Source organism: Miscanthus floridulus, unplaced genomic scaffold (genome assembly GCF_019320115.1).
Source record: "Miscanthus floridulus cultivar M001 unplaced genomic scaffold, ASM1932011v1 fs_471_2_3, whole genome shotgun sequence".
Classification (NCBI taxonomy): Eukaryota; Viridiplantae; Streptophyta; class Magnoliopsida; order Poales; family Poaceae; genus Miscanthus; species Miscanthus floridulus.
The window spans coordinates 1-60,000 of record NW_027096797.1 but is presented as its reverse complement, the minus strand read 5'-3'; the positions used below and the strand labels follow the sequence as shown (position 1 = coordinate 60,000).

Sequence of the window (60,000 nt, the reverse complement as noted above, 5' to 3'; positions counted from 1 at the left end):
ATTACTTGTAGTCATTGGCTTAGCATAAATTGATTAGTGTTGACATTCTATTGTCATTGACTAATATTTGTCTAAATAACGATACTCATCCTGAATGATAACCGATTTTTCTTCCATAATTTCATGAGCTTTAACTGATTTATTCTTATGAGTATGCTAGAATGGGCTATTTAGTCGATCTCCTTCTACATTGGCTCTTAGAGCCGCACATTCGGGACTGTCTAGCATGTTCCGCCTTAAATTTCTGATTAGCTTTCTCTCCTTATCAATTGTAGGGTCAAATTGACTGGCACATCTCGGGAGGAGTACGTAGGATCGACCATCCCTGCGTTGAAGCTAGGCAGATCTATAGCTCCATCGAGCAGACCCTTCCAGCTTGCTCGTGTGCCCTGGCACAGGATGAAATTTTTATGCCGATAGTGTGCCACAAGGAAGGCCACAAGTCCTATGAGTGCATGGTAAAGAATGGGGAGGAGCTAAGAAGAAAGAGAAAAACAAAAAGGAAATAAGCAAGCTCTTGAACACCTACACCAACAAGGTGGACAAAAAGGTCTCCACACCTTATCTCTTGAAGAAGAAGAAAAATGACAAGGTGGTGGCCATCAAGGTAAACAAGCAAGCCAACAATAGGGCCAAATGCATTTGGGTGCCAAAGGAGATCATTTCCAACATGAAGAGCACCAAGAAGGTTTGGATCCTGAAAGGGAAGTGAGAAGTCCGATGGACTTTGGGGAATTTGGAGACTTGGCAAAGTATGGGTGCATTTCATGGGGTGCATCATTATGGACAAGATAATTACCAAGTGGGTTAGTGAATACTATGGACCCAAATTCCCCTTCCCATGTTATGTAACTAGATTTAATTTCTTACAATTTCAATTAGCATCTAGTTCCTTTTCATGCCTAGGTTTGCATTTTCATGTTTAATCTTTTGTCTTGCATACATTAGGTATATCTTATGGTGGGCTTGCTCAGTTTCACTCTTAACCCTTGGAGCAAACTTACATGGTTTAAATTGTTTTACAATTGTTCATCTAATATGTGCCAAAGTCCAAATTATAGATAATTTCTCCTGAATATCACTTTCAAAAATGATTCTCACATTCATGTGATGTCATCTTTCGAGTGGTATTTTTTATTCTAAAATAAATGTGCATGTCTCCTACAAGTATTCCATACTTGTGTGCACAAATTTAGGGGGAGGTTACTCTACAAGTTGGATTCTTTGAGACTAACACCTTTTCAAGCTTATCATGTGTGTAGTAGTCTCATTGCAAGGAAAATGGAGTCCCCGGAGTTAAGCATCATACTTCAAATATCCACCACCTATTGCAAGTGGTATAAATCAAATTGGTTTCCACATGTGGTATTTCTAAACCGATATCATCATGTTGATTTCACTTTGGTATTTATATGCTTTCTCCATGCATTATATAGATTAAACTCCCTTGAACATTAATTTGCCAATTATGCATAAACTATATTCTCCATCATATATATGCATATATTTAGGGGGAGCTTAATCTATGTAATGTGAGAGTCAAATTTTGTAACCTATTCCACTCCACATACAAAGGATCACAAAGTTTGACCCTCCCTTGTGCTGCTAATGTCTTCCTTTTCGATGTTTGATTCCAAAGGGGGAGAATTTGTAGGACCAAAAGCAAGCCCGATCATAATAATTTACAAGTGGTAATGGTCCAAGAAAGGGAGGATAGTTGATTATGGAGTTAGGGGGAGGCTTAAATACATAATGCCACATGGGGACATTTGCAAGGGCAAGATAAGTTTCTAAAGATGTTTACATGTGGTATCTCTTAGCATCATATAACCTTGCCCTTTGCATTGCATCCTAGCAAGTAGATAGTTTTTAAATTCCAAAATTCTTATTATTTGCTTGCTTTGGTCGTGTTGTCATCAATCACCAAAAAGGAGGAGATTGTAAGGAAAATGGACCCTAGGCCCATTTACTTTGGATTTTGGTGTTTGATGACCAACACAACTAAATTGGACTAATGAATTTGCAAGTAATTGTTTTATAGTTTAATAGGATGCAAGACATGACTTGGACGAAGGCGACATGATGATCCCATGATCAACACCATAAGCAAGACCCAAGAAGCACAAGAGAAGACCCAAGATATCAAGCAAAGTCCAAGCATGAAGATAGAAACCAAGCCAGATGCAAGATCACGAAGAAACAAGATCCACAGAGGTGACCGGATGCGGCCCTATGAGGACTAGACGTGTCCAATCAGTTGCTCAGCAACAGCAGGCATCAACAGCAGTGATCGGACGTCGAGCAAGGCAGTGACCGGATGCTGCGGCACTGGATGATGGGACGCACAAAGTGCAGCGTCTGATCATGTCTAGAGAGGTTCTAGAGCGGTGCAAATGTGATCGGATGCGTCTGGTCGATGATGACCGGACTCGGCAGTGCGTCTGATCACTATGCACATGCTCAGCGGTCGGGACAACAGCAACGTTCGGTCAGTAGCAGAAAGCTAGGTTTCATCCCCAATGGCTAGTTTCTCCTTGAGGCTTATAAATAGACCCCCAACTGGCCATTTGAGGAGGGGAGAGCTGAGGAAACATACCAAGGGTGTTGATACACCATTTTAGTGACCTCCACTTACATAGTGCTTAGTGATTCATTAGGTGATTAGCGTAGGTGCTTTGCAAAGTGCTTAGGTTGATTAGGCCACCACTTATGCGCTTGCTCTGGGTTTAAGCCTAGTGTTTGGTGAGGTTTGCACACCTCTTACCACTCGGTGCTTGCACGCACCATTGTTGTACATCGGAGGGGCATCTAGTCTTGCAAGAACACACCAACCGCATTTGTGGTGTGGCCGTCACCGTGTACCAAAGGGAACAAGGCCCACGGTGGTTCGGTCGGAAGCTTGATAGTGAAGACGGCGGGGAGCGGTCCGGGAGAGGCTTGTCAGAAGGCACACCAGAGACCCACTTACATGTGGGGAAGGCCCAGGGCTATCCATAGAGTTACCCAACCGGGAGCTTGGCCCTTGCGAGAGATTCCTTGCGAGGGTCTCCAACGAGGACTAAGGGGAAGCTTGCGCACTTCTCGATACCTCGGTAAAAATATCAGAGTCATCGATGGGAGTTTGCATATCTCTACCTTACTATTTAGCTTCCGCATTTACATTGCAATCTTGGTTTGTGCTTTACTTTCCTAGCTTAGTGATAGGCTAGTTGATAGGTTTGAAACCTAGGTTGCATAACTCCTTTTTGTGGTAGAGATAGCAACACACTAGCAAAACCGTAGTTGCACATTTAGATAGTTTATCTTTTATATAGGTTTTTGCTAAGGATAGAAAAAGAGGCCATAGTTTAGAGTAGATTTTTAAGCTGCCTAATTCACCCCCCTCTTAGGCGTCATGATAACTTACAGCAGCTACAGAAGAAGGCCCTGTGTTCTGTTCTTGCTGACAACCTTCGTCGCGCCACGCCCCTACCTCTTCTTCGACTCAGCCACCGCAGTCACATTCTTTGTAGTGACCTTCTTGGCCTTGTCCTTGAGGGACTTCAACACCTTCGCAGGAACCTTGTGTTCCTTGTGAACTATCCCCAGCTCTTCAAAGACATGGTTACGCTAGGGCATTGTGCCCGCAATGGCCCTTCACGCAAGAAATTCCTTATTAGTAATATCACCAACAATCTCCCACGCTTCTTGTTCAACGATAGCAGCAAACTCCTCAGGAGTCTCATCCTCTGCCCTTCCTATCCCAAAATGGGGAAAAGGAACCCCAGCAGCTTCGTTGTAAATGGGGACCTTCACCATTTCAATTATAAATGATGGCCATGACTTACCAAGAGGCCAGAACTTAGAAGCCACCATCTCCTCAACAAGATCACAGCCTCTGGAGTACCGATAGGCCAAGACGAAGGCCTTCTCACAAGCCTCTCGGTGAGGGCTAACCTCACTGCTAGGAGTCACCTTCGTCAAAGGCTTCATTTCAGTCATAACAGAAGCAATGGGATAGCGAGTGACCTTCTTCCCCTCCTCATCTGTAGAAGTCATGCTGAAGGTCTACACATAGAACCAGTAGCACATCTAGTCCTTATCGCACTTATTCTTCTGGTAGTACGAGATCTCCAACCTAGGCTCTTTCCGCTACCTCTTCCCCATGAATGCGCAACTACCATATTGAGCTATAAGCTCATCTTTGCCCACTTTCTTAGGCTGGTGCTGAAGCTCGTAGTATTCGTAGAAAGTGTCTAGATCCGGCTCAGCGCCATAGGACTCACAAGCCCAACAAAACTTGCTCAAAGTAAGAAAGCCATTAGGAGTAAGCTAATGAATTTGTACATTGAACTCCTCCAGTACATCATGAAGAAACCGAACAGCGGGAAGGTGAGAGGGCCATAGGCAAAGTAATCCCTGAAGACTACTATGTAATCCTTACCAGACGAAGGGACTGTCTCACCCTATGGAAGCTTGGCCCTGCCCTAAGAAATGTAGCCCTCCTTCTTGAGCTCAAGAATCATCTTCTTTTTCATGAGCAAAGGCCCAAAATCCTAGGTCTTGTCGGCCATGACCTCTGCTTCTTTAGCTCCAACCAAATCACCAAGCAAAGCCTCAACACTTGCAAGATCCTCCTCAAGATCCTGAGCCTCCATGCCAGCAATCATGCACTCCTCAAAACACGCAGACCACCTACTAGCCCTAACACCGAGAAGTTGAGAGTAGGGACCAAAGAAGGTAGCCCGGTGGGGAGGAGGGCTAACAGAAGAAGCCACTTCTAAAGTAATTGGACGACAAAGGGGAGAGCGAAGGCAAGCTGAAACAAAGTGAAGGCTAAAGACGAAAGAGGGCCTAGAAAGCGAAAGCAATGAAAGCAATGGCTTAGGTGGCATAGGGGGAGACTCCACCCACCATGCCCTTATATAGCCCTCAGGCGGGTGCTTCATCTTTCATGCCCAACATTCATGTCCGTTTAGCAATGCATCGATCCAAGACCCACCACGTCGAATCAAAAAAAGGACATGTCACAGCAAGAATAGTCTAACATAGAGCATCCTAGGAGGAAGAGGGTAGGCCTCCGCTAAAGCCTCCGCAACTCAATATCAATGAAAAATTTGAGGGACATGGTCCACTCGCGTCAGACCACGCCTTCAAGGGGGAACTGTTGTAACATGGATATGTGAGTAGCGGAGGTTACACCCAGCTTTATCCTTGGCTGACTAACAAGGATAAGTCCATGGCGGGGCATGGAATGGAGGCCATCAGATAGGGGCGAAGGCCGTGATGGCCCGGGCGACAAGGCGAAAGGTAGAGGCTTCCCCAAGCGGAGGTCCTAGGAGTCCTAGGGGACCTCTGCCCCTGATGGCAGAGTTCTCACGGCGCCTAGGGCATGTGCTAGAGATGGGCCTTCAACTGAGGCCTAGGAAGCTAAGGCGGTGGAAATGGAGAACACCTGGGTTGCCCTCGATAGCTTGTACCTACGTAGGAATATTCCTCGAATGTACTATAACCGTCACGGGTAGAAATGTAAATGAGAATGGCAAAAACCCTAATTGAGTCCAAGCCCACTTACCTTTCCCCTTACCTTTGCCTAGGAACTCCGCTAGGCCTCCGCCTAAGCGAAGGCTCTATCATGTCTCTCCTATCAGAAACCCAGTTTTCCAACAACGACCCATATATTAACTTTAATTAATTTTTTACTAAAATTGATAGAGGTGGGGTAATGTAGAAACATATATATATGCTCTATTCTTTATCTAAACAAATTTTATGTCGTAGGAGATGTTGATAATTTAGATGTAGATTTGAGGGTGTATTTAATTTTTCTAATAATGAGATGAAATTTGAGTTATGCAATTTATGGATCATAATAAGAGGGCGTTGTTTATTAAATGCAAAGTTAGGTGTACTTTTAGATCATGTTTGTTAACCACATATGTGGGTAATATAAATTAGAGTCATGAGTTAGGTTATGTTGTTTCACACAATATCAGATGTGGGTAATTATTTAGCAAATAGAATAGATCCAATAGCTATTATTATTATCAATGGTGATTAGGTATACCTATTTGATGGTAAGATTTTTCTGATTTTTATGAGAATTTATAGGATCTATCTTTTGTTTTCCTATCAACTCTAGAGAGGATTAACATGTGAGCTCTAGTGGGGACCTCTAGTTAGAATTTCTAGTATTGATCTTTTTTTCTAGTGTGATATGTATTTAGTTGAAATCTAGTCTTAAGATATATAAACTCTTGATACAACCCTTTTTTGTGACTTTTCTCGTTTTAATTTGAAATTCTAGTATTCTTTATCTTTTATTCGATTTTTTTATTAAAAAGAGTCTAGGTCCTAGTAGCATTGTTTTCCACATAAAGTTGAAACTCGACTTGCATCCTGACACTAAACATGTTGAATTTGTTATACCTGATTATATGTGTGTTGTATTATTTTATATATCAGAGTGTATACAACTAAATTAATAATATTGATGACATAATGTTTCAATAAAATGTAAAAACTTATTTAAAATAATAGCTTATAAAATTTATTACTATAGAGTATTAATAAAAAGTGTTATTGCTACGTGGTTTCTTAAGTGAACATTTTTCCATGTTTTATAAGTTGTTAAAATAAATAATTATCATATATACATGGTGGAACATAACATTATAGTTATTTTATTTCACAATTACAGAAGTCTGTAGTTTAGAAATATATATGTATCGTACTTCATGGATATTGACTTATTTCTTTGTAATAATATATATTACTATTTACTGTAGATTTCAAGATTTTTTTTGTTTATTTTTTTATAATGGCTAAGGTACATACAAATATAAAGATAATTCCTTATATTATCTTTCACAACGACATATACGGATAGGTTAAATGCAAACTTAGAATATTACTTTGCATTATCTTTCATAATGATAAAGATGGATAATTTATAAAATCGTCAGGAGGTATTTTAAACTATCTTTCATAATGGTAGATGCAAACTAATAATTTAGATATACAGTTAGAGTATTATTTTAAATTATCTTTCATAATGACAAAGCTGAGTAATTTAGGCGCAATTATGTTGAAATAGGCCATGGTGGGTAATTAGATGCAAATTTAGGAGGTTATTTTGAATTATTTTTCATAATGACAGATGTAGATAATTTATACACAAATATAGGGAGTTATTTTGAATTATCTTTTATAATGGCGGAGGTGGGTAATTTACATGCAAAATTAGGGGGTTACTTTATGTATTTTTCATAATGGCAGTGGTGGGTAATTTTTTAGTAAATTATAATAGATCTAATGGCTATTATCGGTTATGATGATTAGAGTCTATCAAATCAAAGGCTAGATGTTTCTGATTATTGTGAGAATTTCTAGAACTTATCTTTTTTCGTAGCGCGTCTTGGGAGAATTAACGTATTGCCTCCGTTGGAGCCTCTAATTAGTAATGGTAAGATACCATGGTGGTCAAAGTTTAAAAAATAGCAAATTCAAATAATATTAGAAATAACTACCATATGTATTTTCTGCTCATTACATTTTTTATTTCTGATGAGGACTGCCATTGTATTTATATATGATTAGGCTGATATTTGAGGTGATCTTCGTCACCAAAAACTCATATGTGGTTTTTTTCGAAGATGTGTTTTATTTTTTTGTGTATAAAACTCATGTATTTGCGTGACCTTTTCCCAACAAAAACACATGTTATATTTCATTTTCTTATATATAAAACCATTCGTGGCATTTGGGGTTCTATTGGATCAGCGAGTTGTTTGATTAGATGTTGATCCAATATACAGAAAAGGTAGCTTATATTATCGATAAAAAAAATGAAGTCACCATAAAAGAGATAATCCGTCATCAACTCATCATTCCAGGACCGTCAATCCGCTGCATGAGTTGGTCGGTTTTGCATGAACCAAAAAATCTTGCAGTGGCAAATTGTGATGAAAGAACATGCGTAGGGATGAAAACGGATCGGATACGAACGGATATCACTCATATTATATTTGTTTTCATATTTTTGTTCGGATTCGGATTCGGACACGGATAGCGTTCGGATACATATACGAATACGGATTGACTCGGTTACGGATACGAATAATGAGTATCGAATACGGTATGAATCGGATTCGGAGAAGGTCGGATACAAATATCTATTCGGATATTGAGTAAAAGCAGCATATATATAGTTCATTTTTTCATTTGAGAAAGTTTGAACAAAATGTAGTTCAAATTTCACAAGTGTGTGACATGGTTTCAGAAAGTCTATATGAGATTCAAGAATTTGTGACTAGTGTTTGATAAAACTTTCTCAAATGGGAAAATGAGCTATGTAACAATTGTAGATCTTGCTGAGATGATCAAACTTGGTATTCAGAGTTTTTTTCATCTGAGGTCATTTAGTGTCTCATTTGAGCAAGTTTGACCAAGTCAAATTTGGTCAAATGAAAAAACAACACTTTGACTCTAGTATTATGAACTTTAACTGACTTCAAATTGAAATGTTTTGAATACCAAGTTTGTTCAACTCATCAAGATCTACAATTGTTGTTTTGGTCAACTTTCCATTTGAGATAGTTTGGATGGTTCAAATTTGTGATTTTTAAATTTCGACGCCTACAAACTAATTTTCGGAACCCTAGATTGTCTCAAATTGAAAAGTTTTGAATACCAAGTTTGTTCAGATCATCAAGATCTACAATCCTTATATAGGCCATTTTTTTATTTGAGAAAGTTTGAATAAAATGTAGTTCAAATTTCACAAGTGTGTGACATAGTTTTAGAAAGTCTATATGAGATTCAAGAATTTGTGACTAGTGTTTGATAAAACTTTCTCAAATGACAAAATAAGCTATGTAACAATTGTAGATCTTGCTGAGATGATCAAACTTGGTATTCAGAGTTTTTTCATCTAAGGTCATTTAGTGTCTTATTTGAGCAAGTTTGACCAAGTCAAATTTGGTCAAATAAAAAAACAACACTTTGACTCTAGTATTATGAACTCTAAATGACTTCAAATTGAAACGTTTTGAATACCAAGTTTGTTCAACTCATCAAGATCTACAATTGTTGTTTTGGTCAACTTTCCATTTGAGATAGTTTGGACGGTTCAAATTTGTGATTTTTAAATTTCAACGCCTACAAACTAGTTTTCAAAACCCTAGATTGTCTCAAATTGAAAAGTTTTGAATACCAAGTTTGTTAAGCTCATCAAGATCTACAATCCTTATATAGGCCATTTTTCATTTGAGAAAGTTTGAATAAAATGTAGTTCAAATTTTATAAGTGTGTGACATGGTTTCAGAAAGTCTATATGAGATTCAAGAATTTGTGACTAGTGTTTGATAAAACTTTCTCAAATGGGAAAATGAGCTATGTAACAATTGTAGATCTTGCTGAGATGATCAAACTTGGTATTCAGAGTTTTTTCATCTGAGGTCATTTAGTGTCTCATTTGAGCAAGTTTGACAAAGTCAAATTTGGTCAAATAAAAAAACAACACTTTGACTCTAGTATTATGAACTCTAAATGACTTCAAATTAAAAAGTTTTGAATATCAAGTTTGTTAAACTCATCAAGATCTAAAATTGTTGTTTTGGTCAACTTTCCATTTGAGATAGTTTGGATGGTTCAAATTTGTGATGTTTAAATTTTAATGCCTACAAACTAGTTTTCGGAACCCTAGATTGTCTCAAATTGAAAAGTTTTGAATACCAAGTTTGTTCAGCTCATCAAGATATACAATCCTTATATAGGCCATTTTTTTTATTTGAGAAAGTTTGAATAAAATATAGTCTAAATTTCACAAGTGTGTGACATAGTTTTAGAAAGTCTATATGAGATTCAAGAATTTGTGACTAGTGTTTGATAAAACTTTCTCAAATGACAAAATAAGCTATGTAACAATTGTAGATCTTGCTGAGATGATCAAACTTGGTATTCAGAGTTTTTTCATCTAAGGTCATTTAGTGTCTTATTTGAGCAAGTTTGACCAAGTCAAATTTGGTCAAATGAAAAAACAACACTTTGACTCTAGTATTATGAACTCTAAATGACTTCAAATTGGAAAGTTTTGAATACCATGTTTGTTCAACTCATCAAGATCTACAATTGTTGTTTTGGTCAACTTTTCATTTGAGATAGTTTGGATGGTTCCAATTTGTGATTTTTAAATTTTGACGCCTACAAACTAGTTTTTGGAACCCTAGATTGTCTCAAATTGAAAAGTTTTGAATACCAAGTTTGTTTAGCTCATCAAGATCTACAATCCTTATATAGGCCATTTTTTCATTTGAGAAAATTTGAACAAAATATAATTCAAATTTCACAAGTGTGTGACATGGTTTTAGAAAGTCTATATGAGATTCAAGAATTTGTGACTAGTGTTTGATAAAACTTTCTCAAATGACAAAATAAGCTATGTAACAATTGTATATCTTGCTGAGATGATCAAACTTGGTATTCAGAGTTTTTTCATCTGAGGTCATTTAGTGTCTCATTTGAGCAAGTTTGACCAAGTCAAATTTGGTCAAATGAAAAAATAACACTTTGACTCTAGTATTATAAACTCTAAATGACTTCAAATTGAAAAGTTTTGAATACCAAGTTTGTTCAACTCATCAAGATCTACAATCCTTATATAGGCCATTTTTTCATTTGAGAAAGTTTGAAAAATATCCGGATAATATCCGTTTTAATAATCTGGATATATCCGATAATTATCCGGATTATCCGATATCCGCCGGATATCGATGATATTACATCCGTATTTGATATCCGCCTAAGATATCCGTTTTATTATCTGTATCCGAAAAAAATTACGGATATCCGAGTAACTATCCAGATAAGTGTTCATATTTGTTCGGTCGAACGGACGGTCGAATAAATATCCGTACCGTTTTCATCCATAAACATGCGTGTACTCGAAGTCCTTTTCATGGTGACAGACAAGTCAAGAGTGACTGAATTTAACCCTGATTATGTAAGCAACTTGCTTCGAGTTCATTTTGACATTTGCACGCCTCATTTTCACCTTCCTTCACGAGGAAGTTCCCCTCTCCTAGCTTGCAAAATCACCAAATAAGTGACGTGTCAGTTTGTCTTGGTTAGTTAGCACTACCCAACAGGTGATGGCCAACCTTGGGGGTGAAGGTACACAACTTCGAGTCAGCACGACTCCTCCCTTCAGCAGCTGGGAGCTTGTGAACCCCATGCTTCAACACAAAGAAATGTTTCCAGCTCACTTCACACACAGAAAAGCTAGCAAAACACCAACCCAAGAGTAGATTGTTGTCATCAGAAAAGAAAAGAAAAAAGCTCGCGAGATGGTTCTGGGACTGTGCAGATGCTTTGGAGTGGCTCCTGCGGTAGAGGGAAAGAAGCCGCCACCTGCATCAGAAGAACCTCAGAAGCAGCAGGCAGCCAGAGATCAGGAAGCAGCTAGGGGCGAAGCTGAGTGAGCCGAAGATGGCGGTTGATAGGGCCATGGTAGTAAAGGAGAAGACAGCACCAGTAGCGATGCATCAGTTCCCCTTTCATTCTCGGCCTGGACTGCTGTAATTTTGCATGGTTCTTATGTGACCTCAGCTCTTTCGTCTTGGGTCTGGTTTGGGACACGCATGGCTTTCGTTTGAACAAGAAGCTTATAAACTTTTATGGTCTTGCTCTCAGAAGTTAGGAAAGCATGCAGTAGTAGGGAGAGAGACTGATATATATCTCTTCTTCTTAGCAAGCTTGTGAGTGTTTCAGTTCTTGACGCTTCAGTGATCACAACAGTAATAATATCCTGTACTAGAGGAACGTACTCTGAAAATTGCATGGATAAGTTCTACTAGGACAAGACTTTGACCAACAATTACTATTTAATACATGAATTTTTAACACAAACTTGATAGATTCAATATGATTATTATTTCTAGCATATGAATGACATGTTAATGGAGTAGTCGGAGTACTTTTGATCTTTGATTCCGGTGACATAATTTATATCAACCTTAATGAATTTTCCCAAATAAACTTCAAAATTGTTTTACTTTGTACTGAAATCATAAAAGTGCATTGGAATAAGAAGAATCTATTCTACATTTTTCATGTTTCTTATACACTAGCACTGTGCTCCTCCACGGGCCAGAGTGATTTAAGAAACTATATTATTTTCAGAAGTTTGTGTGTGGTATCGGCCTATGACAAACAAAAAGTATTTTTGCCATATTTATTTATTTATTTCCTAACACAATATGCGTATATATAAGTATCTCTATAACTTCTATCAGGTTTTATGAATTTATTAGTAAGCCCTCATAAAACAATTTTTTTATCCATAGTTTTTTTTTTTCCATTTGCATGACACTTCATATATGTCTTCAATAACCTTAGCTTAGGTTATGGTCGATCCCTATTGCAACCCATGCCTTGTAATTTTATGAATATAGATTTTGACATTCACATTTTTGTCTCAGTTGTTACTATACAATTTTTTATCATGTTAATAAGTTGACACTCATGTGCTTTATTCTACCTTTATGTGAACTTTTTCACTAAAAAGAAACCTTAGCTTTATGTCTAGACAACTCTCTTCGTATAAATGGCCACTTAAGCTTGCATCACGCCGCTCAAGATCTGAGGTAAATCTTGAAATGAGATCAAGGAGGGTACAATAGTGCTAATCTGAAGGGAGTATTTATATTTAAGTCTAACGATCACTATCTACATGAAAAGAATTTCAAAAACCTCTAGCGTTCACTAACCTCCTCACGGGTTGATGTATCGAGTTTCCACTATCACTAAATTACATGTGTGGTAATATTTTTTTATAAACGTCCATCAATATATATGGAATGATATTTGAGTAAAAAATGTATAGTTTTTCGCAAATTAGTAATTTATATAAATTATTAGATATTAATATAATTCTACTGGAGTTGTTAGTATTATTGGTATATGAATCCTTAAAGAAGTATTTTTTATAATTGTTGAACACATAATATATATTATCACATGCAGAGATTTATACTTACTTTAAGTTAGTTTTTATATATTAATAATGATATAGTGGATAATTAGAAACATATTGTCGGGTACCATAAAAGGGGTTCCCTAAGCAAGAACCGAAAAAATCGCTTAGACCCTGTAAAAATCGAAGCCAAGAGACAACTGCTGGCTAACCCCCACCTTGTCCGAGGCTCGGCTGGACCGCCCGGCCCACCTCGAACAGTTTTCTGACTCGCCCGAGGCCCCGCGCGTAAGGCCTCGGATGAAGTTACCGATTCTCTGCCTTGCTCGAGGCCCCGCCAGTAAGGCCTCGGACGAGGTACCGGTTCTCCGCCTCGCTCGAGGCCCCGCATGTAAGGCCTCGGATGGGGTGCCGATTCTCCGCCTCGCTCGAGGCCCCGCACGTAAGGCCTCGGATGAGGTGCCGATTCTCCGCCTCGCTCGAGACCCCGCACGAAAGGCCTCGGATGAGGTACCGATTCTCCGCCTCGCTCGAGGCTGGCTTGGCAGCCACCCCGTCACCGCCACCTCGACCGGGACGTCACGCGACCAACCACTCCTGCGACGTCAGCCGAACGACGGCTCGACACAGCGGAGTGACCGACGAGATGGGAGTCGCGTCAACGCCATGCCATCCGGGATAGAATGGGGCAGGGGTTACCGGCTGCTGTGCTCGGCACTGTGCCCACGACTGACACCCGTTCGGCACTGTGCTGCCTAACCCCACCTGCTCTGAGGACAGCACGACGTGGAGAGTCATGTCCGGGTACCTATAGCCTCAGAATCAGTATACAGGACCAACTGCTCCCTCCGAGCCTCGACCATCCGCTTCGGGGTCTCGGCAGCCTCGGGATTCGCACCCACCGAGCCCCCCACGATGGTTCGGCCTCTGCACCGACTGGGCCTCGGCTCTCTACGCTGTCGACATACAGCGACCGCCACGTCATCCACAAACATGTGCCATGCCCCGCGTCAAGCTATCACAGGAGCTCCCACGTCGCATAGGATCGGGCGTGACCGGCGCGTCGCTCCAGTACATCAAGGACAAGACCGCTCCGTCGACTATGCCACCACAGTGACAAGCTACAGGGCTCGGACACACTGCCTCCGCTCACAAAACGCTGCGTAGCGAACACATGTATCGCCCCTGTCCCCCCCTTCAACTATAAAAGGGAGTGACCGGGGCCGTTTCCAGGGGGACGAACGCAGGAAGACATAGACGAGAACTCATGAACACACGGACACACGCACGCACAGACAAAGACATCGCTTAGACAGACACACGCGCAAGCGACGCGCAACACTCTGTAATATGCACACTCCCCCGCACTGCCTGAGATCAACATCTCAAGCAACCCACACCACTCCATGCAGAGACCTGTGACTAGCTCCCTCTCTCGCCCTGCTTGTAAACCCCTACTACAAGCACCTCGGTGCAAGGAATACAAGATCGATCTCTTAGACTGGACGTAGGGCACCTATCGCCTGAACCAGTATAAACCTTGTGTCTCTTTGCATCACCATCCGAGATTAGAGGCACGCAGTACATTTTCACTAGTTGGTTGAGGGCCCGCCGGTCCAAAACACCAACAGTTGGCACGCCAGGTTGGGGTACTACTACGTGTCAGCTTCATCATCCCAACAAGTTCTGGATGGCAGACCCCGTACGACCACTGCGTCTCGGCATGGTGATCTAGTTCGGGAGCCTAGAGTTCATGTCTCTAGGATGTGAGTACGATATGGTACTCCTCACACCTAGAGCCCCACCGACCAAAGACGACGCCACGCACCAATAGCTCAGGCGCAGGCGGCGCCCAGGCCACCGCTCTCATCACGCTCGCCAGGCACGACGCGGGTGGGACCACCCTGACATCGTGCAAGCTCAGGGCGACACACTGCGCTCCGCTGTTGCCCCCTGCCCGGCTATTGGTACAGAGTCCCTGGTTGGGGACCTATCCAGCTTAAGCATGGGCAAGGGCAAAACGCCGGTGGCGCGCAGCGACGCCCCGTCATCAAGCTCTGCCCCGCCACCTCCTGAGGGGTTGACTCCAGTGGAGCAAAGACCGGCAATGGCACCATCCCCATACCCTTCGGGTTGACTAATGCCGTCGCTGCCTATGCTTCCGCCAACACTTCCGCTCACGCAGAGCCCTCAGGACGCCACCAATGGTTCACCCTTGACCTCGACGCCACAACCTCGACCCACACCCACGTTGACTCCTCGGAGGAGGACGAGGCGTGGGCCAGAGCGGACTTCTTTGGGCTTCGCGACCCTGAAGCCATGCGCCGCTTCATGGCCGCAAGCGACTACTGCTTCGGCTACTCCGACTCCGATGATGGAGGCACTATGACCCCACTCACGAGTGCTTTCACATCGGGCTCGGGATGCCAAGAATGAGCGATGAGGACGAAGGGACAGGCAACCACTCCCTGCACCGTGAAGGGGCAGGCGATGCCACACCTCTACGCGTCGAGCCCCTGGCAGCGCGGAACGAGAACCCCGCCCACGAGGAACTTCGACGCCTTGACTTGGAGCAGCTCTGTGAGCTTCAGGCCAAGGTCAAACAAGATCGATTCCTTCTGCAGCAGCTCCAAGACACTCTCGAGCGAGAGCAGCGGGGTCACGGTGATGGCGGAGCAGCCCAGCAGAGGGCTCGCGACGTCAACCACCGTATCAACAACGACGAAGGGGGCGAGCAACCCCCTATCTTCAATCACGCTAGCCAGAACATCGCGACAGCGGCGATGCTACTCTGGACAATGCCCGAGCCCTCTACCATGGAGGGGCAATGGGCCCATGACGAGCTCCGAGACCTCCTCGAGACTGCCACGATACAACAGGACGAAAGCTCCGCCTCTCGATGGCGCGGAGGCGCCTCGGAACTTCCCACGGCACCGCCTCGGCAGGATAGGGAGGCCTCGGTTCGTCCCAAGCCCGCTCGGGCACCGACGGCCAACAGGGCCCCCTTGGTGCATGACCGCCTCAGCGACCGACGTGAGGCGCAAGGCGACCACGATGTGGTCAGCAGGCGATGGCACCACGACAATGAGGGGCCTGCCCGAGGCTACCACCCGCATTGAGGTGGTCGCTATGACAGTGGGGAGGACCGCAGTCCTTCTCCTCGGCCACCTAGTCCTCGAGTCTTTAGCAGGGCCATCCGCGGCGCTCACTTCCCGGCGTAGTTTCAGCAACCGGCCAACCTCGCAAAGTACAGCGGCGAGACCAACCCCGAGCTTTGACTAGCCGATTACCGCCTGGCTTGTTAGCTAGGCAGTGCAGATGATGACCTGCTCATCATCCACAACCTCCCATTGTTCCTGTTAGACTCGGCGCGAGCCTGGCTCGAACACCTCCCTCCCTTGCAGATCCACAACTAGCGCGACTTGGTAAAGGTCTTTGTCGGGAATTTCCAGGGCACATACGTGTGCCTCAGGAACTCCTGGGACCTTAAGAGTTGTCGCCAGAAGCCGGGTGAGTCTCTCCGAGACTTCATCCGACACTTCTCCAAGCAATGTACTGAGTTGCCTGCGTCGATGACTCGGAAATTGTCCAGGCATTCCTCTCCGGCACCTCCTGCCGAGACCTAGTCTGAGAGTTAGGCCGGAACATGCCGACCTCGGCGGCCATGCTCCTCGACATCGCCACCAACTTCGCCTCGGGCGAAGAGGCCATCGGGGCCATCTTCCCCGACAACGACACTAAGGGGAAGCGGAGGGACGAGGCCCCCGGGGCCTTGGCTCCCCACCTCCCCAAGAAAAAGGGTCGCCAGGGGAAGCAGGAGGTCTTTGAGGCCGGTCTAGTCACGGCCGTAGATCGCAAGAATCCCTGAGGCCCCAGAGGCCTCGGGCTCTTCGACGATATGCTTAAAAAACCTTGCCCTTACCACTAGGGCCTGGTGAAGCACACCCTCAAAGAGTGCACCATGCTCTGGCGTTACTACGCTAAGCTCGGACTCCCCAACGACGATGCCAAAAAGAGGGACGCCGACGATAGGGACGACAACAAGGACGACAGGTTCCCCAAGGTGCACAACGCCTTCATGATCTTTGGCGGGCCTTCGGCATGCCTCATGGTGTGCCAGCAAAAGAGGGAGCGCCGGGAGGTCTTCTCGGTGAAGGTGTCCACTCCCCGGTACCTCAACTGGTCTTGGGAGGCGATCACCTTTGATCGAGATGACCACCCCGATTATGTCTCGAACCCAGGGCAGTACCCACTCATCGTCAACCCCATCATCGGCAACACCCGGCTCACCAAGGTGTTGATGGACGGAGGCAGTGGCCTCAACATCCTCTATGCCAACACCCTAGAGCTCCTGGAGCTCGACCAGTCGCAGCTCCGGGGTGATGCCACGCCTTTCCACGGCATCGTGCTGGGGAAACGCACGTGACCCCTCGGGCGCATCGACTTGCCCGTTTACTTCGGCACTCCCTCCAACTACTGCAAGGAGGTCCTCACCTTCGAGGTGGTTGGGTTCAAGGGAACCTATCACGCCATCCTGGGGCGCCCATGCTACGCCAAGTTCATGGCAATCCCCAACTACACCTACCTCAAGCTCAAGATGTCGGGCCCCAATGGCGTCATCACTGTCGAGTCCACGTACGAGCATGCATACGACTACGACGTCGAATGCATTGAGTATGCCTAGGCTCTCGTGGAGGCCGAGACCCTCATCGTCAACCTCGACCAGCTTGGTAGTGAGGCGCCTAACTCCAAGCGTTGTGCCAGGACTTTTGAGCTCGCGGAGGCTGTCAAGCTCATCCTGGTCGACCCTACCTGCTCTGATGACTGGGCGCTGAGGATCAGCGCCACCCTCAACATCAAATAGGAAGTCGTGCTCGTCGACTTCCTCCGTGCGAATGCCGATGTATTCGCGTGGAGCCCCTCGGACATGCCGGGCATATCGAGGGAGGTCGCCGAGCATGCCTTGGACATCCAGGCCAGCTCTAGACCAGTGAAGCAACGCCTGTGCTGATTCAATGAAGAAAAGCGTAGGGCCATCGGCGAGGAGGTGCAGAAGCTTTTGGTGGCCGGATTCATCAAGGAATTGTCCCATCCAGAGTGGTTAGCTAATCCTGTATTAGTTAAGAAGAAAAATGGGAAGTGGAGAATGTGTGTAGACTACACCGGTTTGAATAAAGCATGTCCCAAAGTCCCTTTCCCATTACCCTGAATCGACCAAATCATTGACTCCACTGCGAGATGCGAAACCCTATCCTTTCTTGATGCGTATTCCGGTTACCATCAAATCAAGATGAAAGAATCCGACCAGCTCGTGACTTCTTTCATCACACCATTCGGCATGTACTGCTACGTGACTATGCCGTTCAGCCTTAGAAACACAGGGGCCACATACCAGCGGTGCATGACCTAGGTCTTTGGTGAGCACATCGGGCGAACTGTTGAGGCCTACATGGACGACATCGTGGTCAAGTCCAAAAAGGCCAGCGATCTCATTGATGACTTGGAGATAGCCTTCAGATGCCTTAGAGAAAATGGCATCAAGCTCAACCCTGAGAAGTGTGTCTTCGGGGTCCCCCGAGGCATGCTCTTGGGATTCATAGTCTCGGAACGCGACATCGAGGCCAACCCGGAGAAGGTCTTGGCCGTGACCAACATGGGACCAATCTGAGACCTCAAGGGAGTGCAGAGGGTCATGGGATGCCTCGCGGCCCTAAGCCGCTTCATCTTGCGCCTTAGCGAAAAAGGCTTGCCTCTGTACCGCCTCTTGAGAAAATCCAAACGCTTTTCTTGGACCCCCGAGGCCGAAGAAGCCCTCGCCAAGCTCAAGGCACTGCTCACCAATCCTCCCGTCCTAGTACCGCTGGCCAAGGGTGAGGCCCTCTTACTCTACGTCGCCGCAACGACCCAAGTGGTCAGCACGGCCGTGGTGGTCGAGAGGCAGGAAGAAGGGCATGCTCTACCCATCCAATGACATGTTTACTTCATCAGCAAAGTGCTCTCCGAGACCAAGACACGCTACCCCCACATCAAGAAACTAATCTACGCCGTAGTCTTGGCTCGACGGAAGCTGCGTCACTACTTCGAGTCCCACCCGGTGATCATGATGTCGTCTTTCCCCTAGGAGAGATAATCCATAACCAGGAGGCCTCGGGTAGGATAGCCAAGTGGGCCATCGAACTCATGGGGAAGCCCTGTCTTTTGCGCCTCGAAAAGTAATTAAATCTCAGGTCTTGGCTAATTTTGTGGCTGAGTGGACCGACACCCAACTGCCACCTGCTCAAGTCTAGGCGGAATGCTGGACCATGTACTTCGACGGGTCCCTGATGAAGACCAGGGTAGGCGCAGGTCTGCTCTTCATCTCACCCCTCGGAGTGCACATGCGCTACATGATTCAGCTCCACTTCGCCGCCTCCAACAACGTAGCCAAGTATGAGGCCCTCGTCAACGGTTTACAGATCGCCATCGAACTTGGAGTATGGCATCTCGACATATGGGGCGATTCGCAACTCGTCGTCGATCAAGTGATGAAAGAGTCGAACTACCATGACCCCAAAATGGAGGCATACTGTAGGTTGGTACGTCGCCTAGAAGACAAGTTCGACGGTCTCGAACTCAACCACATCGCGCGAAAATTCAACGAGGCCACGGACGAACTAGCAAAGATGGCGTCAGCATGGGCCCCAGTTCGACGCCAGAGACCTCCACAAGCCTTCCATCGACTACGCCTCCGAGCCTGAGGAACACTCTGAGCCAAGCCACAGGATTCACACCGTTCTTCCTGGTCTATGGAGTCGAGGCCATCCTCCCCACTGGCTTGGAGTATGGTTCCCCAAGGCTATAGGCCTACAACGAGCAAAGCAACCGCACTGCCCACGAAGATGCCCTCGACCAGCTGGAGGAAGCCCGAGACATTGCGCTACTACATTCGGCCAAGTACCAGCAACCCTACGATGCTATCAAGCCCGGCGCATTCGAAGCCGAGACCTGGAGGTGGGTGATCTGGTGCTGAGACTGAGACAGAGCAACAAGGGCCGCCACAAGCTGACCCCGCCATGGGAAGGGCCGTATATCATCGCCCAAGTGCTAAAGCCTGGGACCTATAAGCTAGCCAACAAGAAGGGCGTAATCCTCACCAACGCTTGGAACATAGAACAGCTACGTCGCTTCTACCCTTAAATTTCCAAGCATTATATACATTGTTTCTCGAAATACAATAAAGAAGCGTTCTTTAGTTATTCTAATTTTTCGAGAAACCCTCCCCGAACCTATCGATGGGGATCAGCGTTGCGATAATGCTACAAGGGAGACTCGGCTCTGCCTCTGCAGAGGTGCCCACCATGGGGCCCGAACAAGACTCGGCTCTGCCTCTACAGAACCGAGCCTCCCTCGGGGGCTAGAAGCGGGAACCCCCCCTAAGTCCCAGGCACCATTTTTTAATCGTTTTTCAAATAAATTTCTACGCCAAACTCTCTAGCGTGCTCTGACAAATCGATTGTAAAAAACCTAAGGATCAAAAGTCTGTCTCAGGGCCAAAAGGCCGACCGAGCCATGAGACGACCTACACCTCCGGGCTATGACACTCCCTCACCACCTTTTCCCCGAGGGGTAGCTTAGGTTCTGAGGAAGTTTTTTGCAAATGATATGTTCAGAAACATGATAGAGGGCAGAGGCTTGGAAATACAATAAAAAACGATTAAAAAGCATATACGTATAAGTACTTTAAAAAAGGTCTCGACGGCCACAAGCGTTACGGTACAATAACATTCCTAATCTATTTACATGACCCCTTTTGCCCAGGTCAAAACTAAGGGTCACCAGCATCGGCGGATGGCGTGGGAGGAACCACCTCCTCTTCGAACAGCTTGGCCAGCGCCATGTCGGGGCCCTCAGCCACCCCCACTATCTTCGCGACCTCCTCATCGGCCTCCTCGTCATCCTCAGCCAAGACGTAGCCGTCGCTGACAGCCTCGAGGTCGATGCCGGTATAGTGTGAGGAGACGACGGCCAGGGCGCGCTTGACGCCCGTGTGCAGCGCCCCCCGGAGTCGCTCGTGCACTTGGCCGCTCAATGTTATCAAGCGACTCCCAAGGGAGCTGCCCGACTCGACCCCCTCAACCTCCAAGGCCTTGCAGGCGGTACGGCCGGCGCTCTGCAGCGCGTTGTGCTCCCCAATCTCGGCCTCGAGCACCGCCTGCACTTCAACGGAGGCCTCAGCTGCCCGGGAGACCTCCTTCTCCAACCCTGCGCCAAGACAAGCGGGATGGGGTTAAGCACCAAAGGAAATAAGCCGAACAGGGGCGAAGGCCTACGGGACTCACCCTCGGCTTTCTCTTTCTAGCTTTGTACCTCGGCACGAGAGGCCTCGGCCGCCCTGGAAGCCTCCTTCTCCAGCTCTGCATCACATCGGGGAGTTAGGGGTCGAACGCAAGAAAAACAAATAAAACAAGGGGAATGGGACTCACCCTCGGCCTTTCCCTTCCAGACTAAAGCCTCGGCCTGGGAGGCCTTGGCCACCTTGAGGGCCTCCGCTAGGGCGCCTTTCGTCAGCAGGTGCGCGCCCTGCTCCGCCCCTAGCTGCCCAGCGATGGCCTTGGCAGAGGCCATCGCTTCTTTAGCCTAGGACCTGAAGGTGTCCCGCTCACCAGCCACCTGGGTCAACTCCTCCTCTAGCTCCTTGATCCACGCCGCCAAAGGGGCGGCTTGCTCCCGAGCCATGGCCACCTCGGCCGCCATATCAGCACAGCGAAGGCGGAAGTCCTCCACCTCCGCGCTCCGCATCGACAGAAGCTCGTTGGCATGGGCGGAGGAACAACGACTTCCCGAGGGACCGGGCCTCGAGCTCCTGGATAGGTAGAACGGACGTCAAGCACTGCGAGGAAACTCGGGAAAAAGACGACACCGCACGAGAAAAGAAGGCACGTACTTGGGCAACCCCGGGCAGATCGTCAGCCATGACGGACAGCGTTGTCCGCAGCTACCGCTTCGCCAGCTGGCAAAATTGCTCGAAGGAGCCCCAGCGCCCCTCCTCGGCTGTGTCCTCAAGGGCGAACAGAGGCTCCCCCTCAGGGTCATCCCGGCTCTGCCACAAGACATGCGGGGGGATCCCACCCACGGGGCTCGGGTTGTACCCGCACGAGGGCCGAGCTTCCCTCGCCAGAGGTCGGAGCTGGCTGCTCCACGGTGCTGGCCGCCTCGGCATCCGCCACCTCCTTCCCCCGGGAAGTATCGTCGGAGGAGATCGAATGGACCTCCACTTCTCAGGCGCTCTCCCACGACGGCGGCAGGCCTTGGACTGGGGGCGGTACTGAGGCTTGCACCGCCTTCGTCTCCGCTTCCTGGGCCGCCGACCTCCGCCACCTCAATTGGCCTTGGTGGTCTCGTGGACTCTGGCCTCCGCCACCTCAGCCTCAGTGGTCCTGGACGCCTCGGCCTCCGTCGCCTCGGCCTCGGAGGTTCGGGGGGCCTCGGCCTCGCCATCGATGGCCTCATCGACTGAGGGCGCCTCGACTTCATCTAACTTGCGGGCCTCAGCCTCGCGAGGCGTAGGCTCCTCCTCCTCCGCTTGCTCTGTGGCCGCCTTGGTAGCCTCTCCGTGGGTGACTGGCTCCTTCAGATCGGCCCTCGTCGACGCCGCGCCATGTTGTATGGCGGCTTGCGCCTCCACCACCCATTGGGCGGTGGAGCTGGTGCTCACCTTGAGCACCTTACGTGGCGCCAAGGCGGGTGCTTCCGCCTGATGCTTCCGGCTGAAGACAAGGCACTAACAAGGTCAGCATATGACTGAGGGACGAGCAGGAGATGCTACAACTCCACTAACAAAACACTTACCTCGAATGGGGACACAACCGCTTCTACACTGCATCCCTCGTCCTCCGCAACAGCGGTGGCGGCGGCGGAGGCACGGCCTCCTTGTCCGCCGGTGCCAGCCGGCCCTCGCCAGACTCTGGTGCCCCCTCGACCCTCTATGGAGGTGGTTGCGTCGCCCCCACCGCCGCCTGCTCCACCTCCGTCGTCGAGCCCACCGGGCTAACGGCGCGCTTCCCTAACGCCCATGCCTCGGGCATGTTGGCCTCAGCCTCGGGGTGGGTGATCACCAGCCCCAAGGCGTCCTCTCCCCCCTCTTGGAAATGCTAGGCCGCTCGCTGACGCCCCGAACGCCATCCCCCTGATGCCAGGGAGATGGTCTAGGATACCCCGCCCTGCCTCGCTCTCATCGTCATCACTCGAGGAATCTGACAACGACGGCGATGGAGATGGCTCCACCGGGAGACCATTGTGCCTCTGCTGCCGGCGACACTTCTCCCGCTCTTCACGCTTGTCGTAGAACCGACCAATTTATAAGAATACAAGTATAATGGCAATCCGCAAGCGGTCGCACTGTCATACTTGAATCCATATAAACCCGGTAGTCCGTCGAGTACCACGACGGGTCTCGATAAACGATTTACAACAACCAAGATCGTACAGGATTCAACATACATGCCACATATTACATATGGTTCGCAGATACTTTTCATCATCAGAGTACGAATAAAAAGTTATTACAAACTGAGTTTGGTAAACAAAGCGGAAGCAAATAAGTTCAAAGATAAAGTTTCCAACATAGTTTGATACAGTGCCAAACCAGATCACGGTCCACAAAAGCAAAGATAGGAATTATTAAAGAAGCCTGCCCAAGGCTTACTCCTCATCCACAGCGGGATAGAAGCAACTCTTGCAATAACCATGATACACAGTGCCATCTGCAACAATGGGAAAATAAACCCTGAGTACGAGAAGGTACTCAGCTAGACTTACCCGTCATGAATCAGAAATAAAATGACTCCAAGGATTATGCAAGGCTGTATAAGTGGACGTAACTTGACAACATTTTGCGAAAAAGACAATTAACTGTTGTACAATTGTGATTCTTTCATCAAGTTAATTATAACTATCCATTTCTAGATTAGCAACTATCCTATGCCAAACATGTGGTATATTATTTAGAATCATACAATAGTAACCATAGCAGGTATTGTAATTCCATATTCATTTGAACCATCATGTTTCATAATATAGTTGCTACGATGTTGGGACTAGCCAAGTTTCTCACTATCCGGGAGAGACGACGATTCGAATCGATTTCAACCAGCTAGGAATTTATTCCTAACACAAACCCAGATCTATCAGCCACGATAGTCTTAGGTCACCTTTGGTACAACTCAGGTACACATTTCGCGGGTCCGTACTGCGCCGCACAATCTGGAACACCAGATGCCAGGATGCTCAGGCCAAGCCTGCCCTTGGGCTCAGTCTGATCGTTCCCCGAAAGGAGCGCACAACAAAACGGGTCCCGGCCTGAGTTGAATTACTCGGCTTCGTGGTCGGAATGAGTTATCCGGCCAGCTAAGTGAGAGGCATGCGTTCAATCTTGTCAGAAGTGCCAACAACGGTACGGTCCTTAATCGACACAGACGGGGATAAGTCCACACCCAAGACCTCCATGCCTTGTTGCTTCCCTATCGACTTCCCGTCCGGTCTCAATTTACTTTTACCTCATGGTTCTGTTTCACGATAGCAGATATAGCCAACCGTGCTCCGGTATCCACCTATATCTCGCAGGTGACAGGACATCACCCGACTTCTACCGGTCTAAGCATGGCTAAGCATATATTCGATCCTGGACCTATACCGGTTAAAGGGTTAATATCTGGACAAGGAATGTACATGCATCAAGTGGTTTCATTCAACTCTTATAACCTAATGCATCAATCATAAATACGTAAGTAAACATTTGTAAATTACTGGGAGACTTATAATGCTCCGGGGCTTGCCTCGCAGAAAGGAAGTAGGGCGGTGGTCAGGGCACTCCGGAAGCTCTTCAGGGTTCTGCTCCACGCCTTCGGGAGCTGCGGGTTCCCTTCCTCTGCTTCTTTGAATTCCAGCAACGTGATCTCATCCTCCGATCCTAGATGCATGAGTATGATATGAGTATTACGAATGCATAATGTTAACAAGTGCATCGCGTTGTTTGAGTAGGTGCATATCTCTTCTCGATTACTACTTAACTATTTCTACAATGCATCGATTACACCATAACCAGCAGCTACTTGTTTCACTCATAACTGGAGTTCTACAAATAAAAAAAACAGTGATCCTAGACTTTCTGGAAAGCTTATCAAATTCTCTACAACTTTGTTATTAACCATTTTTACAGTCTACACTTGTTTCAACATGTAACTCATTACACTCTAGAATCAGTCCAGAAACTACTTAACATGCAATATAAAGTAATAACACTTCTACTTCAGGTAATTATTCAAAATTTGACAACCTAGAACCTACCAACAGTTTCAGCATACCAAATACAGTTAAGATGATATAATGGTGAAGCCCAAACTATTTATTGAATTGCCTTTATTATTTTATTTAGATATCTAGGTTAAATAATAAATATATATCAAATGTGCTTAATAAATTCTCAAAATTTTACAGAGTCTTACTAATGCTATCAAAGGACTACTATAAAAATTTCATGTTATTTTACTAAGTAGAACATTCTATACAAAAATAATAAGGAAGCAAGGCTTGAAATAGCATAAATGGAAAATCCTATTGAAAAGTGTCAAGCAATAGATTTCTTATTTTTCTTTACATCCATATGGTACTAGTATCACCTCCAACAAATTTCATGAATTTTGGACTCATAATTAATTTATAAAAATTCATGCAAGGATTAACTATTTATAAAAGAAAAATCTATAACTATAGATCTACACATGCACTGGTCCTCAAATTTTTATCCAAGCTCATGTATAACAAGAATAGCCTAGCACAAAAATTTCATAATTTTTGGAGCAAAGGAACTCTAGATATAAAATAAACAAATTTAAATGCATTCAAAAGCACATTTGAAATCCCTATTTAAATCTCTAGAAATATCTACTGTACAAGTCAAGAACATATTTTTCCTAAATACTACTCTTCCTCAAGAACACTCACAAATTTATTTCACAATTTTAGGAGCTATCAGACTAAAGATACAAAAATAACAAGATACATGAAATCAGGGTTCAAATCTGTGAAAATGAGCTAGCTTTCTATTTAACCGACACTGACAGGCGGGACCCTCCAGCCAGTTGGGCCCACATGTCAATGAGACGGAACAGAGCAACGGCGCGGGAATGACGTGGAAACGGCGGAGCTCGCCGACGGCGAGGTTGCCGGCGGTGAGGTCATCACGACGTGCTCTAAGTGACCTAGCGCGTCTATTGAGCCACTTGGCCGACCCTATCGTCGACGGTAAGGACGACGGCGGCGGCAATGGCGGAGCGGCGGGGCTGGACCACGGCAAAACGCCGGTGATGTCCTCGGTGGCCCGATCTAAGGCTCGGACGAGCACCGGGGTACTACGGCGGACCTAGCGCGCTAGCTAACGCATGGAGAGGTGGACTGTGGCGCTCCGGCCACGGTGACGGGGCTTGCGGCGGAGCTCCAGCGAGCTGAAACGCGCGGCGATGGCTTACCAAGCTGGGTCAGTGAGCATGGGAGGGAGCAGTGGTTCGCTGGGGAGACGGAGGAGCTATGGTGGTGGTGCTGGAGTGGCTAGGCGCGGACTGCGCGCGGCTATGGCGACGGCGGGGCTCCGAGAGCTCGGCGGCTGCTGCTGCGAGGAAGAAAAGGCGCCGGGAGTGAAATGGGAGCGCGGGATGGCTCGGGCGGGCGCTGGCGACGTTAAGGCCGCGCTCGGGCGCGGCGTGGCCTGCGCGGTCAGGGCAACGGCGACGCGCGGCCGTCGCCGTGGACACGCGGCGCGCTGGTTCTACCGTCGGTCGGCCACTGAACGCGTCGTTCAGTTTTGTCAGGAACGTGATGGCCGAGCCTGACGACGAGTTTTGTCGCTGATTTTCCCGCTAATCCGTCGCTCCAAAGCATAAGACGTCTAAACAAAATTTATAGCCCTATGTACCAGCTTCAACTTTGGTTAAGGAAGTATGTTCAAATTCGCAACCAAAAACAAGTAATGTCATCCCCAAGATGGGCTTGTCAGGCTGCCAGTCGAACCAAGACTTAGAAAAAAATTTTAAGTGTTGAAAGGTTTGTTTTGCTGATTCTTGTGATCCAATTTCAAGCATGATAGGAGCTGAATCAGTCCATGACATAAAAATAAAAGTTGTTCCTTATGTCAAACACTACAACTTTGCTATAGTGAACTCCTCCATGCAAGGTCCCTAACACCTAGTTCAACTTTAGTCAAACATGTCACTTTGAAATCATGATACACATTCAAACCATGGCTAAATGACCAAACTAGCCCTAGCACTAAATACCAAAGTTGTTCATGATGATACTCTAAGCATGTTAAAACAATTTGCAAGGTCATTTAAGCATTTCATGTAGTAGTCACTCATATAGCTATTGAAAGTAATCATATGAAATATTACTTGAGTGCTTGGTCATGAAATGTGGCCTTCATGAACAAGGTTCCTTTTGTTAACCTAAGTGTAGCTAAGGTGTTGTAGTGACTAGCACTACCCCCTTGCATTCATTTGCACATGATCATATGCATATGTTCTAAGAAACATGAGATAACAAGCAATGTTTCATATGTTTCGATCAAATGTTTCAATTGTAAATGATGATTTATGAATGCTTGATGCTCATGCTTATGTTATGCAAGTCAAGTTATGCAAGGCTAACACCCGAGGTGTTACAGCCCCTCCCCCTTATAAAAATCTCGTCCCGAGATTTGCAAGACCTACCATTCTTGGAAAAAGGCGGGATAAACTTCTTGCAGATAATCTTCTCTTTCCCATGTAGCATCTTGTTCACTATGATTGTTCCACACCACCTTATAAAACTTAATGATCTTACTCCTTGTTACTCTATCCATCACTTCTAATACTCGAATTGGCTTTTCTTCATAAGTCAAATCCGATTGAAGTTGCACGTTGGTGGGTGCAATAGCTTCTTCCGGTACTCGAAGACATTTCTTTAGCTGGGAAACATGGAACACATCAAAGATTGCACTCATCTCTGGCGGTAGTTGTAGCTTATATGCCACATTTCCTTTTCGTTCCAAAATTTTGTATGGCCCTACATATCTTGGTGAAAGCTTCTTTTTCATCCCAAATCTTTTCACACCTTTCATGGGTGATACTCTCAAGTACACATAGTCACCTACTTCAAAAGTTAGTGGTCTTCTTCTTCTATCGGCATAGCTCTTCTGTCGTGATTGAGCTGCCTTCATGTGTTGTTGGATAATACGTACTTGTTCTTCGGCTTCATTGATAAAATCAATACCAAAATATCTCCTTTCACCGGGCTCAATCCAATTCAATGGAGTTCTACACTTTCTGCCATACAAGGCTTCAAATGGAGCCATCTTGATACTCGCTTGATAACTGTTGTTATAGGAGAATTCAGCTAAAGGTAACCGTTTCTCCCATGACCCTTTCGAAGATATAACACAAGCTCTAAGTAAATCTTCTAGGATTTGGTTTACTCTCTCTATCTGTCCTGAAGTTTGCGGATGATAAGCTGAACTCCTGATTAGCTTGGTTCCCAAAGCTTGGTGTAAGTGTTCCCAGAAACGAGCTATGAACTACGGTCCTCTATCCAAGATTATGGTCCGGGGTACTCCATGCAACTTCATGATCTGGGATACGTATATCTCAGCGTATTTCCCAACTATATACCTCGTGTTCACGGGTATGAAGTGTGCTGACTTGGTAAGACGATCGATAATGACCCAGATTGAATCATGACCTTGTGGCGTTGTTGGAAGGCCTGTAATAAAGTCCATACTGATCTCTTCCCATTTCCATCCTGGAATAGGCAGTGGCTGGAGTAATCCAGCGGTTTTCATATGGACGGCTTTCACTCTACTGCAGTTATCACACCTTGCAACATAGGCTACTATCTCTTTCTTCATCTTAGTCCACCAAAAACGGGTTTTTAAGTCTTGATACATCTTACTACTACCCGGGTGGATAGACAATTTGGAGGAGTGAGCTTCTTCTAAAATTTGATTCCTTAGCTCACGGTCTTTCGGCACCACTAGCCGGTCCTCAAACCATAATACACCTCTTTCGTCCAATCTAAAGTGTTTTGTTTCTTGCTCTTGCATTTTTCTCTTGATGTGACTTATTCCTACATCTGTCTGCTGTAGCTCTATGATTCGGCCCTCAAGCGAACAACTGATTGTGATATTGTGGAGTACGGCAGGATGTAGCAAGTTGAATCCATCTTCCAATAGTGCTTCCATAGTGTTGCAATGGGACTTCCGACTAAGTGCATCAGCTACTACATTTGCTTTACCCGGATGGTAATGCACTTCCAAATTGTAATCCTTAATCAATTCCAACCATCTACGTTGTCTCATGTTCAGTTCTGGCTGGGTAAAGATATACTTGAGGCTTTTGTGGTCAGTATAGATATGACATACATTGCCCAACAAGTAATGTCTCCATATCTTTAATGCATGGACAATGGCTGCCAGTTCCAAATCTTGTGTAGGATAGTTGACTTCATGTTTCCTCAATTGCCGAGAGGCATATGCAATTACTCTCCCTTCTTGCATAAGTACACATCCCAAACCTATTCCTGATGCATCACAAAATACATCAAAAGGCTTTTCAATGTCTGGTTGTGCTAGCACTGGTGCTGTAGTCAACAAAGTTCTGAGGGTGTGAAAAGCTGTTTCACATTCTGGTGTCCACTTGTATTTCTCATCTTTCTGAAGTAGTCTGGTCATAGGCTTAGCTATTTTTGAGAAATCTGGAATAAACCGACGATAGTATCCTGCTAACCCTAGAAAACTCCGAACTTCATGCACCGAAGTTGGGGCTTTCCAATCCATGACCTCTTGTACTTTTGATGGGTCTACTGAGATTCCATCTCTTGATAATATGTGACCTAAGAAAGGTACTTTGCTCATCCAAAATTCACATTTGCTAAACTTGGCATATAGCTTATGCTCCCTCAGTCTGGATAGGACAATCCTCAAATGCTCTTCATGATCTGACTCAGTTTCTGAATAAATCAATATGTCATCGATAAACACGACCACGAACTTATCAAGTTCGGGCATGAATACCGAGTTCATTAGGTACATGAAATAGGCTGGAGCATTCGTTAGTCCAAAAGACATAACCAAATACTCGTATAAGCCGTACCTAGTAGAGAAAGCAGTTTTAGGTATATCCTCCGGTCTGATCTTTATCTGATGGTAACCTGATCTCAAGTCAATTTTGGAGAATACCTTTGCCTTCGCTAGCTGATCGAACAAGATGTCGATGCGGGGTAACGGATATTTGTTCTTGATGGTCACAGCATTGAGTGGTCTGTAATGTACACACATCCTCAGTGACTTATCCTTCTTTTTCACAAACAATGCTGGACATCCCCACGGAGATGAGCTAGGTTGGATAAGACCCTTGTCCAATAGATCTTGCAATTGAACCTTGAGTTCTGCTAACTCATTGGGTGGCATTCTATAGGGCCTTCTGGATATGGGTGCAGTACCTGGCACTAATTCAATCTTAAATTCCACGTCCCTATCCGGTGGTAGGCCTGGTAATTCTTCTGGAAATACATCCAGAAACTCACAAACCACTGGAATATCACATATGGTGGTGGCTTGGATAGCACAGGCTAAATGTTGGGGTTGGAAATCGCGGGAGAGTGGAACTAGAAAAGCATTCCCTCCTGTGGGTTCTCTCAATATGATAGTACGGGTGCTAGTGTCAATAAGAGCACCATGATACTTCATCCAATTCATGCCTAAGATTACACTTATCGACAATCCCGGCAATATTATCAAATCTGTTGTGTACTCCCTCCCTTGTATCAAGATGAGTACATTTTTTACTATCTTTTTGGTAGTAACAGTTCCCCCTGCTAAACTTATGTTAAAACCCCCTTTACTTTCTTCTATTATTTCTTGATCATGTCTAGATGCAAATGCTTGACTCATAAATGAATGAGAAGCTCCCGAATCAAATAAAACAACAGCGGGATGCTTGTTGACAAGAAACATACCAGCCGTGACAACTTCTCGGCGGGCACTTCCTCCACAGCGGTATAATGCACTTGTCCCTGATGTGCCCTGACATTCACCTGCCTCTGATTGTTCTGACTTGAGTTGCCTATTCCTCTTGGGGTGGGGGCACTCCTTGGACCAATGACCCAGTTGGTTGCAGTTGAAACAAGGTTGATTACTTTTGAATCCGGTGGAGCTGTCCTGATTGACCATTCCTTTTGGTAAGGCAATAGTGAATGCCTTACGAAACAGGTTTCTGTGGCCTGTTATTCTGAGCTTTCGGTGGTGGAGGCCTGAACTTGGATGCAGGTGGACGGAATGGTGGCCTAGCTACGATAGGCGCTTTTGACTGAAAAGATCCGGATAGCACTGGCCTCATATGCCCTCTTGCGACCCTTAGCAACTGCATGCAGGTTGTTGTGGTTTTCTTGGGTCAAGGCATCACTAATAAACTCATTATACGTGGCACATCGAGAATTTGCCATAGGTCTTCATTAATTTGGTACCCAAACCTCGCTTGAAACTCTCAATCTTTTTCTCTTCAGTATCCACAAAACTTGGAGCATATCTTGACAAGTTGTTGAATGCGTGCATATATTCTGTGAGTGACTTGGTTCCCTGAGTGAGCCTCATAAATTCGGCTGCTTTCATGCGCATCAGGCCCGGGGGAATATGGTGTCCCCTAAAAGCTAGCTTGAATTGATCCCAGGTCACTCTCGCATTAGCAGGCAGAGACGACAGAAAGTGCGTCCACCAGATTCCTGCTGGTCCTTGCAGCTGATGAGAAGCATATTCAGCTTTCAGGTGCTCTGTGACCCTTAGCAGACGAAATTTCTGCTCGATGGTATTCAGCCACTCATCGGCCTGCAGTGGTTCCTCAGCCACCTTGAAGATCGGAGGCTTCGTGTCCAGAAACTCCTTGAATGTAACTGTGCTGATTTGGCTCGGCCCCTGGTTGCTGTGGGTGGCCACGAGCAGTGTTTTGTGCGATGAAGGCGCAAAGCTTCTTCCATTGTCCTTGGCTACCTAGGAACTGGGTAAAGAATTCCTGAGCAGATGGTGGCGGTGGGGGTGGCAAGTCATCATGGTTGCCATCCTGGCTGCTGCTAGCTCCTGCACGGGTGCGCGTCATCTGCGAAGTTGCAACAATAAGCGATTATGGGTCGATGCCAAGAGATTGCAGATGAATTAGGTACTCATGCCAAACTGAAATTACTGGAGAAAAATTGTCAAAAGCACAATAAAAACAGAGGCATAATAATTCATTCTCGCAACATGACATCGCCAATTTGACCACTTATCGTGCTCATAACGCATGCAATTTAAAGCGTGATGACCGACAAGGAACTGGAATTGCATTAACGTTTACCCAAACGTGCAATTTAACATTACATGATAGTCTGGTTACTAATGCCAAATTCCAACTACAGGTCCATTACATAAATAAAGGTGATACATTAGTCTTCCCACTACACGCTAAGCGATCTAATCCTCATCATGATCACTATCGAGGTCAGACGCAGAATCATCTCCTTCCCCAGGCTCTACTTCTTCTTCAGGTGCCACTTCTTCTTCTTCCTCGTACCCCTCTAGACCCATTTCTGCGGCTCCAGGTGGTATATAAGGGTGGAGCTGATTGTGCAGTAGGTGAACCTCTTCATGCAGATTATCATTGTATTCCTTCCGCATTGGCCAACTGCTGTCCTAGCTCAAACTGTCGAGCCCTCAGGACATCTTCCCTGGACCAAGCTGCATTTCACTGGTGAGTTAACCGAGTCATTTCTTCAGTGAGCCTCTCTATCTCGGCGTCGTGCTCCCTCTGAAGCTGACATCGGTCTTCTCGGGCATGACCAAGAGCACCAGACACACGTCTGAGGCTACCTTCAACTCCATCTAACACTCTCATCACTGCGAACATGGCGCTCATGGCAGGGTTATCGCTGTTCTGCCTTTCTACTGCACCAATCTCCAAAGATCTTCCTCTTGCCTGCTACCATGAGTCAGTGGAGGGATTACCTCTTGGAAAGACTCCAACCATAGCGGCTGCCAGCTCCTGAGGAAAATGATCCATGATATCCCTCAGGATCCCAAAGGCTGCCCTGCCAGCTGCTTCTTCAGCAGTCCTGCCAGTCGACTCATAACACCAACCTGTCCACTCAGAATCGTCACCTCGGGGACGGACAATGGCCTCCACAGTAACTAAGAGACCTTCTCCCAACCGCTCATTTGCCCAAAAGTAGCGGGGTTCCATTCCATCGGGATAACCTACATAGCTGAGCACTCTCCACAAGAGGGTAGGCATCCCAAACTCTCCAAGGAATGTGTGACGTTGACGGGTACGTGGAGCAAGCTGACGGCTAGGAGCTCTACCTCCGGTGGACTTGCGAGCAGTTTGCTTGGTGCGTGCCATCTGCACCATCAACATGTACCCTTTTGTGAGACAATGCCATAATGGATAAGAGTTACATAACCGAGTAAGAATTTTATCAGGGGAGGAACAAATGTGATTATGTGAATGGTGTTAACATGATGCATGCTCGTGCCGTACGTCCTCACAAACTTAGGAAAAATTTGTTTCTAACGGTAGACACGGTGGCATACATACGTTCTCTCATATAGATCGTAACTAGTCGAACTACACGTTTCGTTGTCAGTGTACCTGCATAAAATTTCATTTTAGCCCTAAACCCATAATGAAATATGCAGAATGTAATTGTAAATACTTTCATATATGTATCCCCATACATATACTTCCGTATCAATCTACCCAACAATAATTTAAACCCACAATTAAATACGTACCATGTACACATGCAAGCATGCATACCTAGCCGTACCAATGCTAACTCTTCCCGACCGCACGCTCACACCTTGCGGTCATACACTCATCTTACCTTGGCGTAGAGGCATTTGATCCATACATTACCACTCAAGTGAATGGCATCCATACTATAGCACGCCGTATGGACGACGAAGTAAAAACCCCCATGTTAGTACTTAAATAGCCACCTAATAGTCCTTAATCTGGGCATAAGGAAAGTGATCATTGGCACACTTTAGATTTCAAATACCTATTAATTACTATTAGTTGCTAGAAAAAGGGTTTTGGAACACAAAAACTTTTGTTTTAAATACACTTGTGACAATTAACGTTGAATCCTGCTCTGATACCAGCTGTCGTAGAACCGACCAATTTATAAGAATACAAGTATAATGGCAATCCGCAAGCAGTCGCACTGTCATACTTGAACCCATATAAACCCGGTAGTCCGTCGAGTACCACAACGGTCTCGATAAACGATTTACCACAACTAAGATCGTACAGGATTCAACATACATGCCACATATTACATAAAGTTCACAAATACTTTTCATCATCAGAGTACGAATAGAAAGTTATTACAAACCGAGTTTGATAATTAAAGCGGAAGCAAATAAGTTTGAAGATAAGTTTCCAACGTAGTTTGATACAGTGCCAAGCCAGATCACGATCCACAAAAGCAAAGATAGGAATTACTAAGGAAGCCTGCCCAAGGCTTACTCCTCATCCACAGCGGGATAGAAGCAACTCTTGCAATAACCATGATACACAGTGCCATCTGCAACAATGGGAAAATAAACCCTGAGTACGAGAAGGTACTCAGCTAGACTTACCCGTCATGAACCAGAAATAAAATGACTCCAAGGATTATGCAAGGCTGTATAAGTGGACGTAACTTGACAACATTTTGCGAAAAAGGCAATTAACCGTTGTACAATTGTGATTCTTTTATCAAGTTAATTATAACTATCCATTTCTAGGTTAGCAACTATCCTATGCCAAACATGTGGTATATTATTTAGAATCATACAATAGTAACCATAGCAGGTATTGTAATTCCATATTCATTTGAACCATCATGTTTCATAATATAGTTGCTACGATGTTGGGACTAGCCAAGTTTCTCACTATCCGGGAGAGACGGCGATTCGAATCGATTTCAACCAGCTGGGAATTTATTCCTAACACAAACCCAGATCTATCAGCCACGATAGTCTTAGGTCACCTTTGGTACAACTCAGGTACACATTTCGCAGGTCCGTACTGCGCCGCACAATCTGGAACACCAGATGCCAGGATGCTCAGGCCAAGCCTGCCCTTGGGCTCAGTCTGATCGTTCCCCGGAAGGAGCGCACAACAAAACGGGTCCCGGCCTGAGTTGAATTACTCGGCTTCGCGGTCGGAACGAGTTATCCGGCCAGCTAAGTGAGAGGCATGCGTTCAATCTTGTCAGAAGCGCCAACAATGGTACGGTCCTTAATCGACACAGACGGGGATAAGTCCACACCCAAGACCTCCATGCCTTGTTGCGTCCCTATCGACTTCCCGTCCGGTCTCAATTTACTTTTACCTCATGGTTCTGTTTCACGATAGCAGATATAGCCAACCGTGCTCCGGTATCCACCTATATCTCGCAGGTGACAGGACATCACCCGACTTCTACCGGTCTAAGCATGGCTAAGCATATATTCGATCCTGGACCTATACCGGTTAAAGGGTTAATATCTGGACAAGGAATGTACATGCATCAAGTGGTTTCATTCAACTCTTATAACCTAATGCATCAATCATAAATACGTAAGTAAACATTTGTAAATTACTGGGAAACTTATAATGCTCCGGGGCTTGCCTCGCAGAAAGGAAGTAGGGCGATGGTCAGGGCACTCCGGAAGCTCTTCAGGGTTCTGCTCCACGCCTTCGGGAGCAGCGGCTTGCGGATTCTCCTGCAGGTTTCCTTCCTCTGCTTCTTCGAATTCCAGCAATGTGATCTCTTCCTCCGATCCTAGATGCATGAGTATGGTATGAGTATTACGAATGCATAATGTTAACAAGTGCATCGCGTTGTTTGAGTAGGTGCATATCTCTTCTCGATTACTACTTAACTATTTCTACAATGCATCGACTACACCACAACCAGCAGCTACTTGTTTCACTCATAACTGGAGTTCTACAAATTCAAAAATAGCGATCCTGGACTTTCTGGAAAGCTTATCAAATTCTCTACAACTTTGTTATTAACCATTTTTATAGTCTACACTTGTTTCAACATGTAACTCATTACACTCTAGAATCAGTCCAGAAACTACTTCACATGCAATATAAAGTAATAACACTTCTACTTCAGGTAATTATTCAAAATTTGACAACCTAGAACCAACCAACAGTTTCAGCATACCAAATACAGTTAAGATGATATAATGGTGAAGCCCAAACTATTTATTAAATTGCCTTTATTATTTTATTTAGATATCTAGGTTAAATAATAAATATATATCAAATGTGCTTAATAAATTCTCAAAATTTTACAGAGTCTTACTAATGCTATCAAAGGACTACTATAAAAATTTCATGTCATTTTACTAAGTAGAACATCCTATACAAAAATGATAAGGAAGCAAGGCTTGAAATAGCATAAATGGAAAATCCTATTGAAAAGTGTCAAGCAACAGATTTATTATTTTTCCTAACATCCATATGGTACTAGTATCACCTCCAATAAATTTCATGAATTTTGGACTCATAATTAATTTATAAAAAATCATGCAAGGATTAACTATTTATAAAAGAAAAACTTATAACTATAGATCTACACATGCACTGGTCTTCAAATTTTTATCCAAGCTCATATATGCTAAGACTAGCTTACCACAAAAATTTCATAATTTTTGGAGCACAGGAACTCTAGATATAAAATAAACAAATTTAAATACATTCAAAAGCACATTTCAAATCCCTATTTAAATCTCCAAAAATATCTACTGTACAAGTCAAGAACATATTTTTCCTAAATACTACTCTTCCTCAAGAACACTCACAAATTTATTTCACAAATTTAGGAGCTATCAGACTAAAGATACAAAAATAACAAGATACATGAAATCAGGGTTCAAATCTGTGAAAATGAGCTAGCTTTCTATTTAACCGACACTGACAGGCGGGACCCTCCAGCCGGTTGGGCCCACATGTCATTGGGACAGAACAGAGCAACGGCGCGGGGATGACGTGGGAACGGTGGAGCTTGCCGACGGCAAGGTTGCCGGCGGTGAGGTCATCACGACGTGCTCTAAGTGACCTAGCGCGTCTATTGAGCCACTTGGCCGACCCTATCGTCGACGGTAAGGACGACGGCGGCGGCAATGGTGGAGCGGCGGGGCTGGACCACGGCAAAACGCCGGTGATGTCCTCGGTGGCCCGATCTAAGGCTCGGACGAGCACCGGGGTACTACGGCGGACCTAGCGTGCTAGCTAACGCATGGAGAGGTGGACTGTGGCGCTCCGGCCACGGTGACGGGGCTTGCGGCGGAGCTCCGGCGAGCTGAAACACGCGGCGATGGCTTACCAAGCTGGGTCAGCGAGCACGGGAGGGAGCAGTGGTTCGCTGGGGAGACGGAGGAGCTATGGTGGTGGTGCTGGAGTGGCTAGGCGCGGACTGCGCGCGGCTATGGCGACGGCGGGGCTCCGAGAGCTCGGCGGCTGCTGCTGCGAGGCAGAAAAGGCGCCGGGAGCGAAATGGGAGCGCGGGATGGCTCGGGCGGGCGCTGGCGACGTTAAGGCCGCGCTCGGGCGCGGCGTGGCCTGCGCGGTCAGGGCAACGGCGATGCGCGACCGTCGCCGTGGACACGCGGCGCGCTGGTTCTGCCGTCGGTCGGCCACTGAACGCGTCGTTCAGTTTCGTCAGGAACGTGATGGCCGAGCCTGACGACGAGTTTTGTCGCTGATTTTCCCGCTAATCCGTCGCTCCAAAGCATAAGACGTCTAAACAAAATTTATAGCCCTATGTACCAGCTTCAACTTTGGTTAAGGAAGTATGTTCAAATTCGCAACCAAAAACAAGTAATGTCATTCCCAAGATGGGCTTGTCAGGCTGCCAGTCGAACCAAGACTTAGAAAAAATTTTTAAGTGTTGAAAGGTTTGTTTTGCTGATTCTTGTGATCCAATTTCAAGCATGATAGGAGCTGAATCAGTCCATGACATAAAAATAAAAGTTGTTCCTTATGTCAAACACTACAACTTTGCTATAGTGAACTCCTCCATGCAAGGTCCCTAACACCTAGTTCAACTTTAGTCAAACATGTCACTTTGAAATCATGATACACATTCAAACCATGGCTAAATGACCAAACTAGCCCTAGCACTAAATACCAAAGTTGTTCATGATGATACTCTAAGCATGTTAAAACAATTTGCAAGGTCATTTAAGTATTTCATGTAGTAGTCACTCATATAGCTATTGAAAGTAATCACATGAAATATTACTTGAGTACTTGGTCATGAAATGTGGCCTTCATGAACAAGGTTCCTTTTGTTAACCTAAGTGTAGCTAAGGTGTTGTAGTGACTAGCACTACCCCCTTGCATTCATTTGCACATGATCATATGCATATGTTCTAAGAAACACAAGATAACAAGCAATGTTTCATATGTTTCGATCAAATGTTTCAATTGTAAATGATGATTTATGAATGCTTGATGCTCATGCTTATGTTATGCAAGTCAAGTTATGCAAGGCTAACACCCGAGGTGTTACATTTGGCACCGCTAGATCTCATTCATTCTGATCTGTGCGAGATGAATGGTGTATTGACCAAAGGAGGAAAGAAATATTTCATGACTCTTATTGATGATAGCACTAGATTTTGCTATGTGTACTTGCTAAAAACAAAGGATGAAGCAATGCATTATTTTAAAATCTATAAAGCTAAAGTAGAGAACCAATTGGAAAGAAAAATCAAACGGTTGAGGTCTGATCATGGGGGAGAATACTTTTCACATGAGTTTGATTCATTCTGTGAGGAACATGGAATTATTCATGAGAGGACGCCTCCATACTCTCCCCAATCCAATGGGATTGCCGAACAAAAGAATCGCACTCTAACTGATTTGGTTAATGCCATGACAGACACTGCGGGACTTTCCAACGAATGGTGGGGTGAGGCTATATTGACGGCATGTCATGTCCTAAATAGAGTTCCTACAAAGAATAAAGAAGTAACACCATTCGAGGAATGGGAAAAGAAAAGGATGACTCTCTCATACCTGCGCACTTGGGGATGCTTGGCCAAGGTGAATGTGCCAATCGTCAAAAAACGCAAACTTGGACCAAAAACTATAGATTGTGTTCCTCGGTTATGCTTTACACAGCGTCGGCTATAGATTCCTAGTTGTAAGCTCTGGAGTACCTAACATGCGTGTCGGTGCAGTGATTGAGTCCAGAGATGCTACATTCTTTGAGAATGAATTTCCTATGAGAGGAAATGTACCTAGCACATCTAGTCAAAAACCTATTGATTCCCTCGTGGCGCCAACAGAATATCTTGAACAAACATGTGTTGAGAATCCTGAGGAGGATAATAGTGGAGCTACTCGAAAGAGTAAGAGACAGAGGACTGTAAAGTCTTTTGGTGATGATTTCACTATATACCTCGTAGATGACACTCCAAGCACCATTGCTAAGGCATTTTCCTCTCCCGACGCTGACTACTGGAAGGAAGCAGTGCGAAGTGAGATGGATTCAATTATGACCAATGGAACTTGGGAGATTGTTGATCGTCCTTATGGGTGCAAGCCTGTAGGATGTAAATGGGTGTTCAAGAAAAAGCTTAGGCCTGATGGTACGATTGAAAAGTACAAGGCAAGGCTTGTGGCTAAGGGTTATACCCAGAAAGAAGGCGAGGACTTCTTTGATACTTATTCACCAGTGGCCCGATTGACCACAATCCGAGTACTACTTGCCCTGGCTGCGTCTCATGGTCTTTTCGTTCATCAGATGGATGTTAAGACGGCTTTCCTAAATGGAGAGTTAGATGAGGAGATCTACATGGATCAACCTGATGGTTTCATAGTAGAAGGTCAAGAAGGAAAGGTGTGTAAATTATTGAAGTCTTTGTATGGCCTAAAACAAGCACCTAAGCAATGGCATGAAAAGTTTGATAAAACTATGACATCTGCTGGCTTTGTTGCGAATAAAGCCGACAAATGTGTGTACTACCGCTATGGTGGGGGAGAAGGAGTAATCCTATGCTTGAATGTGGATGACATACTAATCTTTGGGACAAGCCTCAATGTGATTGAGGAAGTCAAGGACTTTCTGTCAAAGAGCTTTGACATGAAGGATTTGGGAGTGGCTGATGTGATACTAAACATCAAACTACTAAGGGGAGAAAATGGTGGGGTAACACTTGTACAAACTCACTATGTGGATAAGGTACTGAGTCGCTTTGGTTATAGTGACTGCAAGCCTGTGTCCACTCCCTATGATCCAAGCATGATCCTAAGAAAGAACCGAAGAATAATGAGGGATCAGTTGAGATACTCCCAAATCATCGGCTCGCTAATGTACTTGGCTAGTGCAACGAGGCCTGACATCTCATTTGCTGTGAGCAAATTAAGCCGGTTTGTTTCAAATCCGGGAGATGATCACTGGCGTGCTCTTGAAAGAGTATTGCGCTATCTAAAGGGAACGTCGAGCTTTGGCATTCACTATACTGGGTACCCGAAGGTACTCAAGGGCTATTGTGATGCAAATTGGATATCTGATGCTGATGAGTTAAAAGCCACAAGTGGATATACATTCACACTTGGAGGTGGCGCTATTTCCTAGAAGTCTTACAAGTAGACCATCTTAACCAGGTCAACAATGGAAGCAGAACTTGCAGCACTTGATATCGCTACTGTTGATGCTGAATGGCTCCGTGAGCTCCTTATGGATTTGCCGGTGGTTGAAAAACCTGTGCCCGCAATTTCTATGAACTGTGATAACCAAACAGTAATTATCAAGGTAAATAGTTCAAAGGACAACATGAAGACCACTAGGCATGTAAAGCGGCGGTTAAAATCTGTCAGAAAATTAAGAAACTCTAGAGTAATAGCATTGGACTATGTCCATACGTCTAAAAATCTGGCAGATCAATTTACTAAGGGACTATCACGTAATGTGATAGATAGTGCATCGAGTGAGATGGGACTGAGACCCACATGAAGTTCTATCGTAGTAGCAACCTGTCCTATGTGATCGGAGATCCCGTGAATTAGGATGGTGAAACAAGCTATGGGTAGACTGAGGGAAGAGACCCTTTTAATAAAGGTCAATCTCTTGAGTAATGCACTTCTCTTCCTATCTGTATGGCAGGTTAGCAAATACCTCAATGTGATCCGAGTGGCTTAATGAGAAACAAAGATGTCGGCCTACAGGGCATCTTAAAGGAACACACCTATGTGAGTTCGATTGCTAGTCACAATCTATGAGATTTGGGTGATCTCTAGATACTCATAAATAGGCAAGGAGTATGACTTATATGCTCCAACCAGAGGGGATGCTACAGGCAGCCTAGTATCAGTAAAGGAATCGAGTGAGCCTCACTTTGCACAAAACTATCAATTCAAGGCATAGTCCATTGGTCAATTGTAAATGAGTGTAAACTCCTTTTCTAGATGGATGTTCAACTTAACAGTCTCCATCGAAACACTGGTATATCAAACAAGCTCAGAATTGAAGACATTAACTGTAGACTTCTGAAGTTTAGTGGGGATTGTTAGATTAATTTGGGCCAGGCCCATTATTTATTCTAATTAATCAAATAAACTTCAAAGGTCCATAATTATTGTTAAGTGGAAAAGTGATTAGTACCACATGGGAAATTCACTAAAAAGGTTCTCAACTTAAATAGTGAGTCTTAAGACTCTCACATAAACAAGTTGAGAGGGAGAACCGGGAGGCCACACGCGCGCGCCGACGCCGTCGAGCCGAGCCGTGCTGCGCCGCCCGCCCGCTCGCCCGCTGGTCTGGCCTGGTTTTGTCGCTTGGCCCAACCAAAACCCTAGCCGCCGCAGCCAACTCCAAACGCCCAACCACTGTAACACCTCTGGTGTTTTGACCTAGCACTAAAAATTGACATGTCATCATATGCATTGCAAAGCATTCATAAAGTAGAAAATTTTGAATGCATTCACTAAATAAGGTTTATTTCATAATGTTGTTATTTCATGTGGTGTGATTCAAAACCCTAAATAAAGATCATGGCTACAATGGACAAAATTCATGTGATCATGTGAGGTCATGTGTCTTTTGACTCAAATAACCCTAATGGGCCATGTTACTGGTCAAAAATCAAAATTTAAGTAAAAGGAAGACAAATCAAATTTGAATTCAAATTCAAATCACAAAAGTCCTTTTTGCCCCTTTTGACTAATTCAAAATCCATGTGGAATTTGGGGTTGAGGCAAAAAGCAAAGTTGGAGATTATTTTATGTAGACCAACTTTGGTATTCAAAGTTTTTCAAGTTTACATATAAAATTTGGAGTAATTTTGAAATGATTCAAATGCTCAAATGCACCCCAAATTCAAATTTCAAAAGGAGGTAGAATTTGAAAATGTTCCTAGAAGCAAAGTTGTAGAGTTTGAAAAATTGAACAACTTTCATTTTTGGAGATTTTCAACTTCTTTAGAAAATTTGAGAGTAATTTAAAAAATGGACTCAGTGGCAGTTCTGTAAATATTTCAAAAATCAAAATCCACCTCTCTGCTTGCCGCCGGCGCCACGCGGATGTCGCCGCCGATCAGATTTTGCCGCTTTCACGCGCGGTGACACGCCGATGCCCCATGGTGAGCTCGCCCGTGTGCTGTCGACACCGCACGCCTTCCTTCTTTCTATAAATAGGAGCACGCCGTCGTCATTTTGCAGTTTCCCGTCGACTGCTCGCCGCCGGTGTCCTGCCCGCGCTCGTGCAATTCGTCCTCGCCGTAGTACCTAGGGCCAATTGCGTTGGCCAGAAGCTCCGCCTCGCCCTGCCGCTCAGTCCCGACCTGCTCGCCTCGCCTCTAGCCGATCAGCGCCACCGCGCGACTTCGTCTTCTTCGGAGCCGGCCGGAGCTCCGCCATCATCGGTCTCACCGTGGTCCCGTCGATCCAGTACATCTCCGTCTTCACCGAGTCTACCTACGTGATCACGGTGAGCTCCTGAACGTGAAGATCGTTTCGCTTTAGTCCCTACTGCAACGTCGCAGTGGCTACGCCGTACACCGTCGTGCCCAGGCTGCCATGCCCGGCGTGGAGGTGTCTCCGGTGCACCTTTTTCCTTTCTGATAGCTGAGATCGGTTCGGGGGAAAGAGTAGGTCATGTAGATGCGGCCTGCTTCGCCAGAGCTTCACCGCCGGCACGTTTTGCCGATCGGAGCAGACAACGCCGCCGTGCGTCCTCTTTGGGTCACTAACAAGCGGGGCCAGGCTGTCAGTGCGAGAGAGGAAGAAGAACAGTGCAATTTTGTATTTTCTGAAATTGTGAATAGTGCTGAATCTTTGGAAATTTGTAGGAAAATAACCATAGCTCCAAAAATTCTGAAAATTTGTGTGTAGCTTCTGTACATGGTCTAGTATGGTTCAAAAATTTAAAACTTGAAATTTGAGTATATTTTTAATGTTCAAATATTCAGTCCATTAATTGATAAATGCAATTTCCATGATTTTTGTAGGTTACTGCATAGTTCCAAAAATTATGAAATTTATTTTGATATACTAATTTGTCATGAGGAAGCTTACATAAAATTTTTAGGTCATTTGGAACAAGTTCATTTTGGGCTTATTTCCAAATTAATTCAATAATAAATAAAAGCAACCCCTAAGTGTTTGATTAGTGTTGAATCTTGTTTTGGTCATGTTTTGTGACTAGTAGAGTTTCAAGATTCTTTTGGTCAAGTCACATGTGTGGTTCTTGACGGTAGGATTGCAAGTTGGTTTTGTTGGCTTGCAACTGTACCGTGAAGGAATATCGTATTCGGGGTGTTTTTACATTTCATGTACCGTGAAAGCATCATGTTTACATTATCATCATATTAAAGCACATATTATCGTTTCGTCTAGAACCCGAGAGTGAAACGATTCTAGTTGAGCAAGTTCTGGAAGAATCCCCGGTTGTCACGGGATTCGATAATCGTGATACTGATCCGGAATCTGAGATCGTCAACGAAGGCAAGCCCCGGTTTATGCATTAAACCCTTACCTTGTTTACTTTGAAAAGTTTATCACCTATGTTACTTATTGCATTAAGTTGGTATGTCAAATGTTACCTACTTGATGCATTGCCTACCTTGTTAATTGTTTACCATCCTTGAAGATGTTTTCATTTACAAAGGCGTAGAATGCTTAGTATGCTTTATGGTAGGCTTTCAAAGTAAAAGTTTTGATACGATCAAAGATGGCATACTGGACAAAGAAAGAAAGAAGATAGAATGAACTAGAGACTAGTCGGGTGACTTATCTTGAATATTGGGTAATGTTGCCGACTATGTCGCTTAAAGGCCACTCATTGTGGATCTTCTGAACGAGACACTTTGTAGTACTGGTCACATACTCCGGTAAGCCTACTTCAGCTAATCCAATACTAAGATGAATGCCCACGCACTGGGAGTGGAGAGATGGCAGGAGTAGCGTGTACCCTCGTGGCTAGAATGTGGCCGGATTTGAGGTGTGCTGTGCTCTCGGGTGGCGTGGAGACAGCTTAGTATAGGAGGATCCGGTAGCGAGGTTGATATATGCAAGATTAAGTTCTACATATGTCGTGTGATAAGGAATCCCCAGCTGGGACTTGAATCAATTCGAATTGCCAGTGCTCCGCGGATATGGAGACTCGATTCATTACATAAGCAATGTAGGACTGGTGAATTACTAAAATATGAGAAAAGAATGGAATGAGAAGGATTGGAATATGGGAAATGTACATTTAGTTGAGGTAATGAACTAAAAGAACTTAGGGGTAAAACTTGAAAATAGAATGAAGAATAGTAAGCTTTTGGCAAAGAACTTTTGAATCTTGCTACATCCTTACCTTGTCCCAAACCCCTGCATCTCTAAAGTCTTACACCCCGTTACGTCGGGTTAGTCTTGTTGAGTACCTTTGTACTCAGGGTTTGTTAACCCTTGTTGCAGGTGAGTCGCATGCGCAGGCTTGTTTTGGTCCCTGCTGCATGACTGTGTTTGAAGTCAATGACGATGAGGAGTGATGAATGGCCTTTGGATAAGGCACTAGTTTGTATGATAAATAAAGTTAATGTAATATTATCCCGCTACTATGGTTGTATGACACTTATGGTATTGTAAGTTTGAAAACAACTGGTTTGTAACTATGTTATCTTAAGCCTTCCGTTATCTTTTACTCTGGTATATATTTGAATAAACTGTTGTAATCTGCAATGTCTGTGATTGGGATCCTGTTTGAAAAGAGAATCGTGGATGATTTGGGTCTCCCGAGGACACCCGACAGATCTGTTGAGTTGTTGGGAACTCGTGTACGCTATCCGAGGTCTGTTAAGACAACGATTGGTGCATGTGGGCCCGATTCCTTAGGAGGTTCTGCCACAACCATCCTGTCCAGGTTCATTCCCCCGACAGGGCCTAACAGACAGATGGGGAACGGCGCGGCTATAAGGGGGGGCGCCCCTGTCCGGCAGGGTACAGACCCGACTCTTCCTCTTCCTCCTCTCCGCAACATCTGAGCGCTGAGCTATTCGTCTACATCTCCGACCGGAGTTCCCTGCGCGCATAGGGAGCTTCGGTAGCAGGCCTTCGGAACTTCCCCCGTCAAGCGTACCTGCACGGGTAGGCGGGGAATCAAGTTTTTGGGGAGCACCGGCTTCCCGGCGCCGGCGCGACTACTGCCCCGTCTCCGCTTCTGCAGGTTCCTGTTCGGGGGCTTCTGCTTCCTGACGGGAGAGTCCCGTGCTACTGCTCCGACACTGCACCTGCAGGAGCTTCCCGTGCTACTGCTCCGACACCGCACCTGCAGGAGCCTCCCGGCGCGACTGCTCCGACACCGCACCTGCAGGAGCCTCCCGATGTGACCTCCTCTGCAACATGGTGGACACGAGGAGGACTGGTGCCCGCACCAACGCCACCAACGGAGAAGATGGTGGCTCACTGTCCGCGGGTACCGGTAGTCTCACCCTAGGGTATAAACCTAATCCCACTGTGCGCTATTGTTCATATGCTATTCCGTTAGCGTTGTTAGCGTACTTGGTTGCTGCACTGTTAAATACTATCTGCAGTAGTGGTGGTGTTACAGTATGGTTAGTGGTACTGTTACTATTGGTTAAGTCGTTTTTATGGATTAATATAAGTCGTAAATTGACCAAATGTTCAACAATATATAGGTATAGATACAATAGACTTCTCTCGACCTGGTCACGAGCCCTTGCTTAGTCCCAATGCTTTTCATATGTTCTCTTTAAACAAAGGCCAAATAACAATGTATTGGATTCATTCAGTTCAAAAAAGCTGTATTAGATTTTGTCACTTTGCCTGTTTCAACATGTTTGAGTCTGTAAGGAACTTTAGGTAGCCTTTACCATTTTTACAAACAAACAAGAGTTCACTATCAAATTCAGATGCTGCCCAAGCAGGGCACGAGCTGTTAATACATTCTTTTTTCTTGTAATCTGCTGGTGCTGTGCCAGTTGATCTCTCAACAGAAGTCTCAACTACAGTCGATTTGTTTGATAAGTTTTAGATAATGGTTGCAAGGCTGTAAGAGCAACTCTAAGAGACTCTCTATTTCGTTCCTAAATGCCAGGTATAGAGATTTTGGTGAAAAAATTAGCATAAAACAACTTCTCTAAATGATCATCCAAATATAGTCATCCTCTATTTCGGATTTTTCACTAGCAAAAAATAAAAGACGAGAATGACTCTCTAGAGTGCGTATGAGACATGGAAAAACTTTTGGAGAGTGAAAAGATATAGAAAGCGATTTTTATGCAAATGACTCTCCAAATAATGATTTAGAGAGTAAGATTTAGAAAGGCTCTCGGATATGCTCTAACTATCGTTTTGATGATTCCTAAGGCCCAAACTATTCCATTTTCTTTGATCTTTTACAGAAACTAAAGTCAGAACTCAGAAGGATACGGTTGGTGCTATAACAGTTCCTTTGGAGTCTGACTAATATGTGCAATTGTGAATTCACAGCTCCAAAGGTGGCTTTGGCTACCACGGTCTTCTTTTTCTCTGGGGCTCGGGGCAGCAGAGGACTGGCCATTTTTTAGGCATGGCGGGAGGTGAGAAGATGGGTTGTATCTTTGGGTCTAATTCTTTTGCTACATCAATTAGTTTTTTTTTCACGAGAGATCTTGATATTTAACACCCGCTTGACTCACTTAGATTGACATCTAATCCACTTGACTTTCAAAACTTACGAATTGCTTCGATTCAAGTGTTTTCCTCTCCTTTTTTTTCTTTTCTTTTTGCAGCCCTTGTGAAATGCTATTTATGCCCTGCCACGCTCTCTCTTATGCACGCACACCCTAGACAGATTACTCTAAGCAACTACTTTCATCAGGACCTCCGTGCCCTATAAATTACTCGTATGCACGCACACCCTAGACAGATTGCTGCAATGGCGAAGTGTGATAACTAAACTAATTTCATCAGGACCTCCGTGCGCTATAAATTAAATGAAATAGATAGCATATAGGATATTCATAAGGGATTCCGGCATTTTAAACAAGCCTTAAAATGCATCTAACAAACAGTTTAGTACTTGCAAAAAAGACGAGAGCCTCAAGGCTCACCCCTTTCTTGAGCAATGGTTGTCGATGTTCCGGATCATCGGCTAGTAAATTTCTAGTTTGCGCGTCTGACCCGGATGGTGTGCTCGGAGAACACAAGGATTTATATTAGTTCGGGCGGAACGTCCCTACGTCCAGTCTGTTGTTGCTTGTGTTACCGGCACTTGGTTTGTAGTAGGGGGTTACAAACAGGCGAGAGAGGAAGAAGGTCCTAAGTCTCTGGTGAAAAAAGTGAGTCTGGTTGAGCTCTCTCTACTGTCGAGCGTCTAAGCCTTCAGCCGTTCAGACATGTCAGATGTGTGAGAATGCCATCCCCTCCCCCTCCCCATGGGGCACCCTACTTCCCCTCTTATAGATGAAGGGGAAGATACATGTTACATCAGAGAGAGAGAGAGAGAGACGAGGAGAGGAAGGCTTCTGAGATTGCGACGTCTTCCATCTTCTTTACGCGGGTCTCGCCGGCCCTGTAGATGACAACGGGGACGGCTCCATGTCACGGCCCTGTTCGTCACTGGCGCCATACGCGGGCATCGTCAGCCGGTCGTGGCGCTCCACCCGTCCTAGCGGACAGTATGGCTCGCTAACGCCTCCGCTGAAGGCCGTATGGGAAGTAGGTAGCACAGTGCCGGCATGCCTGATGCTGTTGGCGACGTGCGTCCTCAGACGTGGCCCGTGGTGGCCGCGGGTCATGTCTAGACGCGCCTGCTCCCCTTCTAGGGTCAGAAGTTTGACCCTAGACTCGTACTTTTAGACCTGTAGTGGTTGGGGCGGTACGGACCTCCGTCGAGCGAGGCGAAGCCTGCGCCCTCGGAGTCGGGCGAGGCGGAGCCCACGCTCTCGAGATCGGCGAGACGGAGTTGGGGTCAGACGTGACGGGGCTCTCGCCCGAGGGGTCAGGCGAGACGGAGCCCGCGCCCTTGGGGTCGGGTGACCCGGATCCCGCATCTTCGAGGTCGGGCGAGACAGAGCCCGTGCCCTCAGGGCCGGGCGAGACCAAGATACACTCCTAACTATTCGAGGTAGTTAGCGTTCGCGGTCATTACCTTTCTTCTGTCGGGTATCCCTGATACTGATACCCGACAGTAGCCCCCGAGCCTGCGGAGGAGTAGGATACTCCTTCGAAGGCTTATTTGGATGGAAGGGTTATGAGGATCTTGATCTCCCTTTGTGGGCCACAGGATGTCTTGGTATGGTCGAGATTCCTTTCTGTCGTGTTCGAACTCCTCGGGAGCATGTAGCTGCGCGATTCGAGGGATCAGAAAAGATCTCTCTTGATTCTGATATCTCCCTAGGATTCGACCGATCTGCTATTGTTATGCGACCACGTATTCGGTCTCCTTGTGAGTCCAACTCTCGAGCCCCCACGCGTAGCAAGGGCCTGGTCGAGAGGTTAGCTCGTCTAAAGGTCGTCCTCCCTCAAGCGTTTTTTCAATAAAACGGAGGGGCTGAGCCGTGTCATGTTTTCCTCGATGGACGAATCATGGTGCTCAGTGAGCTGTTAATGGGCTAGTTCGAGTGGGCCCTGGCTTTCCGTTCGTGGGGGTCCAACATGGGTCAGCTGGTGACCGACTCCAGGTTAATGACAACCAGTCCATATAGTTCTCGGGTCTGTTCGACCGATCCTGAGGGGTCGTTGCCTTTCTTCAAGGAAAAACCATGGACCGTGCTATGTCAAGACTCGAACGTGAGCCAGGATGCCCACGGCGCTCGTGCGCCCAGGTACTATCCGCTAGCGGGCCCATCCCATTCCACCCCTCACTCTAAAGGTGCCCCGGAGCGGTTGTGAACCTGTCGATGGGCCAACCTTCGAACTCCTAGGCCTTAATGGGCCATGGGAGCGTTTTCAGCTCCGTATCCCTACTTACCTACTGTAGTTTTCAGCCCATCGAGGGGGCGAACCACTGTCCAGCGCACCCTTCGAGGAGCGGCCAGGGGTGGCGTGTGCACGATTCCTAGAGAGGCGAAGTGACGGGGTGTGGCGGGCGCGTCGATCTAGATGGATAGTTTGCCTCTCGTCTCACCCTGCCTTATAAATAGCGGGCTCCCCTTCATGTTTTGGCGCACCAAACTGCAATCTTGCCTTCTCTGCCTTTCCACCGTCGTCGTTCAGATCTGCTGCCCCTGCTAGTCCACCGCCAGCACCCCAAATCTTTAGCTTAAGCTTCTCTGCCGTCACCAAAAAGTCCTCGCTCCTCCATCTTTGCTTTCCATGGAGTCAAGGTACCACTCCGATGTCACCCATGCATGCATGGAGGGCCTCATCAAGCATGGTCTTCTTTGTGGGAGGACTGATGCGATGGAGTGGCTGGTTCCCGACCATGAGGAGGTGCTGATGCTGCCCGACGGTTACATCATCTCCTTCGCACCCTTCCACAAGCGTGGCTCGTGACCCCCCCTCATCCGTTCTTCCAGGGGTTGCTGCACCACTACTAGGTCGAGTTGTAGCACCTCAACCCCAATGAGATCTAGCACATCATGGCCTTCATCATGATGTGCGAGGGGTACCTGGGGATCGAGCCGCACTTCGAGTTGTGGAAGTACTTCTTCGCCATCTCCCTGCATAGGAAGAAGGACAGAGGCGGGGAGATCTCAGTGCCGATGGGATGCATGGGCATCCACCTCTGAGGGTAGCGGGTGGCCGAGTACATGCCCTGCTAGCTGTCCAAATCCAACAAGGGGTGGCCCGCACAGTGGTTCTACTTGAAGAACGACCCTGCCACCCCCTCGCCAGACTTCATCGAGAGCTTGATCAAAGAGGCACCATCGACGTGGCCATGGGGGCCACCCGATAAGGAGAAGAAAAGGATGCATAACATCCTTGAGGCTATCATGTCACTAAGGAGCCATGGCCTTCACGGGGCCAACATCATTGGAGCATATCACGCGAGGAGTGTGGCACCACTGATGCCATGCGCCCTCCCGTTGTTCGGGATGGTGCCCATCATGGAACTCGGCGGGACGGTGCTCGCTCAGGGGCCACTTCACAATAGTGAGATTGCGCAGCGCATCAAGGAGGCGACGGATGAGTCTGATGCCATGTTCCCAATCCTGGGACATCCCGTGATGTGAACAGAGCCGGGCTTCATCGAGCTGTCGGTGGATTTGGGCTTTCAGGACTCTATCACACCGCTGCGGGAGCATGTGGCTATGAGGGCGGTGACCCATGCTGCATATGAGCATAGGAAGAAGGAGAAGGACGACAAGGAGAAGAAACGACGGTCGAAGGAGCAGGCAAAGCTACAGCGAGGGAGGCAGCGCCAAGACTCGTCGGAGGAGGAAGATGAGAAGGAAGAAGAAGAGGGGGGGGGGGCGACGACTCTGAGTTGCCCATCCCGTGGGATGATCTAGCCAGTGGGGACAAGGACCCATCTTCGCCATAGGCGGGACCCTTCCCGTGGCATCTTCTGGAGCAAGAGGGGGAGGATTCATCCCTAGAGACAACGGGAGCAAGTTGCCCCGCTCGGCCCGGGCCTTCTATGGTGACCCCGGAGCTGAGGGGAGCTAGCGGCTCCACCTCATCCAAGCCTCCCGAGCAAAGGGAGGGCTCAAAATGGCAGCGCGACGAGGAGTCGCAGCCGGGGTCTGGCGGGCTAGCCCCGAAACGTCAGCGCCTAATGGTGTCAAGGTAAGCTGAAAGTTTTTTCGTTCTTCTGTCTTTGATGAATTTTTCACCGCGAACTAACCTCCGTGCCTTCCGCAGCGTTGGGGGCGCGGGACCCTCCTAAAGTTGGCTCTAAAGAAGACTCTTGCCCTTCGGCTGGTGCGCCAGGACCCGCTGGCGCCGCACCGAAGGTTGGCGAGAGTGTGGTCGTGGCGACCATAGGGTCGACCGGGGAGGCATAGCCATCGGCCACCTCTACGGGAAGTCAGGTAGTGGAAGGCATCTAGGGCGCTCGTAGTAGGCACGATGTGGCCGAGCGTGGTAGCGACATCGTAGGCGGAGATGGCATGGCTGGAGCTATCGTCCATGCTGGCGGTCGTGTCAGCGACAGCTCAGACAGGGGAGGCCATCCCCTAGGCATCCTCAGTGAGCGTGGCACGGCCAGGTGCGGACATGACATCGTTGGTGGAGACGTTGCGACCGAGGCTGTCGTCCGGGCAGACGGCGGCACCCATGGCGAGATGGACGGAGGAGGCCGCGTTCGGTGCACCCTTGGTAGGCGTGACGGTGGGGCAGGCTTCCTCATCCACGTCGCCTGCCCCCTCTACTACTGGGGGCCTGCTTCAGAGGAGTTGCGGTCGTGAGAGGGGTTAGCGCTGCCTAGGGTCATCGTAGATTTGTCTTGGCCTCTGGTCTGGGTCGATGGTGACCCTCACACCTAGGAAGGACCCTAGATCTGGTGGGCCAACCATCAAGACCCATGGGCGACGCTCTTTGCCCTCGACGCTGCAATGGAGAAGAGGGAGTGGGGGAGTGTCCACGTAGAGGTGGGGACCACGGTCCATGCCCTGACCACCATGCTAAGTTCGCAACAAGGTGTTATCGCTCCGGTTGGCTAGGTATAGTGCATCAGCGTTTCTAACCGTCGTCTTCCCTTTTCTTGTCTTTTAACTCGTACCCTTTTCGTAGGTTCTCATGGGCCGTAGCCGAGAGAAGTCTATGTTCCTTTGTTGTGAGAAGGGCGTTTGGGATCACCTCGCCATGGAGGAGCAGCTGCGAGCCACAAGGGAGTGGCTACATGAGGACCTAGCTGCCCAGCTCATTGCCGCTCATCAAGAGGTGGCCGAACTTGCCCCCGTTCGCTAGGAGTTGGCCGACCTCTGAATCAAGTACGCCAAGGCTCGTGATGATGCCCGCAATGCTAGGGAGAAGCTCCTAGACCTGATCGAGAGTACACACGTGGGCACCACGGAGATCGAGTGGCTATGGAAGGAGCATGATGACTTGCTCCAAGCCATAGAGGGGTTCCGCACGGAGCGCAACCTGGCTCATTAGGAGCGTGCCGATGCCCAGTAGTGGATCGTCCTCCTTGAGGGTGAGCTTCAGGGGGAGAAGGACCTGAAGATCATGGCCGAGGGCGTGTCTGCCTGCCTCGCCGTAGAGGTCAGTCAGCGCTAGGAGGAGGTCCGGCGTTTGGAGATGGAGCTTGTTGAAATGAAGGCCTCCCTCCCAAAGGAGAGCGACGAGCATGACACCTTGCGTGTTGCCGTTGAGCTAGTCTACGATGACCTCGAGCTGGCCCCAGCGTAGGAGATGAGCTCCCTCATGGCTCGCGCTGTCCGAATCATGGATCGGGCGTGTGAGATGGCGAGGGACATGCTCTGCTTTGGCGTTCATCGGTCATTCACGATCGCTTGTTCTTGTTATTAGAACATCGATCTAGCGACGATGAGCCAGGGCTTCGTGCCTAGCTACACTGAGGCTGAGCTGGAGGAGATCGAAGGGTCGGTGGCTCCCCTAGAGCAGGACATATCTACCAAGATTGAAGATGAGGTCGTCCCTCCGAGGGGAGGGGTAGTTAGTTAGTTAGGCCAAATAGTGATCTTGTAATAAATGGACAAATTTTAATTTCTGCTATGGTTGAACAATATTTTGGTTCTTTGTCCTTTTTTATAAAAAGGTTAATGTGTTCCGACCCTTTCCGTGGTTAAGGCTGCAAAGCTCGGGATGCGGGCGAAACAACTCTGATAACGCTGGTGAGGAAAAACGCTGTAGCCGCTGGGGTATAGGTTCCTTGCAGTCCAACCAGTTTTACTCAGGGTTTGTTTCTGTAGCCCTTACTTTGAGACCTTAATGTAAGGGAGGGTTGGGCGTAGAGAATGTCTCTAAGTAGATATACTCTTATCAGCCCCCGAGTGATGCCCGACCCTCTACCGTTGCCGGGGTCGGGTGTCACTAAAGATAGATGGAACGATAGCAAAACCGAAAAGAGAAAATGTTTTGTATTTTAGAAATATCATTCTTAAGTATATGCATAGACTAGGGGTAAAAGTGACGTAGCTGCTTGATGTTCCATTCATTGACGAAGACCTTGTCGTCGATGGTCTTGAGCTTGTAGGTGCCTGGTCGGAGCACCTCCGCGACAGCGTACGGTCCCTCCCACGGTGGAGAGAGAGCTTGTGATGGTTTTTATTGCTCTAGATGAGGTGATGTACTAGGTCCTCGATATTAAAGGCCTGACCCCGCACCTGATGGCTGTGGTACTGGCGCAGCGCCTGCTGGTACTTGGCTGAGCGAAGGAGGGTAACGTCGCACGCCTCGTCGAGCTGATCCATGGCATCCTCGAGGGACGCCTCGGTTCCCTGCTCGTTGTACGCCCTGACCCTTGGTTCCCCATAGTCGAGGTCGGTCGGGAGGATATACTCGGAACCACAGACCATGAAGAAGGGTGTGTAGCTAGTGGCCTGGCTGGGGGTCGTCCTCAAGCTCTAGAGCACCGTGGGAAGCTTCATGACCCCTCACTCGCCAAACTTGTTCAACTGGTTGAAAATCCTAGGCTTGAGACCTTGTAGGACCATGACGTTCGCGCGCTCAATGTGCCCATTCGTGCGGATGATGCGCCATGGTGGCCCAATCAATGTGGATGTGGTATTCATCGCAGAATCGAAGGAACTTCTTCCCGTGAACTGTGTGCCATTGTTCATGATAATGGAGTTCGGGACTCCAAAGGGATGGATGATGTCAAGGAAGAATGACATGGCCTGCTCGGACTTGATCACAGAAATCGGCTGAGCCTCTATCCACTTTGTAAACTTGTCTATGGTGATAAGCAAGTGCATGTAGCCCCCAGGCGCTCTTTTGAGAGGTCCGACCATATCGAGCCCCTAGACTGTGAATGGTCGTGTGATGGGCATCGTCTGGAGTGCTTAGGCCGGCAGGTGGGTCTACCAGGCATAGTATTGACACCCTTCGCAGGTGCGCACAATCTGCTTAGTGTTGGCCACCACAGTCGGCCAGTATAAGCCCTATCGAAACACGTTTCCGACCAGGGTTCTGGGTGCGGCATGATGTACGCAGACCCCACCATGAATGTCCTTCAGTAGTTGCCTCCCTTGTTCGATGGGAATGCAACGCTGCAGGATCCTGGTGTGGCTTCACTTGTAGAGCTCCCCCTCAACAATGATGAAAGACTTGGCTCGGCATGCAATCCACCGGGCCTCTGTCTTGTCCGTCGAGAGCACTTCGCGAAGAAGCCAATTGAGGTACGGGGTCCTCTATTCAGCTAGAGGGTCGAGCTCTGCCACTGGATATTCGTTAAGCTCCATGACTTCGGGGTCAGAGGGAGCGGGCGATCGGTTAGCTCTTGAGCCCAGGGCATGCAGCTCATCCTTGGTCTATCCTTGTTCCTCGTAGCGGACCAAAGGCTCATGCTGATCGCTGGTGAAGACACCCGTCGGCACCAGCTCTTGGCTAGACGCCATCTTCGCCAGCGTGTCGGCCACCTTGTTGAGCCACCTTGGGATGTGATTAAGTTTGAGGCCATCGAACTTGTCTTCCAGCTGGCGGACTTCTCAGCAGTAAGCAGCCATCTTGGTGTCGTGGCAGCTTGACTCCTTCATGATTTGACCGATGACCAGCTATGAGTCACCTCGGACATCAAGCCATTGGATGCCCAACTCAATGGCAATGTGTAGGCTGTTGATGAGCGCCTCATATTCGGCCACATTGTTGGAGGTGTGGAAATGGAGGTGGACCACGTACTTCATGTGTATCCTGAGGGGTGAAATGAATACTAGGCCCACATCGGCGCCTCTCTTCATCGGCGACCCGTCGAAGTACATCGTCCAGTACTCTTGGTCAACGGCTGCTGGCGGCATCTAGACCTCGGTCCATTCCACAACGAAATCGGCTAGTGCTTGGGACTTGATGGCCGTCTGAGGGGCATACGAAATGCCCTGACCCATTAGCTCTAGTGCCCACTTCATGATTCTCCCTATGGTGTCCTAGTTTTGGACGACCTCGCCGAGAGGGAAGGACGCCATGACCGTCACCAGGTGTGACTCAAAGTAGAGATGCAGCTTCCTCTTGGTGATCAGGACAGCGAACAAGAGCTTCTAGATTTGCGGATAGCGAGTCTTGGAGTCAGATAAGACCTCGCTAATGAAGTATAAGGGGTGCTGTACTTTGAGGGCGTGTCCCTCTTCCTCCCGCTCTACCACTAGGGTGGCACTGGCCACTTGTGTGGTGGTCGCAATGTAGAGTAGGAGCGGCTCTCCATCAGTCGGTGGGACTAGGATCAGGGCTTTTGTCAGGATTTCATTGACTTTATCAAGTGCCTCCTAAGCCTTAGGAGTCCATGCTAATCAGTTGGTTTTCTTCAGAAGTCGGTACAAGGGGAGGCCTCATTCACTGAGGCATGAGATAAAATGGCCAAGTGCGGTGAGGCACCCTGTAACTCGCTGCACTCCATTTAGATTCTGGATTGGACCCATCCTTGTGATGGCTGATATCTTCTCTGGGTTGGCTTCGATGCTGTGCTTAGAGACGATGAACCCAAGCAGCATGCCCCTCGGGACCCCAAAAATGCATTTTTTAGGGTTGAGTTTGATGTTGTTTACTCATAGTTTTATGAAGGTCTGCTCTAGGTTAGCTACGAGCTGGTCGATCCATTTGGACTTGACCACGATGTCATCTACGTAGGCCTCAATGGTTCACCCGATGAGGTCTTTGAAACACTTGAGAATACATTGCTAGTATGTAGCTCTCGCATTTTTAGACCGAAATGCATCGTGACATAGCAAAACAACCCAAATGGGGTGATGAAAGAGGTCATGAGCTGGTCAGACTCTTTCATCATAATCTGATGGTACCCGAAGTACGCATCAAGGAAGCAGAGGGTTTCACACCCCGAGGTCGAGTCGATTACTTGATCTATACATGGCAAAGGAAACGGATCCTTCAGATATGCCTTATTGAGACTTGTGTAGTCAATACACATTCTCCATTTCCCATTCTTTTTCATACAAGGATGGGATTGGCCAACCACTCAAGATGATACACTTCATTGATGAATCCAGCCGCCAAAATCTTAGTGATCTCTTCACCGATGGCCCTACGCTTCTCCTCGTTGAAGCGACGCAGGCGCTGCTTCACTGGCTTGGAGCTCGACCTGATCTTTAAGGCATGCTCGACAACTTCCCTCGAGATGCCCGACATGTCTAAGAGTTTCCATGCGAAGATATCTCTGTTGGCGCAGAGGAAGTCGACGAGCGTGCTTTCCTATTTAGAGGTAAGCATGGTGCCGATGTGCACCACTTTGCCCTCAAAGCTATTGGGATCTACAAGGACCTCCTTGACGCCCTTCGTGGGCTTGAAGGATCCGGTCGACCACTTGGAGTCAGGCGCCTCCTCGGTAGTCCCTTCTTTGATGACCATGAGCTCCTCGAAGGCGATGATTGTTGAGGCATGCTCGCAGCACTCAACCTCCACTCATAAGTGCGCTAAAAGGAGGTGCCAATGGTGATGACCCCACACGGGCCCAGCATCTTGAGCTTTAGGTATGTGTAGTTGAGGATGACTATGAACTTCACGTAGCATGGTTGTCCCAGGATGGCGTGGTAGGTCCCATGGAATCCAACCACCTCGTAGGTGAGGGTTTCCATCCTGTAGTTGGTTGGATCCCCGAAAGTGATGGGCATGTCGATCTACCCAAGCGGTATGGCTTGCTTCCTTGGCATGATGTCATGGAAAGGCGCCCTAGTCGGTCGGACGCGCGACCAGTCGATGCCCATGGCATCAAGTGTCTCGACGTACATGATGTTGAGGCCGCTGCCTCCATCCATCAGCACCTTGGTGAGGTGCTTTGTGCCGACGATCGGGTCAACCATGAGCGGATACCTCCCTGGCTGTGGGATGCTATCCGGGTGGTCGGATCAATCGAAGGTGATGGCAGACTCTGACCACCAGAGGCAAGATGACGTGTCTGGCTCGGCCGTGTAGACCTCGCGGCATGCGATCTTTTGGCGATGCTTGGAGTCATAGGCCGTTGTCCCACCGAAGATCATGAGGCAGCCGTCTAGGGTCAGAAAGCAGCCAACCTTCCCCTTGGTGTCATCTACCGCTGGCTTAGGCTTCATTCTCTAGTTCCCCTTGTCGGAGCCACTGGATAGGAACTGCTTCATGAGGGTGCAGTCCTTGTATAGATGCTTGACGGGGAAGGTGTGGTTCGGGCACGTCCCCTCGAGCAGCTTTTCAAAGTGGTTGGGAGCATTCTCGATGGGCGCCTGACCACCTTTCTGCTCGACAATGGCCACAAGCAAGCCCCCGTGCTGCTGCTTGTTCTTCTTCTTGTTCGGACGGTTAGAGGAGCCCTCGCCAGTGTCCTCATCCCACCTCGCTTTGCCTTTGGATCGATAAAAAATCGCTCCAACCGCCTCCTCGCCTGAGGCGTGGCTGGTCACGACATCGAGGAGCTCCTTGGTGGTCCGAGAGCCCTTACATCTTAGCTTGTGGACTAGGGACTTGCAGGTGGTCCCGGACATGAAGGCTCCGATGATGTCGGCATCTGCGACATTAGGCATCTCATTGCATTGCTTGGAGAAGCGTCGAATGTACTCGCGGAGAGTCTCTTCGGACTTCTATCGGTAATGTTTTAGACCCCAGGGCTTCCCAAGGTGCATGTAGGTGCCCTGGAAGTTTCCCACAAAGATCTCCTTCAAGTCCGCCCAACTTTGAATCCGGTTGGGCGGAAGGTGCTCTAACCATGTTCGCCCCGAATCAGCCAGGAACAAGGGGAGGTTGTGGATAATGAAGTAATCACTATCCATGCCGCCGGCTTGACAAGCAAGCTGGTAGTCCTCGAGCCACAAGCCGGGGTTCGTCTCCTCGGAGTACTTCAGGATGTTGGTCGGTGATCGATACCGCGGCGGGAAAGCCGCGTTGAGGATGTGCTGGCCAAAAGCCTAGGGCCTCGGTAGGTCAGGGCTCTGGCTCCGATCTTTGCCACTGTCGCAACGTTCACCGCTACGAGGATGGTAGCCATGGCCAGCCTCCTCTCTCTTGTCACCCCGTCCACGCCTGCGGGCGTCTAGGGTCTTGCGTGCGTCACTGTTGGGGCCGAGACGCTCATGCACCAGGATCATGGCAAGTCCCCCACCGTCATGTGGCGTCTGGTGGATGGATACGTCCTGGCCATGTCGTCTCGAAGACACACGCTAACTAGCATCGAGCTTGTGTCGCCGAGACAATGAGCTTTCTGCCTATTGCACCGCTAGGCTCTCGAGCAGCATGCAGATCTCACGGTGGGCCCGATCATCTTTGGGTGTCGTGGGCTCTAGGAGCCTTCGGAGTAGGGCCGCCATGGCAGCTATGTTCTGGCTTGCTCAGGCGATGCGCGTGCACGACCACCATCCCTGTGACACTTGATCTCGCGTTCGAGCTCCGCGCGCTCCTGCTCCAACTGGAGTCGCGCATCCTCGAGCTCCTAATGCCGTGCCCTTAGCTGTTCCACCTACATGCGGGAAGGGCCTCCGCATCTTCTTCGACTTCATCGCCGAAGTCATTCGGTGGGGTAGCCCCTCCCTGGTGGATGCTTTCAACGCGTCCCTCGGGGGTACCTGCCATAAAACATTCTCACGAGGGGTGATGGCTCCCCCTGTAGGAGTCAAAGTCGGAGATCGACTCTGAATCTTCCGTGAGAAGGTCGTGGAAAGACTCCATGATGTAATTGGCCATTCCCTCGAATTCATCATCCGTGGGAGGCAGGTACATGCGTTGTATCGCAAGGTGACCAACGGTCCTCGCGGCATTGCATAGACCGAACGGGAACGTTGTCGGGGCGACCCGGGTGAGATATTCCGGGGAGAGCGGCTCCCCTCCGGCAAGCTGTGTCATGACGTTAGCGAAGGAGAAGGTGAGGTAGCGCACATCCTCTCGGGATGGTCGGGGTCCTAGGAAGGCATCGAGCTGGCGCTCCGGCCTCCCATTGCCGAAGTCGAGGACCTGGTCGCTCCTAGGGATATGGGCCTTCGGTGCGCGCAACTGCAGCTTATCGAGGGCTTCGACGGTTGCGTCGAGGCCGGTGGAGCGAAAAAGTTGGACGGGGGCAGGAGCCCGCACCAGCTCTCCCACCACGGTGACGATGAAGTCAGGCTCCTGAAGCGCACGCGCGCCCAGGACCCAGCTGATGCCGTGGCTAGCCATCCGAGGCCTAATGTGGACGTCGAGACACGCTAAAGCCCCTACCTGACGTGCCAACTGTCGGTGTTTTGGATCACTGGCTAGTAAATTTCTAGTTTGCGCGTCTGTTGATGAAATCTGGTCGGCAGTCTACCGAGGGGTATACCCACGGTAGTAGATGATCGGTGGAGGTACGCGTAATAGGAATCGGATGATGACACAAGACGTAGAGACAACGATTTAGACATGTTTGGGCCGTCTGATCGACGTAATACCCTACATCCTGTGTCTTTGTTGGATTGTATTGAATATGAGATGAATTCGAGGGGGGTGGTTCCTACCTGCCTTATATAGTCTAGAAGGTAGGGTTAC

General features: G+C 47.3%; 1 protein-coding gene across 1 annotated transcript; it reads right to left on the bottom strand.

Annotated features, from left to right (window-relative positions):
* Nucleotides 1-22,310: 22,310 nt before the first annotated feature.
* Nucleotides 22,311-53,891, bottom strand: LOC136531891 (uncharacterized). The gene is made up of 3 exons (XM_066524553.1): nt 53,700-53,891; nt 40,625-40,764; nt 22,311-22,698 (listed from the first exon to the last, which is right to left on the bottom strand). The coding sequence occupies exons 1-3, from the start codon at nt 53,889-53,891 to the stop codon at nt 22,311-22,313; spliced, it is 720 nt and encodes a 239-aa protein (XP_066380650.1).
* Nucleotides 53,892-60,000: the final 6,109 nt, after the last annotated feature.

Coding starts and splice junctions, on each gene's coding strand:
- LOC136531891 (XM_066524553.1), bottom strand. CDS start 53,891: ATGGTCTGTGGTTCCGAGTATATCCTCCCGACCGACCTCGACTATGGG. Junction 40,765..53,699: donor GCCAGTACCACAGCCATCAG/GTGCGGGGTCAG, acceptor TGGTTATCACAG/TTCATAGAAATTGCGGGCAC. Junction 22,699..40,624: donor CTGGTTAAGATGGTCTACTT/GTAAGACTTCTA, acceptor CCTTGTCTTCAG/CCGGAAGCATCAGGCGGAAG.